Here is a 60,948-nt window from a genome sequence, read left to right on the forward strand (position 1 = left end):
TCACTGAGTGTGGAGCCTGACGCGGGGCTCAGTTTCACCACCCTGAGTTCATGACCTGAGTCGAAATCAGCAGTTGGACACTTAACCAACTGTATCACCCAGGTGCCCTGGTAAAATTATCTTTGTTCAAAGATGACGTGATCTTATATGTAGAAAGCCCTAAAGATTCCACAAAAAAACCCATTAGAGCTAATAAAGGAATTTAACAAAGTTGTAGGAATCAAAATTGACACATGAAAATCAGTTGTTTCCATATGCTAACAATGAGCAATATGAAAATGAAATTAAGAAAATAATTCCATTTACAATAGCATCAAAAATAATGAAATCCTTAGGAATAAGCGTAACCAAGGAGACAAAGGGCTTGTACACTGAAAACTACAAAACGTTGCTGAAAGGAAGGTCTTAAGGAAGACCCAAATAAATTGAAATCCATGTTTATGAGTTGGAAGACTATATTGTTCAGATGTTGGTACCACCCAAATCCATCTAAAGCCCAGCAGTGATTTTTGCAGAAATAGGACAGTCCATCCTAAAATTCATATGGAATCTCAATGGACCCTGAATAGCCAAAATTATTTTGAAAAAGAACAAAATTGGAGAGCTCATACTTTCTGGTTTCAAAATGTATTACAAAGCTATAGATTAAAACTGTGGCAACTGGCATAGGATAGACATACAGACCATGGAATAGAATAGAGAAATAAACTCTCAAACATATGGGCAAATGATTTTCAACAAGGATACCAACATCATTTAATGGGGGAAGGCTAGTCTTTTCAACAAATGATGTTGGGAAAACTGGATATGCACATGAGAAAGAACGGAGTTAAACCTTTACCTTACACCATATACAAAAGTTCATTCAAAATGCATGGAAGAACTAAACATAAGACCTGAAATTATACTCTTAGAAGAAAACATAGGGGAAAAAGCTTCATGACGTTGGATTTGGCAATGATTTCTTAACTATGATACCAAAACCACAGGAAAAAATAGATAAACTGGACTACATAAAATTAAAAATTTCTGTGCATCAAAGGCCACAATCAACAGAGTGAAGAGACAACTAGTGGAATAGGAGGAAGTATTTGCCAGTCCAGTATCTGCTAAAGAGTTAATATCTGGAATACATAAAGAACTTCTACACTCAACAACAGCAACAACCAAAAATTAACCTGATTAAAAAGTGGGCAGAGCACTTAAATAGGGGCGCCTGGGTTGGTTAAGGGGCTGCCTTCAGCTCAGGTCATGATCTCAGGGTCCTGGGATCCAACCCCATGTAGGGCTTCCTGCTTAGTGGAGAGTCTGCTTCTCCTTCTGCCCCTCCCCTGCTTGTGAGCATGCACGCGCTCTCTTTCTCTCTCAAATAAATAAGAAAAATATTTTTTAAAAAGCACTTAAATAGGTATTTCTCCAAAGAAGATATACACATGAAAAATGCTCAACATTACTAATCATCAGGGGAATGCAAGTCAAAACCACAATTAGTTACCACTCCGTTTCTATTAGGATGGCTACTATAAAACGGGGGTGGATAGTAAGTATCGGCAAAGAAATGGCGAAATTAGAACCCTTGTACACTGCTGATAGGAATATTAATTTGTGGAGCCATATGAAAAATAGTATGGCGGCTCTTCAAAAAGTTAAAAATAGATTTACCATATGAACCAGCAATTCCACTTCTGGACATATACCCAAAAGAATTGAAAGCAGAGTCTCAAAGAGATATTTGCACACCCATGTTTATAGCAGCATAGTCACAAGAGCCAAAAAGTAGAAGCAACCCACCAACCTTGAGGACCTGATGCTAAGTGAAATATGCCAGTCACAAAAAGACAAACACTGTACAATTCCACTGTTACGAGGTTCTAGAGTAGTCAAATTCATAGAGACAGAAAATAGAATGGTGGTTGCCAGGGACTGGGGGGAGAGGGGAATGAGGAGTCATTATTTAATGACAGAGTTTCAGTTTTGCAAGATGAAAAAAGTTCTGGAGATAGATGGTTGTGATGGTTGCACAATGTGAATGCACTTAACACCACTGAACGATACCTTAAAAGTGCACTCTACACTCAAAATGGCTAAGATGTTAAGCCATAAGATAAGATTTATCATATGTGTATTTTGCCACAATTAATAATTTAAAAAAGAAAGAAAAAATCAAAAAATTCCAAGCAGCCTATGTTATCACAATCTTGGATTTATCCTTATAAGCTTGTCCCAGATATTGAATCAGTTCAGATGGTAAATTAATTACCTTCACCCATCCTGCAAGCTGATGAAAGACAAAAACAAAAACAAATATTTATACTGTTATTGGTTTATACTTTCAGATTAATTCGTCACTTCAAGGTGCATCAGTAATAGAAATTCTAACTTAGAAAATCAGTGTGGCATTATTACGTAAAATTGAACACGCACATGTGCTATTGTGCAGGTTCTGGGCCTGTTTGCCCTCAGATCCACTCCTTATAGTCCCTGATGTGCTTGGTTTTTTTCGTTGGGTGATGGCTACACCTCTCAGGCAGCCGTGTCAGCTGGCTTCCAGTTCAAGCAATGAAAAGCAATGGAGGGAGAATGGAAAGCAGAAGAAGGAAGGGAGAAGCCAGGGTATTTCTCTCCCAGCACCCTCGTCCACCCTCACTCCCAGCCCCATGTCAGGCAGCTTCCCCTGTGATAGCTGTAGCTTTCACATGGGTCCAGCTGCCACGGGAGAGGCTGGCCGTGATTCCAGCTTCTGGATCTGGTGACCCTGGTCCTGGGATCTGGTAACACTAACACTTTGTTCCTCCATCCTAACTTTCTGCTACTGTTAATTTTTGGCTTGCCTTACCATCTCTTGTTAGGCTTCCCAGCCACTGGTTATCACACGCCTCAGCAATAAAAGGAATAAACTATTGAAACATTCAACAATTTAGACCTCAGGGGACTTTTACTGAATGAAAAAAGCCAATCACAATATGTTCCATACTGTATGATTCCCTTTATATAACATTCTGAAATGACAAAATCATCGAGATGGAGAACAGATTAGTGGTTGCCAAAGGATAGGATAGGGGTCGGGAGGGAGAGGGGATGCATGTGACTATAAAGGGATAATATGAGGGATCTTTGTGGTGAAGCAACAGTTCTCTATCTTGGTGGTGGTGGTGACATAAATCCACATGTGATAAAACTCAATATGTGCACAAACACAAATGAAGGCACATAAAACTAGTGAAATCAGAGTTATTTGTGGATTGTACCAGTAGCACTTTCCTGATTATGACCCCGTACTGTAGTGATGTAAGATGTTACCATGGGGATTGTTATCATTTCTTTGGATAAATGCCCAGCAGTGGAATTACTGGAATTACTTGTGATTCTATTATTATTTCCAAATAAAAAGTGATTAAATTTTTAAAAAGAAACCGAGATTTCCTGACATCTCCCTCTAAAATGGACAGCATATTAAGAACTTTTAGATGTTTTGTTGTTATCTAAGAGGTAAGCATAGTCAAAGTGGAGCTTAGCAAGAATGCTTCTTGATATTGCTGACATAACAGAGATAAATTGACAACATTGAACCAGCATGGGTGGGGGTGACTGTCAGGGTAATGCAGAGGATGTTTCCAACACATACCCTAACCTCCAATGACGTACTCCCCACAGTACTACAAGGGTAGGACATGAGCAGGAACCAAAGCCTCCAGGCCCTGTGAACAACTCCAAATGAACTATGAAAATGTCCTGGTTATTTTTATTTATTCTCAGGATGGATTGAGGCTTTCTCTTGCTGGAGAGCTATGTACATACTGGTGGAGGAAAAAAATGACTTGATTTAAAAATTCCCAAGGAGGGTGTTTCAATTTATCTCTCTGGTAACAGAAAAACACACATTTCCCCTTATTTTCTTAATTTACTTGGAAAAATAAACTTTATATCATCCACCACCTTTAGCAAAAATAAGAGAACTAAAGAAATTTGAAAACTCATAATTATCAAAACTCTCAGAAACCCCAAGTTTTGCCACTGCCCGTAGTACAACATGATCGATTCCCTCCAGGATCCACAGGTTATTTCCTTCTGAGTTAATTGCCCCATGCATCTGGGAATTACTTCAATCCTAGATTGCTCCCACTGTAAACTTACATGACTAATTTCTGCAGGGACTCATATAATACCTCTAGACTTAGCACCAATAAGAACGCGATGTATTACCAAAACACCCACCTAAGCAGCTCTGCAGGTTCTGATACCTGGGGATTTAGTCTTCTGGAAAAGAAAAAAACTGCCCATGAGCCTCTACAAAAAGGACTTTTAAGACATAACTGACACAACAATAAACTCCAAGTTGTTGATCCCTGGGTTTATATTCCCCAAATAAGAAGACATATATTATTTTCTCCTGAGTACTAGGCATCTAGTCCATTAGGGGACCTCACACTGAGGATTCTTAGCAATTCTCTTAGAAGTTGCTGACTGTGGGCAGCGTCTGTCCCAGATGATGGAACAAGATGCTAATTGAACAGCTTCTGCAAAAGACAACAGAACAAGATTGATTTTTTTTAGTTCTTCAGTATCCTTTTCCATACCCTTTGTTCTCTTGGAAATCTTACCTATTATTGTCTTTAACACCCCCTCTTTAACTGACTGAAGTTTTCTTTCTTTCTTTCTTTCTTTCTTTCTTTCTTTCTTTCTTTCTTTTTTTTTTTTTAAGATTTTATTTATTTGACAGAGAGGGAGAGAGAGCACAAGCAGGGGGAGCTGCAGGCAGAGGGAGAAACAGGCTCCCCGCTGAGCAAGGAACCCGATGTGGGGCTCAATCCCAGGACACTGGGATCATGACCTGAGCCGAAGGCAGACGTTTAACTGATTGAGTCACCCAGGCGCCCTGACTGAAGTTTTCTTGATATGATCTTCTGTATCGGGGTACCTGGGGGGCTTAGTCAGTTAAGCGTCTGCCTTCAGCTCAGGTCCTGATCCCAGGGTCCTGGGATTGAGCCCCGCATCGGGCTCCCTGCTCAACAGGGAGTCTGCTTCTCCCTCTCCTTCTGCTGCTCCCCCTGCTTGTGCTCTCTCGCTTGCTCTGTCAAATAAATAAATAAAATCTTTAAAAAACATGATGCTGCTGCATATTTCTCAGACCTTAGCTATTGCTCTGAGTTTTTTTTAACGACAGGTAGGCAGTGTTTAATTATTTTACACAATGTGCATATTATAAAAGTGTTAAAATCACATATTAAGTATTATCTATCACTAATCTAAGTAAAGTACAGTATACCATTTTATTTTATTTTTATTTTTTAAAGATTTATTTATTCTAGAGAGAGAGAGTTGGGCGAAGGGCAGAAGGAGAAGGATAGAGAATCCTCAAGAAGATTCTCTGCTGAGCATGGAGCCCAATGAGGGGTTCAATCCCAGGACCCTGAGATCACGACCTGAGCCAAAATCAAGAACCCTCACCTAACGGACTGAGCCACCCAGTTGCCCCTACAATATACCTTTTTAAATTTATTTTTATTTTTCTATTTTTAAAGTATAGCTGACATATAATATTAATATGTTAGTTGCAAGTGTACAATGTAGTGATTGGACAATTCTATACATTACTCAATGTTCACCACAGTAATATGGTGTAGTCACCATCCAACAATATTATAGTATTATTGACTGCATTATTATTGACTATATTCCCTATGTTGTACTTTTCACCTGCATGACTTATTTATTTAATAACCGGAAGTTTGTACCTCTTTATTTCCTTCACCTATTTTGCCCATCCCTCCCACCCTTCTCCCATCTGGCAACCACCAGTTTGTTCTCTGTATTTATGTTTCTGTTTTGTTTGTTTGTTCATTTGCTTTTTTTAGATTCTACGTATGAGTGAAATCATATGCTATTTGTCTTTCTCTGTCTGTTTCACTTAGCATAATGCCCTCTAGGTTCATCTGTGTTGTTGCAAATGACAGGATCTTATCCTTTTATATGGCTGAGTAATATTCCATTGTTTATATATATCACATCTTTTTTATCCATTCATCTATTGGTGGACATTCAGATTACTTCCATATCCTGGCTATTGTAATGCTGCAATAAACATAGGGGTACATATATATTTTCGAATTAGTGTTTTCATTTTCTTTAGGTAAGGGCCCAGCAGTGGAATTACTGGATTGTATGGTATTTCTATTTTTAATTTTTTGAGGTACCTCCATACTGTTTTCCACAGTGCTTGTACCAATTCACATTCCCACCGACAGTGCATGAGGGTTCCATTTTTTCCACATCCTCACCAACACTTGTTATTTGTATTGCTCTGAATTTAACTCATTGCTGGATCTGTTGCCTCCCCACCTAATCCTGCTGACAAAAAAATGTAATAGCTTCAAATATTTCAGAAGGTAAATTGCCTTCCACAAGTCCTTTCTGGTCTTAAGTTTTCCTCACATAATGAATTCCAAAGTTTGGTCCTATAAAAATTGGACCTGAACAAGATGCTTTTGCTGAGGACATTATATCTATACCAGTTAAGCCTAGGTTATCAGGAATGGGAACTAATGTCGGCTCTATTCTTGCTACAGACACTCTAACCTACTTATAGTAATTGTGTAACTCCGCTCAAGGAATCTGTCCACCTCAAGAGTCCAAAAATTGTATATGCTTATTGTGATAAAGGATATTTATCCCTCAATTCAACCTATGCCTCACTGGGGTCCTATTTCTTACTTATATATCAAGCTTTTACCTGCTGCTGCACATTAACTTATCCTGTATATTCAGGGTGACTGTTAGAGCCTCTCAGATATTTTCAACTACCACCTCTCCAGTGGATCATGTTTTTCTGACAGTGATACCTAGAAATCTCTGAAATAAGACAAGAACAAGCTACTCAGGAAAACTCCCAGGAGGGATAACCTACTCCCTTATCATGCATACAAATATGAGCTTCACTTCCCAGAGAGGGATAATACTACTGGAAAAGATGATCCAAAATCTGTCTCTAACCTCAGCAGACCTCATAAATGACACAACATCTACTTGGGAGCCAACAACCAATTTAAATTTAAATGTATTAACCAAAGGAAAAGTTATGCTTTAGCAAACACCTCTTGCTGCACCTGCATAAATACAGGTCAAGTAGAAAAGTCTGTGACAATGCTAAAAAAAGTCACTCGAATTTCTAAAAAAGACAAGCTGGACTTTCGGGCATGTTTTCATGCCTGGATTTGATAACCTGGGCCCCTGTCTTCAGGGCCTATTACAAGAAGTAATAACCAGTTTGTTTCTGGTAATTTTCTGGAATGTAGTTGGCTGATGTACCACCTTCAGAGTCTTAAATGCTACTGTGCAACCATCATCATGTCAGAGGACTCAACAACTCACGTTGTAACAAAAGGAAAAGGTGAGACCGACATACGTCTAACTATGGATGTTCTCTCCACAATCTCCTAATGAACAAAGTCTTGGCAATGGTGAAGAGCTAGGTAGTAGACTAAAGTCCCGAAGCTGACTCCATCTGCCCTGGGCTAAGAGGGAGACCGAGAAAGAGTAAGCATCGTCTGACAGCTTGGAGCTGGCCTGGCACTGTCATCTGGGCTTTGGTGTTGTTAGGAGCAGGTATGACATGACAACTAGACTGTGGTTTTCTCTTGATGAACATAAACAGTTTCACAAAACACCAACACAGCAAGACAAGGCCACCACTGTGATGGATCAAGACAAAAACGAGACCATTATCCAAACAGAAATGACCAAATATCTCCATTCTGGCTAATATGATAATTATGCTCCTTTATGAATTATAGCTTTAGTTTTGCTCCTTTCTCTCCACCTTTTAGATAAAAAATTTTAAAGATATCCAGGGGCACTTGGGTGGCTCAGTTGGTTAAGCATCTGCCTTCATCTCAGGTCATGATCCCAGGGTCCTGGGATTGAGTCCTGCATCAGGCTCCCTGCTCAGCAGAGAGCCTGCTTATCCCTCTCCCTCTGCCTGCTGCTCCCCCTGCTTGTGCTCGCTCTCTCTCTTAAATAAATAAATAAATAAATAAATAAATAAATAAATAAATAAATAAAGTAAAAATTTTAAAGATATCCAATCACAGAACTATCCCTACTTCCTCACAGCATTCAAACCACAGCAAAGTCCCTTTCCTTGAGTCTTCCCCAGAAACCTAACACAATCTCAAGTCCTATAAGAAGTCATGTCTAACATATGCTTACTGAGATGGCCTACAGTTTCCCATATTGTGTGGTCTCCCTCATTGAATGAGTTAATAAACCCAACTTTGTTCAATTATAGGTGTATTCTTGGTTGCCTTTGACAGGAGGGCATTGTCACTGGAAACTGGCAATTGGCTTTTTTTTTTTTTTTTTTTTTTTACTGAAAGATACTGATTTTTAAGAAGTTAACTCAAAACAAGTTTAAGCAGTCTGAAATACAGTACAGGTGTATGGGTTGAATTTGGCCCAAGGGCTGCCAGTTGGCAACCTTTCAGTTGGCTAATCCCCTTCTGGATGTAAAGATTAATATTATGAATAGTTAACAACCACTAAGTACCTAAGCTGAACCAGAGATTGAACACATACTTTCACATGTACTGTTTTATTTAATGTTCTTTTCTACTTAAGTCATTCAGAACTCTCTGAATTCTATTCATGCTGTGCCATTTGCAAGGTTGCCTGCTGCATGTTTGACTATAAATGAGGTCAAATCCCTATTTTACAGGAAGATGCTGATGTATACCGGTTCCTTCCCACTGTGAGCCTGTAGCCATAGGAACTGTGATCAAGTACACAATAACACCTCCATGATCAAATCCCCGGGGAACAAAGTTCATTTTAATGAAGCTGGTCTGACTACCGAGCAATCTGGGAGACCTTCTGGGCTTCACAGCAGTGTGCCGCCTCCTGACTTTGAGCTGGCTCTGGAGGAGGAGAAAGCCGAGCTGTCTCAGGTATGGCCTTCTTACTGGGAGCTGGGACTGGGGCCAGGCAGAAAAAGGCTGTGGGGAAAATTCTTCCAGGCATGCTATTCCTGAGCAGAAAGCAGGAGAAGGGCCTTGTATACCAGGTCCCGTGGTCTCTGAAGGCTTTACAAGTTCTGTGAGTGTATGAATCGTGCCTAGAATATAGGATTCTACCATCACCCAGGGCATTGGCTAGAACCTTTCAGGACCCTTCCAGCACTAGAATCATAGAACAAGGGACCCAATTCTATGACAACTTCGGCTTGTGAAAATGGGAGGGAATAGAAAAAGCTTTAGGCTAAGGGCTGGAGTTTACACCCCACTAACTCGCTTCCCTTTCTGTATCCTTGCCATTTCCCACACAATATGTCCTTCACTCTATTCTCCAAAAAGCCCAGGGACCTATGGCTGCCTGAGGTGAGCACCGGGAATCTTAAGCCCACTCAGCCCCTGCCTTTCCCCTTTGCTCTGTGGACCTAAGTTTCTTCCTCAGTTTCCCTGAATGTCAAAACAGTTTCCTTAAGGCTAAAGTTAGCCCTAACCCCTTGCATCCCAGATTCCCCTGGCCAGTGCTGGCCCTTGCAGTCCAGATTGTCTTCCTGTGCTCATAATGTCACGCTGAGCCTTGCTGCAAGAAACTGATTACTCAGATTTTGAATATAGCCACTACAGAGAGTCTCTGACTGCCCCTCATGTACTATGTGGATCTTAACAGCCTGAGTCAAGATGCTTTGGGCACAGTCCACTGCACCATGGCCACATCGCTCAAGGAGTGGCTCCTTGCCAGATCAGGTTCCCAGCCCAGATCTCCAGGCCCAGTCTTGGCCTCTTTACCACCAGACCATTCTGCTGACAAGACGTCTCTCTGGCAAAGCTGCTCATTTTGAAAGAGATGACCAAAGAAGGTAATAAGATAAAGACAGAGACAGAGACCGACAGAGAGAAGGAGAGAAAGAGAGAGTTTGGGACAGAGGCTTCTAAAAAAGATCTGTCATTTTTCAGTCAATCAATCAATCAATCACCTGAAGCATAATGGAGGGCTGCCTCTCTTCTCCATCCTTGCCCAAAATGCACCTTTGAGGCTTTTTTTTTCATTATTTAGAAAAGTTTTAAGTATTATGAAAAGCCGATACACACGATAAAAAATCCAAACAATAACAGAGTATGCAGTATAAAACAGGTTTCCCTTCCCCCACCCTGACCTCTGATTCTCCTGTCTAGAGGCAGCCCCTGTTTAGAGTTTCTCCTTTATCTTTCCAAAACACTATGCATATATAAGCATGTGTGTATCTAGTCTCCTCCTTTTTGTGAAACACATATTAACATACTATATGTTTTCCTACATTAAACCGTTTCCACAGGGGAACCTATTTCAGGTCTGTACATGTAGCTATGTCTCATTGTATTCAGCAGATGCGCCATATTCTATTACAGCCCTGATGGGACCATTCCATTGATTTTCTTTGTTTTGATATTATAAACAATGCTGCAATGAGTATCTTTGTAATACATCTTGAAATACATGAATAAGTTTATCAGATAAATTCCTAAAGGTAGAATTTCTGGGTCAAAGGTTATGTTCCCCTTGATTGATAATTTCACTCTGTCCTTCAGGGAGCTTAAATCAATTTAGACTCCCACCAACACTGAGGGTGGGCCTGTTTTCCCATACCCTCACCAACAGGGTATTTCCAGACATTCAATCTTGGTGTGGCTTTATTAGTTTATTCATCAAAATAATACATGTATATTATTGTCAGGTCCTGAGCTGAGCACAAGAATGTGGAAATTAATAGGACAGGTCCTAAACCTTGCCCTCATAATCTAGACATGCCAACTACAATATTATCTGGAAAATGCAACAACGATACAAGGTACAAAGGTAGCGCAATGAAGGGAAGTGTTCATTTCATCTGTTTGAGGGAGAGTGAGGTTTGTTCACAGCTAGGGAAAACTTGGTGAAGAACCCAATATCAGAGATAAGTAATGAAGAATTCGTTTATTTAACAAACGTGTTAAGTGCTTGCTATGTGCCAGACACTCTTCTGGGTTCTTAGGATATATTAGTTACAAAACAAAGATTCTCGTCCTCATGAAGCTTATGTCCTAGTGAGTCAATAACAAATAGACATAATAAATAAGTAAATTATATAGTACATTGCAAGGTGAAAGGTACTCTGGAAAAACAAAAAGCAAAATATCATAACAGGGATAAGAAGTGTCTCCGGTAGAGGGGGATGTGAATAGTAATTTTAAGTAAGGTGGTCAGGAAGACCTTGTCAAGGAGGTGATTTTTGAACAGACTTGGCAAAATCGAGTTAGTTAGGAAATATCTAAGAAAAAGCTTTCCAGGTAGTGACAACAGCCAGCACAAAGACTCTCAGGTAAGTGTGGGCCTGACATATTTGAAGAGCAGCAAGGAGGCAGGGGAAGGATAGTAGGAGAGGGGGTCAGAGATGATACGGGTCTTTTAGGCCACTGAGACTGCTTTGGTTTCTCCCCTAGGTAAAATGAGAAGTCATTGCATGGTTTTAAGCAGAGAAGTAACATGATCTTCCTTTAAAAAAACTTTCTTTTTTAAAGATTATTCTGGATTGGGGCCACCTGGGTGGCTGAGTTGGTTAAGCATCCAAATCTTGATCTCAGCTCAGGTCTTGATCTCAGGATCATGAGTTCAAGCTCTGCATTGGGCTCCATGCTGGCCATGGAGCCTACTTAAAAAAAAAAAAAAGATTCTGGATGTTGCATTTAGTCTGTGGGGTGGGGACAAGTGTAGAAGCAGAGAGTCTGGTAAGTCAGATGTGAGGTGATGGAAGCTTGGACCAACATGGTAGTAGTGGACATGGTAAGAAGTGGTTGGATTCTGGATATGTGTTTAAGGTGGAGCCATAGAACTGGAAGTGGCAAGAGAGAGGAAGAAAGGAGTTAAAAATGACCCTAATGGTTTTGGCCTGGGCTACTGAAAAAAAAAAAAATGGAGTTACCTTCAACTGAGATCAGAAGGCTGAAGGTAAGGCAAGTTTCAGGGGGAAAGACCGAGTATTCAGTTCGGGATATGTTAAGTTCCTGAGACCTATTAGACATGAAAGTGGAGATGTCAAGTAGGCAATGAAATATATGAATGTGGAGTTTGAGAGAAAGAGGTCTAGACCAGAAATATAAATCAACATGTAAATGATGCGTACAGGTTTTTCAGGCAGATGAGGGTGAGGAGTGATCCACATGAAAGAAACAGCTTGAACACAGGCATAAATATTCGAATTAGCAACTTATGTCTGGGGAACCGTAAATGTTCAGTTCTCATTGGGGTTTACAGTCCAAGGGGGTTAGAGCAGTAGAGGACGGCACCGCAGAGGTCAGCAGGACTATGACTGCCAAGGGCCTTATGGGACAAACCAAGAAGCTTGAACTTTACTATGAAAGCAGTGGGAGATGATCAGACTGGTATTTCAGAATGATCATTCTGCATCTGAGAGAAGGAATTCCGGGGAACAAGTCTGGAAATGGTTTCAATAGTCCAGGCAAAAGAGGTGTTGAGGGCCTGCACAAAGGCAGTGGCAATGGAAAGGCAGAGGGAGAAGTGGACTTGAGAACTATCTGTAGGGCAGTGAAGTTTCAGACTGATTAGATACAAGGGTTCAGGAGTCAGGAAGAGGCAAGGATGATTCTGAGGTTTTGGGCTTGGTGAGAGTACAGGTTGTGGTGGCAACCAAGACAGGGGACAGTGGAGGTGGAGGAGAGCAGTTGCAGATAGAACATGGGCTCATTATGAGTCCTTTTAGATATGCTGAGTTGGAGGTGACAGGCTGATGTTAGATATGCTAGCCAAAAGGTTTGCTCTTGGGATTTTGGATCCATTAGAATTAGTCATCAGAGGATGGTTAAAACCATGCATATGAGTGTGTTTTGAATGAGGTAGGGCACCAGTAGAGAAGAGTCCTTGATTTCTCTCTTTCCCTCCATCACCAAGTCCTATTGCCTCTGGTGTCTTCAGTTCAACCACTTTTCTTCAATCCCATGCGATGACCTTGGTACTAGCCCATCATATCTTCCTTGCACTTTGGGAATTGTTCCTAATTTCCTCTTTCCCACTATTGCCTCCTTTCGGCCTGTTTTCCTTCTAGTAGCCAGAGCGATCACTTAAAAATGCATATATTATCATATCATTATCCTCCTTAAAAATCTCTATTGGCTTCCCATTCCTCTTTATAATAAACTCCAGTTTATTTACAATGGTTTACAAGGCCCCAGCCCTGGAGTAGCTCTCCAACCTCTTTTCACACCATCCTCCCCTCATTCATATTGTGGTCACCCCAGCTCCCTACAAGCCAGTCCTTTCTTCTCTGGATCTTTGCACTGCTATTCCTTCTACCCGGAATGCTCATCTCCCAGTCTTTCACACAGAAAACTTCAGGCATCAGCTCAAATGTCACCTACACACACACACACACACACACACACACACACACACACACACCCCAAAACAAAATACCTCTCTGACCTCCTTATTTAAAATGACCTCTTATTCCCTGTGTCTTCATATTCATTTCCTTCACATCCATTTCAAAATTACTTGTTAATTGTCTATCTTGCTCACTTCAGTGGAAGCTTTATGAGGTCTGGAGCATTATCTAATTTGTTCCCCACTATAATCCTAGCATCCAGGCACAGAGTTGCTCTGTAAATTTTTGTTGAATGAATACAGGTGGAAAAGCAGAGAAGGATGATTAAGGAAGCACTGAGGAATTGAGAGGAGATCTAGAGCACAGTGAGGGGATTGGCCTTGCGGGGGAGGAGGGACACATGCATGTTCCTCTGTGAACAGAGGCAGGGAGGAAAGTTTGGATGAGTATGCAGGGAAGTGTGTATGTGGGACATGGGGGTATGTGGCAAGGACAGAAAGTTCAAGGATTTCATGGCTGATGGCCTCTTTCTGGTGAGGTCATCTGCTGACAGCTCAGATGGAAGTTTCAGAGGTTGGGTAAAGGATTTAAGGAGAGTGGGAGAGATTTGGAACAGTTACTGAGGAGAATGGGAGAGGGAACTCCCCTACATTTTGAGACAACCACGTGGCAGGCATCAGGTGAGTGTTGAGGTTATAGAGATGAGGAGGAAACAGACTTTGCTTTCAGGAATTTGCAATCCAAAGGAGACAGACTTTCTACAAGAAAGCTGAAATGCACAGTGTTGGGAAAGGCATGATGAGGGTGGGGACTCCATTCTGAGAGTGAGGAAAAACATTACAGAGGCTGTGCCCTTAAAGGTTGGTCTTGAAGAAAGCGTGTACAAGGTAGAAGTAAGTGTGTTCCACGAAGAGAGAACGGTACCAGCAAAAGTATGGTGGTTTGGAAGGCCTGGAGTGAGAAATGGAAGGTGATGCTGGAAGGCAGGGTTGAGGCTAAGTAGTGAAAGATCTTACATGCACCAGGAATTAGAACTTACTCCTGGAGTCAGCAGAGGTCTTTAGCAGAGCAGCGGAATCTTGAGATTGCTCTTTTAGGAAGCTAACCAGTAGGCAACGTGGGTGATGGATTGAAGGGAGGAGAAACTTGGAGGCAGGGAGAAGGGTGAGGAGGCAGCTGCTGTGGTCCCAATGAGAGATAATGAGATCCTGAAGTCATCAAAGGCAGTAGGCATGGAGAGGAAGGGAGGGATTCCAGCTTTGATGATGGATGGAATGTGGGGAGTGAGGGGGAGGGTGCAGTCAAGGCTGACTCAGAGCTTTCTTGCTTGGGAGACTGGGTAGATGATGATACTGTTACCTGAGATGAAGACACAGCAAGAGAGGGTACACTAAGCAAATGTAATAAGCTCAGTGTTTTTAAAAATTGTGGCAAGGGCCACCTGGGTAGCTCAGTTGGTTAAGCATCTGCCTTCGGCTCAGGTCATGATCTCAGGGTCCTGGGTCCTGTGATTGAGAGTCCCTCTCCCTCTGCCCCCCCCCCATGCGCACATGCGTGCACGTGCTCTCTCTCTCTAATAAATAAATAAAACCTTTAAAAAAATAAAAATAGGGATGCCTGGGTGGATCAATTGGTTAAGCATCTGCCTTCGGCTCAGGTCATGATCCCAGAGGCCTGCTCCTTGCCCAGTGGGGAACCTGCTTCTCCCTCTGCCTACTGCTCCCCCTGCTTGCGCGCTCTCTCTCTCTCCCCCTCTCTCTCACTCTGGCAAATAAGTAAATAAAGTCTTTTAATAATATAAAAATTAAAATTAAAATTAAAAATAAAATAAAAATTGTGGCAAAATACATATAACATACAATTTACCATTTTAACCACTTTAAAGAGTGGCATTAAGTACATTTACAATGTTGTGAATCATTACCTCTATCTAGTTCCAACATATTTTCATCACCCCAAAGGAAACCCCAGATCCATTAAACTGTTATTCCCTAGACCCTTCTGCCCAGCCCCTGGCAACCACTTGCCTGCTTTCAGTCTCTATGAATTTGCCTATTCTGGATATTTCATATAAATGGAATCCTACAATATGTGACCTTTTGTGTCTGGCCTCTTTCACTGAGCATAATGTTTTCTGGGTTCATCCATGTTGTAGCGGGTATCAGTACTTTATTCTTTTTTTTCTCCATCTTTTATTGTGGTAAAATATATATAACATAAGGTTTACCACTTTAACCATCTTTAAATGTACAGTTCAGCTGGATGTTAATTGAATTAAATTTTTAAAAAAGTATACAGTTCAGTGGCTGAACTGTATGTACATTCACATTATACAACCAACACCACCGTCCACCTCCAGAACTTTTTTCGTTTTCCCAAACTGAAACTCCATACCCATTAAATAGTGATTCTCCAATCCCCATTCCCCCCAGTGCCTGGCAATCACCATTCTACTTTCTGTCTCTGTGAATTTGACTACTCTAGGGACCTAATATAAGTGGAATCATACAGTATGTATCTTTTCGTGACTGGCTCATTTCACTTAGCATAATATCTTCAGGGTGTATCCATGTTGTAGCAAGGGTCAGAATTTCCTTCCTTTTAAAGGCTGAATAATATTCCATTTTATATATATATACACACACACACACACACACATTTTGTTTATCCATTTATCTTTCTATCCATTATATATATATGACCAATAATATTCCATTATATGTAATATATGTATTATATATAATAATATTCCATTATATTATATTCCATATATTATATTTCATTATATTATATTCCAAAAATTTACATAAAATAATATTCCATTGTATATATACATGTGTATATATATATATACACATCCATTTTATATATATATACACACACACGTGTGTGTACATCTGTTATATATATATAAATTATTTATAAAAATATAAATATATATTATATATGTGTAATATATACACACACACGTACACACATTTTGTTTATCCATTTGTCTGTCGATAGACAGCTGGGTAATTTTACCTTTTGGCTGTTATGAATAGAGACACTGTGAACATTAATGTATAGGTTTTTGATTGAACACCTGTTTTCAACTTTGGGGATATATGCTTAGGAGTGGAATTGCTGGGTCATATGGTAGTTCTATGTTTAATTTATTGATTGCCTGCTCAGTAGCTTTACCATTTTACATTCCCACTAGCCACGTACAAGGGTTTCAATTTCTCCACATTCTCACCAACATGTGTTATTTTCCTTTCTTTATTACTATTATTCTGGCCTTCCTAGTGGATGTGAAGTATTATGCCATTGTGATTTTGATTTGCATTTCCCTAATGACTAATGATGCTCAGCATCTTTTCATGTGCTTATTGGCCATTTGTGTATCTCCTTTGGAGAAATGTCTATTCAAGTCCTTTGCCCATTTTAAAAGTTGGGTTGTTTTTTGCTGTTGTTGACTGGTTAGGAGTTCTTTATATATTCTATATTAACTCTTTTTCAGATGCATGATTTGCAAATATTTCTCCTGTGGGTTTTCTTTTCACTCTCTTGGTAGTATTATTGAATACACAAAACTCAAATTTTTATGACGTCCAATTTATCTTTTTTTAATTTTTGTTGCTTGTGCTGTTGGTGTCACATCCAAGAAATCATTGACAAATACAGTATCTCAAAGATTTGCCCCTATGCTTTTTTTAAAGTTTTTATTTATTTGACAGAGAGAGCAAGAGAGCACAAACAGAGGGAACAGTACAGAGGGAACAGTAGAGGGCAAGGGAGAAGCTCCCAGCTGAGCAGGGAGCCTGAAGTGGGACTCAATCCCAGAACCCCGAGATCATGACCTGAGCCAAAGGCAAACACTTAACCCTCTGAGACGCCCAGGTACCCTGCCCCTATGTTTTTTCTGAGATTTTTGTGGTTTTAGCCCTTAAGTTTAGATCTTTGATCCATTTGAGTTAATTTTTTAAAAGATTTTGTTTGTTTGTTTGTTTGTTTGTTTAGAGCACAAGCAGGGGGAGGGGCAGAGGGAGAAAGAGAATCTCAAGCAGACTCTACGATGAGCATGGAGCCCAATGCAGGGCTTGATTGTACCACCCTGAGATCATGATCTGAGCTGAAATCAAGAATTGGACACTCAATGGACTGAGCCACCCAAGTGCTCCATTTGAGTTAATTTTTGTGCATGGTATAAAATAAGGATTCAACCTCATTCTTTTGCCTGTGAAGATCTAGTTTTCCTCTGCCCATTTATCAAAGATGGTCCTTCCTCCATTGAATGGTCTTGGCTCCCTTGCTGCAAATCAATTCAACATGTATGTAAGGGTTTATTTCTGGATTCTTTATTCGATTTCATTGATTTATGCATTTATCCTTACATCTGTACCACACTGTTTTGATGACTGTAGCTTTGTGGTATGTTTTGAAACCAGGACAGTAAATCCTTCAACTTTGTTCTTTTTCAACACAGTTTTAGCTATTTGGGGTCCATTGAGATTCCATATGAATTTTAAGATAGGTTTTTCTATTTCTTTAAAGAATGCCGTTGGGATTTGGTAGGGATTGCAATGAATCTGGAGATCACTTTGGGTAATGTTGCCATCTTCACAATATTAAGTCTTCCAATCCATGAACAGGGATGTTCTTAGGTCTCCTTCAAGTTCTTTCACCAATATTTTGTAGTTTTCAGTATACAGTCTTTGACCTCCTTAGTTAAATTTATTATTTTATTTTATTTGTCAGAGGGAGAGAGCACGTGCACAAGTGGGGTGGGGGTGGCAGGCAGATGGAGAAGCAGGCTCCCCGCTGAGCAGGGAGCACAATGTGGAACTTGATCCCAGGACCCCAAGATCATGACCTGAGACAAAGGCAGATGCTTAACCAACTGAGCCACCCAGGCACCCACATGTGTTTATTTAATGTGGTGTATTACATTGATTAGTTTTTGTATGTTGAACCACCTTTGCATTCTGGGATAAATCCAAATTGGTAATGGTATAATATTCTTTTAATATGATTTGCTAGGGGTGCCTGGGTGGCTCAGTCGGTTAAGCATCTGGCTTCGACTCAGGCCCTGATCCCAGGGTCCTGGGATCGAGCCCCACATCAGGCTCCCCAATCAGCAGGGAGTCTGCTTCTCCCTCTTCTGCTCCCCCTGCTTGTGTGCTCTCTCTTTCTGTGTCGAATAAATAAATTCTTTAAAAAATATATATGATTTGCTGGTGTTTTGTAGGGTATTTTCATCAATAATCATAAAGGATATTAGTCTGTAGTTTTCTTGTGGTATCTTTGGCTTTGGTATCTGGGTAAAGCTGGTCTCACAGAATGAGTTAGGAAGTGTTCTCTCCTCTTCTCTTTCTAAGTGTTCATTCTTCTTTAAATGTTTAGTAGCATTCACCAGTGAAGCCATCTGGTCCTGGGCTTTTCTTTGTGGGGAGGTTTTATTTTATTTTTTTAATTACCAGTTCAGTCTCTTTATTTGTTACAGTTCTGTTCAGATTTTCTATTTCTTTTTGGTCAGTTTTGACAATTTGCGTTTCCAGTAATTTATCCATTTCATCTAGGTTTTCTATATGTTACTGTACAACCGTTTGTAGTATTCTCTCATAATTTGTTTTCTTTCTTTTTATTTATTTTTTTAAAGATTTTAAAAATTTTATTTAATTGAGAGAGCGAGAGCGAGCACAAGTAGAGGGGGTGGGAGAAGGAGAAGCAGGCTCCCCGCTGAGCAGGGAGCCTGACACAGGACTCGATCCCAGGACCCTGGGATCATGACCTGAGCTGAAGGCAGACACTTAACCGACTGAGCCACCCAGGTGCCCCATTTTCTTTCTTTGTAAAAAAAGTTTATTTATTTATGTTAGTAATCTCTGCACCCAATGTGTGGCTCAAACTCATGACCCCAAGATCAATAGTCATAGGCTCTTCTGACTGAGCCAGCCAGGCACCCCTTTTTTCTTTCTGTAAGGTTGGCACTTCCATTTTTTATTTTAGTAATTTTAGTTGTCCCTTTTTTTTCTTAGTTAATTTAGCTAAAGTTTTGTCAATTTTGTTAACTTTTTTTTTAAGATTTTATTTATTTGAGAGTGAGCATGAGTGGGGTGAAGGGCAGAGGGAGAAGGAGACTCCCCACTCAGCAGAGAGCCCGATTACTAATGCTTTGTAATTTTTTCTGAAAACTAAACATTTTGAAATTACGGTGTGGAGAGAGAACAGAGAGAAGGGGGAGGAAGGGGAGGGGAAGAAGAGAGGAAAGGAAAATCAAAGAAAAAAATACTTTTGGGTCTTTTCAGATCGTCTCTGTGTTGGGGCACTCCTTGAGCACGTAGCCAGGCCACTCACCACTCTGCCTTCACTTAGTGCTTGTGCTGAACCTAAAGTCCAGCCAGAAATGAAACCTATGGTCTTCTCATGTCTTTTCTGAGCATGTATCCTTCCCTGGGAGCTTTTCAAAGCCCTATTTTCCCAAGATTCTCATTTCCCTTTTTTTTTTTCCTCACTGGCTTTTGGTATATCTGTTGTTTGCTTCATCTATTATCTTTTGCCCCAAGTGGCACTGGCTTGTTCATTTAGCTTTTATGTTTTCTGGGAAGGTCCTCCATGTAACTGCTTCTCTGCCCTGAGGGTGTTCTGAATTAGACAAAATAAGTGCATCAGTCCTTCAGGGAACCCATAGCAGGTCAAAACAGACAAATATAATTCCTTGGGAACAAGGTACCCACACCAGGAACAGTCATCAAGACTGTCACTGTGCCAGGAAGGGGATGAAGGAAGGTTAACGTTAAAACTCCACAAAGCTCTCCTACCCAGTTTCTGTGACCTTTCTGTTGGTTAAGAATTCACATCATTGCAATAAACCTTTGACTATCTTCCAGAGTTCTGATATGTTCATTCTAACAGTTTTTTTCTGGGTTTTTTGGTAGTTCTGGGGAGGATGGGCTCCTAGAAGTCTCTATCCTGCCCTTTTCATTGATGTCATTCTGTGAGCTCAGTTCAAATATACTAAGTGAGGTGCCTGTAGGACATGTGGAATAGACAAAGGTATGAACTCTTGAAGCCAGAGATGTGTTCACACTATTAGATCCCCAGAACTTATTAGAACAGTTCATGGCACACAGGGGGCATTCAAATGAATGGAGCTTTTTTTTAATTTTAAAAAATGATTTATTTAGAGAAAGAGAGTGTGTGCATAAGTGGGGGGAGGGGCAGAAGGGGACAGAGAGGGAGAACCTCAAGCAAACTCCTGCTGGGCATGAAGCCCAACATGGGCTTGATCCCAAAACCCATGAGATCATGATCTGAGTGGAAATCACCAGTTGGATGCTTAACCAACTGCACCACCCAGGTGCCCCAAATGAAAGGAGCCTTTAAAAAGACATTTGAGGGGCACCTGGGTGGCTCAGTCGGTTAAGTGTCTGCCTTTGGCTGAGGTCATGATCCTGGAGTCCCAGGATCAAGCCCCGCATTGGGCTCCCTGCTCAGCGGGAATCTGCTTCTTCCTCTGAACCTCCTATCTCTCATTCTCTCACTCACTCTCTCTCTCTCTAATAAATAAAATCTTAAAAAAAAAAAAGACATTTGTGGGGCGCCTGGGTGGTACAGTTGGTTGGGCGTTGGGCTCTTGGTTTTGGCTCAGGTCATGATCTGGGGGTTGTGGGATCGAGCCCCACGTCAGGCTTTGTGCTCAGCTGAGAGTCTGCTTGGGACTCTCCCTCCCTCTCCCTCTGCCCCTCCCCTCCACGCACACGTGCTCTTTATCTCTCTTAAAATAAAATAAGTAAATCTTAAAAAAATAAAAATAAATAAGACATTTGAAAATATGGACCTTAAACTTGACTTCAATTTATGGCCTAGAGATAGGGATTTTTGAATAATCAGTGTATAGGTGATAATTTGAAGCCATTGATGAGAAAGAGATTATTTTCAAATTACATTAGGAATAACTAAATTCCTTTTTAGGACAAAGCAAAATTACTACTCTTACCTGCACCCCTAAAGTTAATGACTGGTCCTATATGCCCTTCCAGGCCCTTTATTATCTATTTTTACTACACGTGTACATAGTAAAAAGTGAGTGGTAATAATAAATAGTATGTTTTTTGTGTAGTTTTTGAGATTCAAATGGAATAATCCATATAAAGACCTATAAAGTTCCTATAAATCCCTATAAAGGCCATAGCACCATGTTTGGTACATGGCAAACTTTCAATAAAAGTTCACTATTTGGAATGAACAATCAGAAAAACAAGTCAAGAAAACAGTGCCATTTACAATAGCATCAAAAAGAATGAAATACTTAGGAATAAGTTCAATCAATGAGGTGTAAGACTTGTACACTTAAAACTACAAAACATTGGTGAAAGAAATTAAGGAGGACCTAAATAAATAGAAAGGCATCTTGTGTCTTGGATTGGAAGACCTAAAATAGTTAAGATGCTAATACTAATCAAAGAGATCTTTAGATTCAGTGAAATCTCTATCAAATCCCAATGGTGGTTTTTTTTTTTCAGAAGTGGAAAGGCCAACCCTCAAATTTATATGGCATTGCAAGGAAACCCAAGTAGCCAAAACAAGTTTGAAAAGGAAAAACAAAGTTGGAAGACTCACACTTCCTGATTTTGCAACTTCCTATAAAAGTACAGTAACGGAGACAGTGTGGTATTGGCATAAGGATGGACATATAGACCAATAGAATAAAATTGAGAACTCAGAAATAAACCCTCACATCTCAAGTCAATTGATTTTTTTCACACTTTTCTATTCTCTATTTTTTGCATGTTTTCTATAATAAATAATGCATTAGTAGAATATTGTGAAAAAAACTTTACAAGTAAACATATATATAAAAAGTATAGGCTCAAAAGTTCTTCCTGATAGGGGTACCTGGGTGGCTCAGTCATTAAGCATCTGCCTTCAGCTCAGGGCGTGATCCCAGTGTTCTGGGATCCAGCCCCACATCAGGCTCCTCCGCTATGAGCCTGCTTCTTCCTCTCCCACTCCCCCTGCTTGTGTTCCCTCTCTCGCTGGCTGTCTCTCTGTCAAATAAATAAATAAAATATTAAAAAAAAAAGTTCTTCCTGATAGAAGTGCACAATCAAAAAGATTTGGACAATGGTGTTGTTGACAAGGTTGTTTTTACAGGAGGATTTTAAGGTCACTTTGTTTTTATATTGTTAATGAATAGAGGTAAATATTTCTATGTAAATTAAATGAAGCCAGTGAGAAACAAGGTAGATAACAAAGACTTTCTTGGAGTGAAAAAAAAAGTTTGTGAAAAATGATTAGATCCCAGAGAGGGAGACAAACCATAAGAGATTCTTAATCATAGGAAACAAACTGAGGGTTGCTGGGGGGAGGGGGGGAGGGATGGGGTAACTGGGTGATGGACGTTAAGGAGGGCACGGGTTCTAATGAGCACTGGGTATTATATAACACTGATGAATCACCGAACTCTACCTCTGAAACTAATAATCCATTATATGTTTAATTAATTTAACTTAAATTTAAAAAATGATTAGATCCATATTTTGCAAGTCTTGAAACACTGGCCAGTAGCCATGTTTCTGTATGGTTAACTGATTTTTGACAAGTGTGCCAAGATCATGGGGGAAAGAACAGTCTCTTCAAGAAATAGTGCCAGAAAAACTGGATATCCACATGCAAAAGAATGAAGTTAGACCCTTATACCATATACACAAATTAATTGAAAATGGATAATAGACCTAAATGTAAAAAACTAAAACTATAAAACTCTTAGAAGAAAATATAGGGACAAATCTTCATGACCTTGGCAATGATTTCTTAAATATTACATCAAAGCACAGGCAACAAAAGAAAAAAAAATAGAAATATTGGATTTCATCAGAAAGAAAAACTTGTGTATCAAAGGGCACCATCAAGAGAATGAAAAGACAACACACAGAATGAGAGAAAATATTTGCAAATCACATATCTGATAAAAGATTAATTTCCAGAATAAAGAACCCCTACAACTCAAATGACAAAACCACAAACAACCTAATTAAAAAATGGACAAAGCACTTGATTTTTTTTCAAAGAACACATACAAACGACAAATATGCACATGAAAAATGCCCGATGTAATTAGTCATTAGGAAAATGCAAATAAAAACCATAATGAGACACCACTTCCAATCCAGGAAGATAATAATAAGTGTTGGTGAGAATGCAGAGATATTGGAGCCCTTGCATGTTGCTAGTGGGGATGGAATGTGGTGTGGCCGCTGTGGAAAACAGTCTGGCAGTTTCTCAGAGTTAAACATAGGATCACCATAGGACCAAGCAATTCCATTTCTAGGCATATAAGATTTGAAAACAAGGACTCAAACAGTTACTTGTACACCAATGTTCATAGCAGCATTATTCACAATAGACAAAATATGGAAACAATCTAAGTGTCCATCTACAAATGAATGAATAAACAAAGTGTGGTGTGTATACACAATGGAATATTATTCAGCCTTAAAAAGAAAAGAAATTCTGACAGATACTATAAAATGGATGAACCTTGAAGACATTATGCTAAGAGAAATAAGCCAGACACAAAAGGACAAATATTATATTATTCCATTTATATGAAATACCTAGATTAGACAAATTCATAGAAATAGGGAATAGAAAAGAGGTTACTGGGGTCTGGTCAAGGGGGTAATGGGTAGGGGCGCCTGGGTGGCGCAGTCGTTGAGCGTCTGCCTTCAGCTCAGGGCGTGATCCCGGGGTCCTGGGATCGAGCCCCACATCAGGCTTCTCCACTGGGAGCCTGCTTCTTCCTCTCCCACTCCCCTGCTGTGTTCCCTCTCTCGCTGGCTGTCTCTGTCTAATAAATAAATAAATAAATCTTAAAAAAAAAAAAGGGGGGTAATGGGTAATTGCTTAAGGGTTACAAAATTTCTGTTTGGGATGATGAAAGGTTTTGGAAAAAAATAGTGGTAATTGTTGTACAACATTATGAATGTAATACCACCAAAATGTATACTTTAAAATGATTAAAATGGCAAACTTTATGTTATATGTATTTTATCACAGTAAAAAAAAAAAACGGCAAAAAAATAGGCAGGTCTACCTTTAAAGAAACTTAAAACCTAGTTGAGAGATCTTGGCATTTAAAGAAATAACATTAAGTATTTGACGATAGCATGAGAACAGTGGTTTCCTTTGGACAGAGGAGATGGGGAGTGACTGGAAAGGGGAATGAGGGCAGTTCCTGGAGTGATGGAAATGTTTTATGTTTTGATTGGGGCGTTTACATGGGCATATATTTGTCGAAACTTATGAAATTTCATACTTAAGATCTGTGCATTTTACCTTATGTAAACTTCACCTGGTAGGGGGGCATTATTAGCTACCACTAATCCCTTGACTATTAGTACATATTGCAGTTATTTTCTCCTACTTCTAATTTGTATGAAATCCTTCATCAAATAGAGACTTTTTTTTTTTTGGTACCTCTTAATCCCCTTTATTTTATTTAGCCCATCTCCCCACCCACTTCTCCTCTGGCAACTCCCAATTTGTTCTCTGTATTTAAGACTTTGTTTGGGTTTTGTTTGTATTTTTTTTTAATCACACACTTAAGTGACATCATATGGTATTTCTCTTTCTCTGACTTATTTCACTTGGCAAATGCCCTCTACGTCCATCCATGTTGTTGCAAATGGCAAGATCTCATTCTTTTTTGAGGCTGAGTAATATTCCATTGTGTGTGTGTATGTGTGTGTGTGCGTGTGTACCATATCTTTATCCATTCATTTATGGATGGACACTTGCTTCCATATCTTGGCTATATAAATAGTGCTTCAGTAAACAGAGTTGCATGTATCTTTTCAAATTAGCATTTTCATTTCCTTTGGGTAAATACCCAGTAGTAGAATTACTGGATTGTACAGTATATCTATTTTTAATTTTTTGAGGAAACGTCATACTGTTTTCCACAGTGGCTGCACCATTTTACATTCCCACCAACAGTGCATGAGGGTTCCCTCTTCACATCCTTGTCAACACTTGTTATTTATTGTCTTTTTGATACAAGCCATTCTGACAGGTGTGAGGTGATATCTCCTTGTGGTCTTGACTTGCATTTCCCTGATAAGGAGTCATGTTGAGCATCTTCCCATGGGTCTGTTGTACATCTGTATGTCTTCTTTGGAAAAATATCTATCCAGGTCCTCTGTTCATTTTTAAATTGGATTGATTTTTGGGGGGTGGGCGAGTTGTAGAAGTTCTTTATATATTTTGGATATTAAACCCTTATCAGATATGTTGTTTGCAAATATTTTCTCCCATTCACTAGGTTCCCTTTTTGTTTTGTTAATGGTTTCCTTCATGTGCAAAAGCTTTTCATTTTGGTGTAATCTCAGTAGTTTACTTTTGCTTTTGTTTCCTTTGCCTGAGGAGACATATCCATAAATATGTCGCTAAGGCCTATGTCCAAGAGATTACTGCAGAGGCTTTTAATTTTAAATAGTTAAGTTGATCCATATTTTCATTTACAGTTTCTGGTATTTATGGCTTGCCATAGAAATTATCTTATTTCGGGTTTGCAAACATATCCTATTTTTTTCTCAATATTTGTATCGTGTGTATGTGTGTGCGCTTGTATGTGTGTATTACATGTAGCTGTTGACTAGTTGAAAACCATGGGCAAGTTTCCTAACATTGCTAAGCCTTGGTTTTCTCACTGTAAAGTAGGGATAATGCTGATTTGGTTTTGTTATTGATAAGCTGACATTTGAAGGTCATTAAATGTTTGACCCATTTAGAAGTTATTCAGGAGAGAGTAGTTATTGTTATTTTATATTATGGTATCACCTATCTATTATGGTATTTGACTTTTATCATAATTTTTTATGCATCTGTCTCAGGCTTTTCATTGGTAGAAAATATGGCTTCCCTCAGTGCCTAACCAAGTGCCTGGCATTAAACAAGTGTTCAAATGTTTGTTGAATGAATGAATGAGTTGATTGAATAGATGAATAACACAGGATGAAAACAAGAAGTAAAAGGAGAAAGATTCATTTTATCAAGCAGTCCTGATATGAAACTAAAAACAAAATTGAAGTCCCGATTGAAGGAATCTTATGAAACAAGTAGAGGCTCTTGTCTAACAATGGGCTCCAAGAGGAACTGAGGTTCTGCTGATTGAAACTCTCTGTAAACATTCAGGCAAAAGGGCCTTTTTCCAGGGAGAACGTCCATAGGCAGATTTTACTTTCCAGGAGGCCAGGGATCCTGAATACTTTGTCCACCATTGTATTCGCAGCTCACAGAATACTGCCTGGTAGCTCAGAGATGTTTATTGAATGGATATCTGACTGAATAAAAAGCTTTCATCAGATTTTCACAGTGGTCTGTGACTCCAGAGAGTTTTTAGGGCTTGATAATATAGATGGAAAAAAATGAAACAGATGCCTGAGAGCTTTTCTTTCTTTCTTTTTTTTTTTAAGATTTTATTTATTTATTTATTTGAGAGAGAGAGTGAGCACAAGAGTGGGGAGGGTCAGGGGCGCCTGGGTGGCACAGCGGTTAAGTGTCTGCCTTCGGCTCAGGGCGTGATTCCCGCATTATGGGATCGAGCCCCACATCAGGCTCCTCTGCTATGAGCCTGCTTCTTCCTCTCCCACTCCCCCTGCTTCTGTTCCCTCTCTCGCTGGCTGTCTCTATCTCTGTCAAATAAATAAATAAAATCTTAAAAAAAAAAAAAAAAGAGTAGGGAGGATCAGAGGGAGAAGCAGACTCCCCACTGAGCAGGGAGCGCAATACAGGACTTGATCCCGGGACTCCAGGCAGTGGCTTAATCGACTGAGCCAACCAGGTGCCCCTCCCTGAGAGCTTTTATCTGGGCCAGAGCGCAGGGAAGAATCTATCATTATGGAATGATGGAGGAAACCCTCCCCCCATTCCTTCCAAAGCCTGGGTGATTCCCTTCTCAGTTGGCTTTCTGATTATTAAATTTGCAGATTCTCACATTCGTTTGTAGTCAGGCTTGAATCATAAGCCAACTTCTGCCTCCTACTACTGTGTGACTTTGTTTAAATTATTTAAGCTGTCTAGGACCAGTTTTCTCCAGTAACATCCACCTTCAGGATCTGACGAGTGGATCATCAAGTCAGAACATTGGTATAATGCTGGTGGATTACACAACCAATTTTGTGTCCTCTTGTGCTCCTCCCCACCCCAACTTTTTTGTTTGCTATATAAGACATTTGTTTACATCCGTTTACCCTGATTCCCAGGCCTTCAGGCAGTTCCCTGCTCTATCCAGTTTGTCTCTATTGGTCCGCAGAATTTGTTCATTGGGCTACATAAGTAAATATCAATTGTGGTCATTTACAAGAACTGCTGTCCAAATATGCCTAACTACTCTGCTGTACAAGAATAATGAAGGGAAACTCACATTTGTTGACTTCCCATTGTGTACCAGCACTACACTGGGCACTTTCATGCCTTATCTTACCCTACAAATTAGACTTGTCATTAAGTAGAAACATTGACAAAGTTTTTGCTATACGGATATTAATTTCATGCCTGGACCATAGTAGGCACTAAAAAATAACTGTTGACCAATAAACTTTCTTTTACCTTTTAACCTAAATTTCACAAACATTCAGCGTGGGCAGATGTGCTCCCAATCTTAAAATGACACTGAAAATTGGTTAAGTTCAGGGGGAAACTGGCCTGTCAGAAGCTGTTTTCAATACATTAACCAATAAATATTTACTGAGTAAATACTGTGCTCAAACTATGAAAAGACCTGGGGCTTGTGGAGCATACTATTTCAGGAACTGAGGTACTGGTTGGGGAGACAAGACTAAGACTAGGGAAAGGTGACCTCACTGGCTCAGACTGGGCCAGGTATGACTGAGAGTTGGATGGGCAGAAACTTCTGTAGGTTTTCAGGAGAGATCTCTTGGCAGGACTGAGCAAAGAGGATCTGGTGGGAAAGGACTAGATTCAGTGTTGGGACACTTGGGCTCTAGTTCTGGCTGAGGCTTAATGGGTTGGGAGACTTGGGGCAAGTCCCTTAACCTTTCCAGACATCAGTTTAGCATCTGGAAAGTAAAGTGGGGGTGGGGGTGGTTATTGTTGAACTTGCTCAGCCACTGAGTGTCTTCCAATTCTTAGGTTAAAATTTTCTGTCAGCCACACTTATTTTTCCTTTGAGAAGAAAATACTTCCTGTGCTTGAAAATAATTTCAAGTAAGTCAATCAATGGCATTCATCAGCCACTATACTCTAGGAGACTATGCCATAAATTCCACCCCCCACACACACACACCAAGGTTTTTTTTTTTAATGATTGTTATTTTTAATTGTGACAAAATATATATAACATAAAGATTTACCATCTTAACCATTTTTATGTGTACATTTTTAAGTATAGAAATTCAGTAGTGTTAGTTACATTCACCTTGTGCAACCATTACCATCATTCATCTCCAGAATTCTTTTCATCTTGCAAAACTGAAACTCTGTACCCATTAAACAACAGTAACTCCCCATTCCTGTTCCCCCCACCCTCAGCCCCTGGCAGCAACCATTCTACCTTCTGTCTCTATGAATTTGACTACACTAGTACCACAGATCAGTGGAATGTTATAGTATTTCTCTTTTTGCGACTGGCTTATTTCACTTAGCAAAATATCCTCAAGGTTTATCCATGTTATAGCATGTATCGGAATTTCCTTCCTTTTAAAAGCTGATTAATATTTCATTGTATGTATATACCATATTTTTTCTATCCATTCATCTGTTGATGGACCCTTGGGTTGCTTCCACCTTTTAGCTCTTGTGAATAATGCTGCTATGAACATGGGTATACAAATATTTTTTAAGAGATTTTCCTTTTAGTTCTTTGGGATATATACCCCAAAGTGGAATTGCTGGATAGCATGGTAATTCTGTATTTTTTAAGATTTTTTTTTTTAAGTAATCTCAATGTGGGACTCAAACTCACAACTCCGAGATCAAGAGTCGCACACTCCACTGACTGAGCCAGCCAGGTGCCCCTCATAATTCTATTTTTAATTTTTTGAAGAGCCACCATTCTGTTTTCCCTAGTGGTTGTACAATTTTAAATTCCCCCCCACAGTGCAAAAGGGTTCTGATTTCTCCACAGCCTTATTAACACTTATTTGCCTTTTTTTTTTTAATAGTAGCCATCCAATAGCTGTGAGATGTATGTAATTGTGGTTTTCATTTGCATTACCCTTGTGATTAGTAATGTTGAGTTTCTCTTCATGTGCCTATTGGCCATTTGTATATCTTTGGAGAAATATCTTCAAGTCCTTTGCCAATTTTTTAACCAGGATTTTGTTGTTGTGTTGCATTGTAAGAGTTCTTTACATAGTCTATATATTATTTACTCTTTAGCAGATACATGCTTTGCAAATAGTTCCTCCCACTCCATGGGTTGCGTTTTCACTCTGTTGTGTCCTTTGATGCACAGAAATTTTAAATTTTGATGTAGTCCAACTTACCTTTTTTTCCCCCTTTTGCTGTCTGTGCTTTCGGTGTCATACCGAGGAAATCATTGCCAAATCCGATGTCATGAAGCTTCCCTGTTTTCTTCTAAGAATTTTATCCTTTCAGCTCTTACATGGGAGTTCTTTGGTACATTATGAATTAAGTTCTGTATATGGTGTAAGGCAAAGGTTTAACTTCATTCTTTCACATGTTAATATCCAGTTTCCCCAATACCGCTTGTTGAAAAGACTAGATTTACCTCATGGCATGATCCTGGCAACCCTTGTTGAATATTTTCTTTACCATATGGGAAAGGATTTGGGGCTATAAATTTTGGGGGGCGGGTGGTACAGAAATGACCTGGTCTCTGTCTTAACGGAGCCTCAGTAGAGTTGACTAAGATTTTGTTTCAAAGAACTTTTGTCCAGCACGGTTTTGTGCTCAGTGCACACTGGGCCCATGTTTTCCCACACTTTGCCTCTTAAGCTTCCCATCCAACCTGTGAGGTGGTGGGTTGAACCCCTTTAACAAACTCAGCTCCCCAAAAGAGCACGGTTATGGCTTGTGCAGAGGCAGGCACAAAGTTAGGATTTGAACCCTGGATTCTTGGCTTCCTGCTATTTAAGGTAAGGTGGACTTCGGTGTTCTCATCTCTAAAATATGCGCAGAAATGAAATGAGATAGTCTCTACTGAACAGTCTGGCAACTGTAGGATCCTATGTATTAAGGATGCACCAAAACCAGGGGCCAAGCGTGAGCTGCAGACGTTGCGCCTGCAGAGAAGAGCGGAGGCCAAACAATCCGGAACGTCAGACTCTCAGGGCTGGAGGTCCGCCCCCGGGCGGACCCCAAATTTCATACCCGGAACCTGGGCGCGGCTGGGCTGTGCGATTGGCGCGGGAGGGCAACGAGCAACAGAAAAATGCTTGCGACGCGATTCTCGTTGAAATGCACCACAGTGTCTCCAGGGTGAGGCTTTACAAGTCTAACAATGTCCCCACAACCAGCTCCTTTGCTGTCTCTCCCTTTTACTCACCTACCGCGGAGTAGTTTCTTCTCCGTTGCCCCTTCACTGTGTTCCTTCTTGGTACGCCCCCACCCAGCCTGGGAGGGGCCGAGCTGCTGCCCGCGTGGACACCGCGCATGCGAATCCCCGTCGCGTGGGTGGGGGCGGGTGGGGGAGCACGGACCCCGCCCCTTCGCTGCTCCACGCGTGACGTCGCGGGGGGCGCCGGCCTCCGCCCGGCTCCGAGCGGTGAGAGGGAGGGGCAGGCGGACCCGACGCCGCAGGACCGGGAAGGGATGTTGCGGGTGTTGAGTGCCTGCAGGAGGGGCTTTGCGGGGGGAGGGGAGGCCCAGGGGCACCACCAGCAGCTGAACTCAGGCTCTGCCCTCCCCCTTGGTGCTTTTTCCCCCTTTCCAGATGTGCCGGGACGGGAGGCAGGGCAGGGACTGGGCATTTGTGACACCTGCATTTCCCTGGAGCCCTCCTTCTCCCCCCACCCCATATGTTTATCCCGTCTTCCAGATGTTCCTTTTCATCAGGCTGTCGCTTCTCGCTTGGGAAAGGGCACTCTACCTGGAAGCAGAGGACGGGTTTCAGACCTTGGCCCTGCCACTCCTCTGTGAAAGTCCCCGAACCTCAGTTTCCACCACAGTATTTTTTGCCTGGCTTCACCTGGTTTTAAAGATCAGTATGACACAGTGAAATAGAAAGGAAATGGACATTTGTTGAGTTCCTGCAAGGCCAAGTACAATGCAAAACTGCTTTATCTGTCCCATTTAGTCCTCATTATTTGGCCTTCTTTCACAGATCCGTAAGCTCACAAAGGTTAACTGATTTTTCTCACATAGCCAGTGAGTGTAAGTGGAGGATACAGATTGAAACGTTTTTGTTCCAGAGTGAGTTCTTTTCATCAGATACTTCCTTTGTCTAGGCTATTGGATGGAACTGTTCAGCCAAACCCTAGCCCCAGAGCAGCTGTTTCCTGAATTTCTCCCCTTGAGAATTCTCCTTTTGGGTTCCTCTTTCCAGCACAGTGTGCTCTGCTTTGCTTCTGCCTTGATTACTTCAGAAATGAAATACAGCAAACATTTTTTGAGTGTTGCAGGGGGATGAACACTTGGAGTTAAGAGCTTTGGATTCTCGTGCTGGCTCTGCCATTAACTGGCTGTATGGCCTTGGGCAAGTCCCTTGTCTTTTCAGTGTTAGCTTGCCTTTGAATAAAATGGGTAAGTGCCTTCTGACTGGCAGGCTCTTGTCCATTTCTTCCTTCCTGTCCTCCAGCAGGCTCTCCGTGGAGGCCCGGACCCCTCTCCTCCCCATGGGCAGCTGCCAGGCAGGGCACAACCTGCATCTCTGTCTGGCCCACCACCCACCACTGGTCTGTGCCACTTTGATCCTACTGCTTCTTGGCCTTTCAGGCCTGGGCCTAGGCAGCTTCCTCCTCACCCATAGGACTGGCTTGCGCAGCCCTGACATTCCTCAGGTGAGTACGTTCTTCATCCTTTTCACACAGGCCTGCTTGTGCTGCTAATCTCTCACCTCTCTCCCACTTTTCTTTTGCACACAGGACTGGGTCTCTTTCTTGAGATCTTTTGGCCAGCTGACCCTGTGCCCCATGAATGGGACAGTCACAGGAAAGTGGCATGGGCCTCAGGTCGTGGGCTTACTGACCACCTTGAACTTCGGAGATGGTCCAGACAGGAACAAGACACAGACATTCCAAGCCACGGTCCGGGGTAGTCAGATGGGATTGAAAGGTGAGATTAAGGAGGACTGTGGGTTGGGCTTCAGAACACTTACGGTTGGGTTCTGTCTCTGACCTCCCCAGCTTGGTGACCTTGGGCATATCCCAAGGCCTTAGTCACTTCTGCTGTAGTAAGGACTAGATACGTTCAGTGAACATGGTGACACTTTGTGGGTTCCGTGTAAGTGTTTTCTCTCTTCCCTTCCAGGTCTGAGGTCTTTTGAGTCTATCCTTGGAGGTGCAACAAGATGGGGTAGATTTGACCTAATGTTCTTTCTCATCCCTCTTGCTTTCTCCTCTTAGTGGCACCTTCTTTTTCCTCAGGGATATTCAAGAAGCATGTCTTGTTCAATTTAGCAAGTGTCCTGAGTGCCTGCTCTGTTCTTACCACAGCTCTATGTGCTATGGAAGATACAGAAAAAATTAGACATCATCCATTCCCAGAGAGCTTAGAGTCTTCTGGGAAAATGATGTGGGGAGGGGAGGGAGTCAGTGGGTGCCACTGATGCCTGTGTGAGATTTGGCCTCAGGTTCCTTATCTGAAATTGGGGAGATCAAAAGGGAGAAGAGAAAGGTGGAACTCTCTGGTTTCTGAGGTCCTCTCCAACACTCTCATTCTAAGATTCTTTTGTGAATTGCGTGTGTGTGGGTGTGTGTATGTGTGTGTGGCAGGGGGGAGGTCTCTAATGTCCAGATGTACTCGTGTGTGATCAAAGAATGAGAGTAGAGGAAAGTGTCTTATACAGTCTGTCATATACAGACTTGAGGTAATTTTTCCTGTTTTTATTTTGTAAATATATGTGCATCAGCTTTATTGAGATATGATCATATACCATAAAATTCACACATTTAAAATGTACAGTTCAGTGGCTTTTCATACCGTCGCACAAGTGTGCAACTATCACCACAATCAATTTTAGAGCATTTCATTCCCTCAAAAGAAATCCTGTACCCATTAGCAGTCGCTCCCCTCTTCCTCCTAACCTCCCAGACCCAGGCAACCACTTACCTTTCTTTTTCTGTAGATTTGCTCATTCTGAACATTTCATGTGCTCTTTTGTGACTGGCTTCTTTCAATCATTATGTTTTCAGGGTTCATCTGTGTCATAGCACGTATCAGTACTTTGTGTTTCTATTGCTGAATAACATTCGTTGTGTAGATATTCCACATCTTATTTATCCAGTCGTCCGTTGATTGACGTTTGGATTATTTCTACTTTTTGACTATTACAAACAATGCTGCTGTCAACGTTTGCATACAAGATTTTGTGTGATCATACATTTTCATTTCTCCCGGGGGAAATGAAATACCTAAAAGTAACTCTATGTTTAATCTTTTGAGGAACTGCCAGACTGTTTTCCAAATTGGCTGCACCATTTTGTGTTCCCCCAGCAGTGTGTGAGTTCCAATTTCTCCACATCCTTGCCAACACTTGTTATTAGCTGTCTTTTTATTCTAGCCATCCTAGTCATTGGGAAATAGTATCTCACTGTGGTTCTGATTGGCATGGCTAATGATACTGAGCATTTTTTTTTCATGTACTTATTGGTCATTTGTCTATCTTCTCTGAAGAAAATTATAATCAGAGTTTTGCCTTTTAAAAAAACTGGATAATTTGTCTTTCAATTATTGAGTTATAAGAGTTCTTTATATTTTCTAGATACAAGTCTCTTTGTTGTTGTTATTTTTTTTAAAGGTTTTATTTATTTATTTGACAGAGAGAGAGAGCACAAGCAGGGGGAGAGGCAGAGGGAGAAGCAGACTCCCCGCTGAGCAGGGAGCGCAATGCGGGGCTGGACCCCAGGACCCTGGGATCATGACCTGAGCTGAAGGCAGACAGTTAACCAACTGAGCCACCCAGGTGCCCCTCTAGATACAAATCTCTTACCTGATGTATGATTTGTAAATATTTTCTCCCATTCTCTGGATTGTCTTTTCACTTTGTTGATGGTGTTCTTTGAAGCAGAAAGGTTTTCATTTTGATGAAATCCAGTTTATTTTTCTTTCTTTCTTTCTTTCTTTCTTTCTTTCTTTTTTTTTTTTTTTTAAGATTTTATTTATTTAGGGGCGCCTGGGTGGCTCAGTCGTTAAAGCGTCTGCCTTCGGCTCAAGGCGTGATCCCGGCGTTCCGGGATCGAGTCCCACATCGGGCTCCTCTGCTGGGAGCCTGCTTCTTCCTCTCCCACTCCCCCTGCTGTGTTCCCTCTCTTGCTGGCTGTCTCTCTGTCACATAAATAAATAAAATCTTTAAAAAAAAAAAAAAGATTTTATTTATTTATTTTTCTGAGAGAGAGAGCTCACACACATAAGCCAGGGAGCAGCAGGCAGAGAGAGAAGGGAGAAGCAGAGTCCATGCTGAGCAGGGAGCCCGATGCGGGACTTGATTCCAGGACCCTGGGATCATGACCTGAGCCAAAGGCAGACACTTAACTGACTGAGCCACTCAGGCGCCCCCAGTTTATTTTTTCTTTAGTTGCTTGTGCTTTTAGTGTCTTGGTTAGGCAGCCTTTGCCCAACTCAAGCTCATGAAGATTTACCCCTTTATTTTCTAGTAAAATTTTATAGTTTTAATTCTTACATTTAGCTTTATGATCCATTTTGAGTTAATTTTTGTGAATGGTGTGAGGACGGGGTCCAACTTCATTCTTTTGCAAGTGGCTATCCAGTTGTCCTAGCATGTTTTGTTGAAAAGAGTGTTCCTTCCCTTAGAATAGTCTTGGCACCCTTATTGAAAATCAGTTGACCGTGGATGTATATATAGGTTTATTTCTGGACTCTCAGTTCTATTCCATTGATCTCTGTGTCTATCCTCATGGTAGTACCACACTCTTTTAATTACTGCAGCTTGGTATTAAGTTTGAAATCAGAAAATGTGAGTCCTCCAACTTTGTTCTTCTCTTTAAAAATTGTTTTGGGGTCGCCTGGGTGGCTCAGTCAGTTAAGCCTCTGCCTTCGGCTCAGGTCATGATCCCAGGGTCCTGGGATAGAGTCCCACATCGGGCTCCTTGCTCAGTGGGGAGTCTGCTTCTCCCCCTGCCTGCTGCTCCCCCTGCTTGTGCTCTCTCTCTGACAAATAAATAAATAAACTCTTAAAAAAAATAAAATAAAATAAAAATTGTTTTGGTTTTTCCAGAGCCCTTTAATTACCATATGAATTTTAGGATCAGCTTCTCAAATTCTGCTTCTGCAAACAAGTCCTGTTCTTTTATAATGGTTACAAACAGAATAATATCATCAAAGATTATTCTGGACAAGACAGAAAATAATCCACCTATGATTGCATCATCGAAGCAATAATTATTGAGCATCTACTATGTCCCAGGCCTAGGGAATATAGAGACGTGTAGGACATGGGCCCTTGCCTCAGGCTGCTTTCAGTCTAGCAAGGATACAGATGTGAATAGAAGTAAATACCTTTCAGTATGTGAAGTACCACACAAGATAAAGTGGGCATCCTCAGGAGTCTGTCAAGCAGGGTTAGCGAAGATAGGCTTTTCCAAGGGTTCAGTGCCTGAGCTGAGGCTTGAAGGGAGGGTTAGGAGTGTGCTCTTCCAGCCAGAGGGACAAGCATATGCAAAGGCTTGCAGACGGGGATCGTAATGGCATGTTTGAAAACTTCAAGGGGTTCAGTTTGACTGGTGCAGGGGAAGGAGTGTCGAATGAGTGGCAAAAGATGTGTTTGAGGAAGCGGACAGAATCCTCTGGAGGGTCTTTTGTGCCAAACCCAGGTAGTTGAATTTTATCTCGTACATTGGGCAAACTCAAAATTTTTGTCAGGAAAATAGTAAGGTTTTGTTGTTGTTGTTCTTTTAAAAAGATCATACTCTCTTGGCTGACTGCCTGGTAGAAGTGTGTCCAATGGCAGGAAGACCAGGTGGAAGGTAACGGTTGCAACGGAAAGATGATGAGGACCCGAGCTAAGACAATTGCCGTGAAAGACTGATCTGAGCGAGACATTGGCAGTAGATTGACAGGACTTGGTGACTGATGTGATCTGGGGAATATAGAGAAACAAGGGGTGGTTCTCTTAGAAGGTTTTGCATGTACATTTCTTAGTTGTCATTCTGATTTATATATATACTGGTTGTATTTCTCTTTTTTCACTTATGACTTCATTTTTTTTATTACTGCCTGGCCTGAACATTATTATTTTAATGGATGTAAGGTGATCCATTAAGTGGTTGGGCCATCATTTGTAATGCTTTTCCTAGTCTTAAACATCTCTGTTGCTTTCTATTTTTTTTGGTATTTTTTGTGAAGTCACAATAAACATCTTGGTATACTTGGCATCTTTCTTTTGAATCCTTTCCTTAGGATGAGTTTCTATAAGTGGTATTACTGAGTCAAAGGGAATCGACCTTTTTTTAATAGATAAATTCTTTTTGTTGTGGATTCAGACCACAAAGAAGTATACAAAGCACATGTAAAAATCCATCTCACCTCCCCTCCAGTGTCCACAGTTTGAGGGGCACCTTCTCAGTCACATTCTGGACCCGTTTAAAATTGTAACAGATACAGCCACATCGTCTTCTAAAAGGTGTCACTCATTGAGAGTGCCCATTTCGCCACATCTTCAGCAACTCTCATTATTACCAGTCTTTTTTATTTTTACCAATTTAATGAGCAAAGAAATTTCCTGATTGTTTTCATTTAGTTTCTTCTGATTGTTAGCGAGGTTGAACATCTTCTTGTAGGTTTATTGGCCATTGTCATGCCTCCATGAATTTCCTGTTTGTATCCTTTGCTCGTTTGTCTTTTAAGTTACTTATCTTTATCTTCTTGATTTTTAGAAGATCCTTATATATTCTGGATTGTAAACCTTTTTGCCAATTAAATATAGCCATTTGGGGGCACCTGGGTGGCTCAGTCTGTTAAGCATCCAACTCTTGGTTTCGGCTCAGGTCAGGATCTCATGGGTTATGAGATCAAGTCCCATGGGCTCCTCTCTCAGAGGGGAGTCTGCTTGAAGTCTCTCCTGCTGCCTCTCCCCCCAATAAATAAGTCTTCACAAAAAGTAGATAGGTATTTTCATCCATTCTGTTACTTTTTTTTTTTTAAGTTTTCTTTCATCATTGAGAAGCCTTCACATTACAAGATTAAGTTTATTGCTCTCACCGTTTACTCAAGCTTGTAGGTCTTGTGTCCTTTTTAGGAAGGCTTTAACTTTAAACTTAGAAAATATTCTTCTGTATTTTCTTTGGGTTTTGTTTTGTTTAATTTGTTTGTATAGATCTCTAACACATCTGGACTTTATTTTATAGTGTGAGATGAGTCTAACTTTTTTTTTTCCCCAACTGGAAATTGTCCCAAGGCCACTGACTAAATAGACCATCCTTTCCCCGCTAATTTGAAATGGGGTGTGAACCCTTTCATGGATTTTGATACTTAGTAGGAAACTACTTTCTTAAAAAGGACAGACTCGTTTAGACAGACTGACGTTGGCCATGTGTATCTGCCCCAGTTTCACTGCAACTTTGTGAGTATTGGCATGATTGTTTTATTGTTTGTAAAGAAACTTAATTTTTTGTTTATGTTGGTACACAGTTATTGCCATTTCTCAATGACACAGTGATAGTATATAGAGTACTCTATTGAATAGACTCAATGCCAAAACAGTTGGTACTTAAGGAAGCCTTAGAAATGAATGGAAGTCTGAAGATGGATGGCTTCCACCCCACCCTCCTTCTTCCACCGCCTCTCCTGTGCCTCTCATAGGATCTTCTGCAGGAGAGCTGGTCCTCATTACTGCCAGGGTGACCACAGAAAGGACCCCAGGAACCTGCCTGTATTTTAGTGCTGCTCCAGGAATCCTGCCCTCCAGCCAGCCACCCCTCTCCTGCTCAGAGGAGGGAGCAGGAAATGCCACCTTGAGTCCTAGAATGGCTGAGGAGTGTGTCAGGGTTTGGAGCCACGAAGGCCTTGTGCTCACCAAGTTGCTCACCTCGGTAAGAGCCTCAGATTGTTGGGGTTTCACAGACTGCCGTGCTGAATGCTCTGCCTTGAAGGCTGCTGGGGTAGTTACGTAGTAGAAAAGGCACAGGCTCTATAATTCTGCCTCAGAGGCTGTGTGACCTTGAGCAAGCATCTGAGCTTCTCTGAGCCTCAGCTTCCTCATCTGTAAAATGGAAAACATGATAATATCTCCTGATGCCAACAAATAAAGATGAATGAGAATGAATGTCAGGTGCCCAGTACAACACCTGCTACATAATAGAGATTGGATGAGTGACAGCTATTACTATTAACAATTGTCTTTAAACAGAATAAAATATGATCTCCACCTTAAAGGAATGCAGAAGCTGTAATAAGAGGTGGAATGGGCTAATCGCTATCATGGAGATGTGAGCAAAGTGTTATTCAAACACAGGGTAAGGAGCAATTAACCCTAACTTGAACATTTATGAAGAGTGCTTCACAGAGAAGGTGGCATTTAAGAAAGAGAATTGTGTACATTAGTTTATAATGTACAAAGTGCTTTCAGGTTCATTATCTCATTTGATCTTAAAATAGCCTTTTGAGGTAGCTGTTATTATCCCGTTTTACAGATGAGGAAACAGGCTTAGAGAGAGGGAGTAAATTGCCCAAGGCCACACAACTGGTTAAGTGGCAGACCCAGGATTGCACCCTATGCCTTCTGACTGCAGTCCTAGACTTTATCTGCCCTTTCAGGATGACCCTTGAAGAGGAGGAAGATGGGGGCGGAGAATGTGATGGAGGGGGCTCAGGAGAGGGGAAATACATTCCAGGCAAAAGGACCAGCAGGTGCACAGGCCTAAAGATTGAAAAGTGTTCAGCCTTTGAGGGGAGTCGATGAGGAGGGCTTAGGAATGACTGAGGGGAAGAGACAGGAGAGAGGCAGGGGCCTGATTGTGAGGCACCGTAACTCCAGGCTAAAACGCTATGACTTGATACTGCAGGCCATGGGGGCCAGTGGTGCTGGGTGAGAGAGACTGACTGAGTGGAGGAGACAGACCAGTTAGGAGGCTGCTGTGTGCTTTTCCCTCACATTTGCAAAGACCCTGGCGAGGAGCATCACCTGGGAGCTTAGAATCAGAGCAAATTCTGGTTTCCAGACCTGGCCTCCTTGTGCATATTTAAAATGTGGGCAGTAGTGGACACATTATGGGGGTTCACTTCAATGGTTGGGCAAGAAAGCAGTTCATAGGCCATTGAGACAATTAGCTTGTATAGAAATTACATTTTCCCTTTAGTTGGTCCCTGGATCCCCCCCGGTGGGGGGGAGCTTCTCTCTGTAGCTCTTGGCCCCGGGAATAAGATGTCTTCCCAGGGGAAGATTCCCGACCCTCCCTCCTTCTCATTCATTCCTCCTTCCCTCCCTTTGCCCACCCTTAGGAGGAACTGGCTCTATGTGGCTCCAGACTGCTTGTTTTGGGCTCCTTCCTGCTTCTCTTCTGTGGCCTTCTCTGCTGTCTCACTGCTGTGTGCTTCCACCCGCGCCGGGAGTCCCACTGGTCTAGAACCCGGCTCTGAGGGCACTGGCCTAGTTCCCATCTTGTTCTCAGGTAAGGTTCTTTACCCCAGTCCTGTGGGAGCAGGGGATGGGGTGGAGGTGGCGATTATAACTGAGATAGAGTCATTCCTAAACAATATGGTTTGGTTTTACTTGTTCTTGAACTTGATGTAGGTGGAATCATACATATTCTTTTGTGACTGACTTCTTGAGGTTAATGTTATGATTTTAAGATTCATCCATAGCTGTAGTTCACATCCAAGCTTTTTGGCAACAGTGGTGAGTTAACAGGGTTCAGATTTGCTGATGCATCCTGGATATGAATTATGTTTGCCTTGCTTTTGTCCTGAAATTCTGATACCCAGTTTTATGATGCAAATTTTGTAAAACTCACCTTGAACAGCGCAAAAGGATTGATGATGCCCATTTACTAGGCACATAGTATGTGCCCAAGCATTTTACATACACTTTCTTTTTTCCATCAGCCTTCACTGCATTTAGGAAAAGTTGATTTTGCTAACAGGATCTTTGGAGAAACATGCCTCACAAAGGTGGCAGTGGGTGGGAAACATATTGGCTAACTAGTCCATGTGTCCACTCATTAAGGAAAAAAATATTTCTGTAAAAAAGTCTCACTTTGTCAGGTGGAGGTCATATAATTTGAGAGTTATCTGTTGTGCATCAGGCTCTTAAACTGTTCTCAGCTTCAACAACTAGCTGCTGTACTCTAGGAGAGAGCCATGGGAGAAGTAAGAATAGCCCAAGCCTAGGGAAGGGCTCTGGCTGGAGGAACTGGATGCTCGAGATCAGCTTTGCTTATTTTGCTCAGGGCTAAGCTCCACCGACTTGGGATAGGAGATTGTGGAACCCTCCTAGCTTTTCTTAGATCTGAGTGGACTGGGACATGAAGGCTTTCTGGCTCCTAGCTGATCCTGGGGTCCTGAGGCTGCCCACTCAGTCGGGATGAGTGCCTGTGACCATGTGTAGTCGCCACTTCCTCTGCTCCTTCCTCACTCTGCAGCCATCCCAGAGCTTCCCCCAGGAGCCCTCTGATCTGCCTGTTTTTGGGTTTTTTTGTTTGTTTTTAAGATTTTATTTATTTATTAGTGAGAATGAGCAGGAGAGCACAAGCAGGGGGAGGAGCAGAGGCAGAGGGAGAAGCAGACTCCTGCTGAGCAGGGAGCCCTACGCTGTGGGGCTCCGTGGGCCTTGATTCCAGGACTCAAGGAGCGTGACCTGAGCTGAAGGCAGGCATTTAACTGAGCCACCCAGGCACCCCTGTGCCCTTGTTTTTAATCTTCTTTTTCTCCAGGTGTGAATCAACTTCTCCAGACTTTGTTCTAAGTTGGAAGAGATGTTACAGAAAATGGAAAGCTGGAATGTGGGGGAAAATAAAAGGCTTTTTTGCCCAATGTTGCCTAGGGTGTTTATTGGGGTTTGGGTTGAGGTGGGAATTTTAGGGTAGACAGGTTTGGGGGACTTTTCCTTGTTGACTCTTCAGTTTGGGATACAGGCTGGCATAGGGCATGGATTACTGCAGCTCTGTCCTCTATTGTGACTTGCCTTTGGAAAACACTTGGTTTTGATCGCCACCTCTGCCACCTTATGCCTTGTGTTCTTCTATGAAAGAAAACCCATAGTTCCAAGTAGTTGAGAGAATCAGGTGGGTATGGTCATGGGAATGCTTTGATGTAAATGCTGTGTGACCTTGGGTAGGTCATGCAATTGTGAAAGGCCTGCTTCCTGAAGGGATTTGACAGATTTGAGTTTTCCCAGCAAAGATTCCTCGAACTTGGGAGCCCACGTCCTGGCTGTATGGTTACTAACCAGAGCAGTCCATTTTCCCGCCTTTTCCGAGCCCAGCAAGCCTCCTTCCCTTGCCCCTCCCAACCGCTACCCTATACGCAGGCGCAGATCCCGGCTTCTTCTTTCCTTCCACTCGCGCCCCCTCAAAGCTTCCCCTAGCAACAAGCTCGGGCTCAGCGCTGAGGCGGGGCGAGCGCATGCGCCGCAGCCTTCTCCAAGGCCAGTTGTCGGACTGCGTGCTGAGCTCCTCCCCCTCCAAGCCTAGCCCTTCTCCCCGCCTCCTCCCATCCAGGGTCCGCGTGGCGGAGCGCGCGCGCACTCTGACTCGGTGGCTGCCCATCTCCCTGGCCCCGGCAGTGAGGATAGAGGGGCGGGGCTATTTCATTTGGGGTTCCGCCCCCTTTGGCCCGGCGTCCGTACCGCGCCTGCGCGCTCCCGCCCGGTCTCCATCTTGGAATTGGGAGGAAGAGGGAGAGGGAGACCGGGACGAGACCGGGGCTGTGGTGCGGAGAGAGGCTGAGACTGAAGAGGAGAGGGAGAGAAGGCGCGGGGACCGTCCTTAGCTACAATCTTTCAGCTACCCTCAGGAGAGAGAAGGGAAAAGGGAGGAGGCCGGGGCGGGAGTGAAGGCTGTCACCCTCGGACCCCGGCGTGAGAGGGGCCGTGCGGCCGGACGTCCTCGGGGTGGGCCCCCTGTCGGTGGCCGAAGACCTGGGGCTCAGGCCCTTCGGTCGCGAATTTCCGGGCTTAACCTCTCGCTTCTCAAATATCCGGGTATCTGCCCCTCAGACCCCACGTAGCCAGGACTCGGGTCTCAATCTCTCTAAACCTGGGGCTCTGTTTCATAGGATTTCAAAAATCTGGGGTTCAAGCCCCTGCGTGCACCAGTATCCGGGGTTCATTCCCCGCGCGTTCAGATATCAGATTCAGCCTCCCTTCGTTCAAATATCTGGGGTTCAGACCCCACAACCAGAAATCCGGAATTCAGCAACTGTCGCCCTCGAGGAGGAGGAGGACTGGACCGCGAGGTCAGATCAGGCTGTCACCCCCTCCCCTCCAGGGGAGGCTTCCCGGGCCCGCCCCTCAGGAAGGGGGAAAGCCGAGGAAGAGGTGGCAAGGGGAAAGGTCTCCTTGCCCCTCTCCCTGCTTGGCAGAGCCGCTGGAGGACCCCAGGAGGAGGCGGAAGCGCTGGGGCACCATAGTGACCCCTACCAGGTGAGACACGGGGTGCAGGGGCGCGGGTCCCTGTGTCTAGCATTGAGAAGAAAGGGTGCTCTTTTTTGAGGAACTGGGCCTGGGTAGGCCCTCTCCTCAGGATGAAGTCCAGTGGGCCAGTGGTCAGCCTCTGGCTAGCCGTGCCTTCTGCTGCCACCTTGTTCCTCTTCCTTCATTATGTCTGCCTGATGAGGGACCTCAGGTGCCAGGGTCTTTGATGTCATGGGGGTCACGCCCTAGGGTGCTTGAACTGATCATATGGGTTTGCATTCTTGTCTTCTCCCATGTTCACTTTGCCCCTCACAGCTACCTGTTCTCCGTGATTATACCCCTTTCTCTGGATTGCTTTGGGGTGTTGATTCCCTTGCCTTTGATCTCCATGGTGGGTCCACTTACCTGTTTTTTAGGCATGGTCTGGTTGGATTTCTTGTCCTTTCAAGGAAGTGTGTGTGTGTGCATTTGTGTTCAGGAATGCCTAGCAGTATTTTCTCCTAGCTATATCGTTACCTTCCAACCTCTTGCTGATGGTGTAATCTCATACGTTTGTCAAGCGATCTGTCATTTACAAAGTGCTTTACATCTGTTCTCTCATGTGACACCTCCCCCTCCACCCTGTGGGGGCCTCTTTTGTTGCTGTGTTCCCATTTTACAGTTGAGAATATTGAGGCCCAGAGAGGTTGCCCAAGGTCACACAGTGGCAGAATCAGGATTTAAACCCAGGTTCTTGATCAAGTTTTGCCCCTGCTCCTTACCTCTCTCTTGGCATCTCTTCTTGGCCAGGGATCCAGAGGAGAATGAGTTAGGGTGAGATTTAAGAATGAGGGGGAGAAGAGCTTCCTTTTTGGGAGGGCTTTTCTCAGAAGCTTTTCGTGTTGGGAGGCTCTGGCTCCTGTCTTCTGTCTCATGGATTTTTCTCTCTACTGTGACCTTCATCTTTACCCTGATTCCATTCTTTGGCCTGGGTTCCTGAGAGGGCTCTCTCTTTTGACAAATGATAGCCATAGTGGGTCTCTTCTCAGTTAAAGCCAAGCTGCTGGGGTAGGATGATCCCCAAAGTATTAAATCCTTGTGGTGACCCTGGAGGCAGGGAAGGAAAAATCCATATGCTAAGTGTCTGCATAGTGTTCCTAGGTTTGAGATATCATTAAAAATCTCACAACAGCCCTATGCTGTAATCCATTTTACCAAAGAGAAGACCAAGCATAAAGAACTTAACTCAAAACCCTGTTTTATGTTGCTGATGAGATGTACTGGTAGTGTAGCTTAGGGACAGACAGACTTGGGTTTCCTCATCTGCAGAATGGTGATAACATTGTCCATTTTAGAAGGTGGCTGTGATTTAGCACAGACCTTGGTAATCGCTCAGATGTTCATTATTTGAGGAAGAGGCCCTGTGTGATGTTTTGTTGGCATCCCTTATATGTGGCTTGGGGTCCTGGGTTGGCATTCTGGGCTGGGTGCTGGTAAAGAGGTCAAGAAGATTGCTTTGGCAAGTTGTGAGCACCTGCCTTTGTGTGTGGGTGTGTGGTGGGGGTGAGGGGTGCTTGGCAGGGGTGCTGGCAGGAGAATGGAGAAAGGGGCCTGTTTTGAACAGCTTGGGAGCTGCTGAGGGCTTGGCTGAGGGCAGTCAATCAATCTCCTAGGCTATTCTGAGCCCTCTGCACCCTGGGGGCCCACCGGAGAGTCAGGCTTCTTGCCCTCCAACTTCCAGTTGGGCTAAGGAGACAAAATTAACAACACAACAGGAAACAATGCACGACAGAATATAATTACATGCTAAATTGTTAGGTGCTTTAAAGGAGCTAGAACTCTGCCCTTGGGAGTCCAACTCTGCTGAAGGCTCTTTTGTGCCTAAATTCCAACAAGTGCTTAGCCTGGAGCCTGGCCTGGAATTCCCTGGGGGAAAGGGGTGGGGTCCTTGGCTTTCTTGTACTGCAGGAGCTTTTTCTGGGTTTTGGGCTGGGTGCTCTAGGCGCTCTCCCCAAAGGCCAGAGTGGTCAAGGGAGGCTTCCTGTAGGAGGGCGATGAGCTTGAGGTGAGTTGCTAAGACAGTAAAAAAGCACACTGGCCTGACTGAAGAGAAGCTCCTGTTCTCTGACCTTGGAGAAATCCTGGTTCCTTTCTATGCCTCAGTCACCTCATCTGTGAAATGGTGATTAGTGTTCTGCCCTGCTTATTTCACAGGGCTGTTCTAAAAGCATAGCAGTAGGGGACCAGCTTTGGGCAAGGCTTAACCTTTTCTGAGTTTGTTTCCTCATCTGCAAGATAGGGGTAATAGTAAATCCTCATAAAGTTGTGGTAAGGATTGAATGAGAGAGATGCATGTAAGGTGCTTACTGAACTTGCTCAGTAAATGTTATTTGTACGCCACAAATGTCCTGTACCTGTGCATGGTGCATATGCAATGGGACTGGACAAGTAAGATGGCCCAGGTCACAGAGAGGCCCCAAAAAGCCAGATGCCGTTTCTATCCCTGTCCTTCCCGTCTTACATCTCCTCCCTACCGGTGTCCCTAGCCCTTTTTGAGAGCAAGTCCTCTGGCCCTTCTGGGCCAGTACCCACTTCTAACAATGGCCGGATTTCCACTGCCTCCAGCCTGGCTGTTTCCTGCTCTCTTCCAGGGTGTGAGAGGTTGAGGGAGGAGGGGGCCTCGACGCCAAGGGGAACAGGAAGGTGCCTGGAAATATTTGGGGTATGGGACTTGTGGGACAGGACACTTGGGAATCTGGGGTTCTGGCTGGGAGGCGGGATCTTTTATTCTTGAGGGGAGAAGTAAGGGTTGTAGCGAAATGGATCTTATTGAGGGCTGGGGGTGGTGAGGATGCTTAGCTCTCACTCTTCCTAGCAGTTTTAGGGACTCCAGGGACCCGGCCCCCGTGCTCTGGTTGCCAGGGCAACTTCATTTTTTTGGAGCTTTGATGTTGTTCCTAATCTCCCCCTTGCCCTTCCTCTGCAGTGCCTCCCCCTCATCAGGGAGCTAGGGGAAGAGAAGGCAGAAACTTGAGAGGCCCCTTCCTCTCTCTGAGTGTCCCATCTTTGCTCTGAGGGTCTGCTCTTCATTCTCCAGGTCAGGCCCCACTCTCAGGGCCCCCAGGGGCCATCATGCCAGCTGGGGGCCGGGCCGGGAGCCTGAAGGACCCCGATGTGGCTGAGCTCTTCTTCAAGGATGACCCTGAAAAGCTCTTCTCTGATCTCCGGGAAATCGGCCATGGCAGCTTTGGAGCTGTGTATTTCGTGAGTTGGGGCTTAAGAGAAAGGGATAGGGACGGGTACTGTATTTTTCCTGCTGTGGGTCCACAGCCGTCTACTCTGCTGTACCACACCAGCCTTTCCTGCCCTCTCCTGTTGGGCCAACAAGTCTTTGCGCTGCCCAGCTCTTACTAGGGGCCTTCACCACCTTCTGGTCTGATCTTCTAGGCCCGAGATGTCCGGAATAGTGAAGTGGTGGCCATCAAGAAGATGTCCTACAGTGGGAAGCAGTCAAATGAGGTAGGTCAGGTCTGACAAGACTGGTGGGGGCCAGGTCAGGGGACCCCAGTCACAATGTGCAGGCTGAGTAAGCCTCTCCTCCCCTGACCTCCTCTTAGAAGTGGCAGGATATCATCAAGGAGGTGCGGTTCCTGCAGAAGCTCCGGCACCCCAATACCATTCAGTACCGGGGCTGTTACCTGAGGGAGCACACGGCTTGGGTGAGCTAGCCCCCTGACTCTGGCCTGATCTTTGCCCCCATCTTTGTCCTAGTCTCTTGGGTGGGCCCTGTTCCAGGTGCCATTATAGGGACCTTGGAAAGGAGGAGGTCTCCCCCAACTTCTTTAGTCCTCAGACGAACCCGTGAATAGCAGTGCCTGTCCAGAAGGAGAGGCTGGTTTGAAGATTGGCATAAACTGTTAGTAGTTGGAAAGGGGCACATGGGCTGGAGGAAATGGAGATAGAATGGGGTTTCGAAGGGATTCAGATGGGAGTGGTGGTATCTTGGGCTGTTTCTAGAGGAGTCCCTGGCTCTAGGGACTCTCTCATGACCACGTTGTTTTCTCAGTTGTCCTCCTTCTCTGTCTTTACCCCCCGGGGGCAATGCATGAGTGGAGGATAGGCAGAGAAACCCTCTGGATCTCTGCCCAAGGGAGATGGGGCAGGGGTGGCCAGATACGCTTATCTCTGACCCTTTAATCCTTTCTTAGCTGGTAATGGAGTATTGCCTGGGCTCAGCTTCTGACCTTCTAGAAGGTAAGTGGCTCTGACCAACAAGTGGGAGAAGGGAGAAGAGCAAAGAAGCTCTAGGAGAAGGGAGCAGGGGAGCTTGTTCCAGCGCCACCCTTGGGCTCCCTTCAGTTTGTTGTTTTTCCCTCACTCCCCAGTGCACAAGAAGCCCCTTCAGGAGGTGGAGATTGCAGCTGTGACCCACGGGGCCCTTCAGGGCCTGGCTTATCTGCACTCCCACAACATGATCCATAGGTACAAGCTGCACTGACAATGGCTGGGAGGGGGTGCACTCTGCACCAGTCCTCATTCAGTGGGCTATGGCCTTCTTGGAAACTTGTGCTAAAGCCCCTGCCCAGCCTTCCTGAGGTGCATGCCTTACCCTGTGCTTTGTCTCTGGCAGGGATGTGAAGGCTGGAAACATCTTGCTGTCAGAGCCAGGCTTGGTGAAGCTGGGGGACTTCGGCTCTGCATCTATCATGGCACCCGCCAACTCCTTTGTGGGCACCCCATACTGGTGAGTGGGGGTAGTGGTGAGTGGAGAGAGTCCCCAGGATGTTGGGAGCAGGAGTTGGCAGAGTCTGGGTGGGTGATCAGCCTCTTTCTCCTGACCTTTCTCCCAGGATGGCTCCAGAGGTGATCCTGGCAATGGATGAGGGGCAGTACGATGGCAAGGTGGATGTCTGGTCCTTGGGGATAACCTGCATCGAGCTGGGTAAGGACAACATCCTCTGTTCCTTTGTTCTTTTTTCTCCCACTCCTTTCTCTTTTTCTTACCATCCCCATACTATCTCACCCTCAGGCTTTCAAGCTCCTGTCCATTTTGACTCTACCCTTGATCCCCAATTCAGGCCAGCTGTCAAATCCTGCCAGCTCTTAGACCTGAAGATTTCGGAGCATTCCCTTCCTGTCCACTACTCTAGTTTGTTTTTTGTTTTTTGTTTTAAGAATTTATCTGACAGAGTACAAGCAGGGGGGAGAGCGACAGGCAAAAGGAGAGGGAGAAGCAGGCTCCCCGCTGAGCAGGGAGCCCGATGTGGTATTTGATGCCAGGATCCTGGTATCATAACCTGAGCCAAAAGCAGACGCTTAACCAACTGAGCCACCCAGGTGCCCCTATATCTTTTTTGAATGCCCACTGTGTGCCATGCTATGCTAGCAGGTTCTGGGGATATAGCAGGGAATGAGGTTCTTGCCTTCATGGAACTTATATTCTAGTTGGGGAAACAAGCATGTTTTCTCTCAGTGTGATAGAAGTTGAAAAGAGAAGTTAAAGGAACAGTACAACCGTAAAACAAAGGACTTGACGTAGTTCAGGGGCTGAGGAAGGTCTCCTTGTAACAGAGCTGTGTAAGCAGAACCGTAAGACAAATAGTAGCTGTGTGAAGACTATAGGGAAGAGCATTCCAGATAGGTAAGAGCAGGCATGGGGAGCTGAGACTAGCTTCGGTTGTTTGGAATATTACAGGTAATGCCGTGTAAAAAGCAGTGAGTGATAAGGCCAGAGAGGTTCAAGTGAGTTCATGAGGCCTTGCAGCCCTATCAAGGTTCTCATCTCTGCCAGCTTACACTACTGAAACAACTATTTGTGAGGTAATGTTCGTAAAGCCTTCAACACAGTTCTAGGCACAAGTAGTTGCCCAAGAAAGAGATGCCCTTAGCTCTTCTTATCAATGACTTCTTGCAGTGATCTTTCCTACCAATAGTCTCTTCTTCTCTCCAGTCTCTCTTATGTCAGAGAGATCTGCCCTAGCTGGGTGTTGTTGCTTCGCTCCCCTCTGCAAAGCCGTTAATGCTCCCCATTGCCTTCAAGACTGACGCCATCCCCACCCTTCCTTCCACCAAGCTAGAGGTTCCGCTTCCTGAACGTTCGCTCTCCCCTTCATGAGCACACCCTGAGTATGCCATGAACTTTTCCACTTTCTTGCCTTGGTTTGTATTGTGTCTTCTGCCCGAAGTCCGAGATTTGGACATATCCTTGTCCTCCATCTCCACATGTCTGCATTTGTCATTTGAGGCCACAGCCAGACAGGTGATGCAAATATGTGAAACAGGCCAGGTAGAAGAAAAATTGAGAGCTGTCCTTTTTATTCCTAGTTTTTGGTAGAGATGTGAATGCAGAGAAATATTTCTCTACTATTGAAGAAACAATTAGTCCTGATTATAAATGCCAGCTGATAGTCTGTATCAGAGAAGCAATGTGGAGAAGGCTCTGGCAAACTGGAGATTGCTGTTGCTTAGCCCATCATTATGTAGGAATGTTAGCTCCTTTTCACCAGATCTAATTTTTTAGGAGAAACTAGAAATTTAGATGATGATGGTGGTGGTGGTGGTGGTTATTAAATTGTTAGGTTGGAATTTAATTTGAAAATCACTGTTTAGGCCAAAAAACATAAACAACACAAAACATTTATCTGGGCCACAAGGAGCACCTGGCTTGTAATTTCTAATCTGAGGCCTAGCTCCAATATCCCTTTTTCTAAAGACCTACCCTTAATCCCCTGCCTATGTACCAGTTTGAGGGCCCACCATGCACACCCAGCTTCCCAGCCATTTTCCTGTCTCCTTCCCGGTTAGACTGGAAGTTCCCTGAGGACAGGGCCTGTCTCTTGTTTTTCCTTAACTTCCCCATAACACTTAGCAAGTTTTTTGTTTTTATTTGGAACCTAATAAATGTTAGTTGGGCTGATAACTGTGTTTCCTTCTTCTTCCTTTGGTGCTTATGCACACGTTGTTTTCTTTGATCCCTGCTCCACCGTGTGCAGGGGAGAGGATGCGTGTTACATTTTACAGAGGGAATTAATTGAGATTGTGAGAATTGGTCAGGGTCATGCAGCAAGGAAGTCAGAGAGCTGGGGTGTAGACCCAAATCTTTTGATTTCCATTCCAGCCTCCTCTGCCCACCTACCACCTCTCACCTTCTCCCTGTTGACCTTTCTCTGTAGCGGAACGGAAACCACCGCTGTTTAACATGAATGCGATGAGTGCCTTATACCACATTGCACAGAACGAGTCCCCCGTGCTCCAGTCAGGACACTGGTGAGAACTGGGATTCCTGGGCCCAGGGGTTAGGCCATACATAGAGTAAGGCTGCCTGGCTCATGGCCTTCCCACCCCTCCCTTATCCTCCCATGACTTCTAGGTCTGAGTACTTCCGGAATTTTGTTGACTCCTGTCTTCAGAAAATCCCTCAAGACAGACCAACCTCAGAGGTTCTTCTGAAGGTGAGGGCTCACTAGCCTAGCATTCTCCTAGAACTGTTGCCTGTTAGAATCACCTGAGAACCCCCTCAGTGACATTAGTGATTCCCAGTTCTTTCTCCACCAAGAACTTCATTATGAATTCCCACCCCCATTCCCAGTGCCCAATGGACTCTGTGTTTTGCAAGATTTTGTCTACCAGACTGCCTTTATTTATTTATTAAGTAATAATTTGTTTTCCCATCTTTTATTAATCAAAGATGTACATAATTGCCAGCCAGAGCTTCTGGTCTGCGTGCGATAACCAGGGTTACCATACTGATCTGATGTAATTCAAGCCAAAAGCCTGTGTAGCCTTGTCATGGGTAAATGTATGATTTCCCTTAGGTGTGTTTTGAGTTATCAACAGTAGAGGGGCCCCCATTCCCTTCACAGATCCATGGGGGCCTAAGGAGACCTAGCTGGAAACTGATGTAGACAGTCTAGTTTGACCTACTTGTTCTGTAATCGTGGGATACCTTGTGAGGTTCAGAGAGGCCTCATGATGTGTCCAGCGGCACACAGCACTTTGATAGAGGACCTGAGCTACATTCCAGATCTCCTGACTGTCTTGTCTGTCAGCCGTGCCTGGAGGAACAGGAGCCTGTCCTGGAAGTAGTGATTGGGTGGTGAAAACTCATGTGGGCGCAGGGTTAAGACAAGGCTAGCATCAGCTTATGGTGGGCATGGGCCCCAGGGAAGTGTCTCAGGGCAGAGGGAACGCCAAAGCCCATGGATATTGGGGGGGGAGGGGGGCAGGGTGCTCGGCAGCTGGCCTCAGCATTCTCTCCTCTCAGCACCGCTTTGTGCTCCGGGAGCGGCCACCCACAGTCATCATGGACCTAATCCAGAGGACTAAGGATGCTGTGCGGGAGCTAGACAACCTGCAGTACCGAAAGATGAAGAAGATACTGTTCCAGGAGGCACCCAATGGCCCTGGTGCTGAGGCCCCAGAGGAAGAGGAGGTGACCCAGCTTAGCATGCTACCCTTTTATACCACTGTGTTATGCTGGCCTCCTAGCAGCTGCTTGGCTCACTTTCCCTCTCCCTCTTCCTACCCTCTGTCTCCCTGTGCTGCCTCCATATACACACCCCTTGTCCTTCCCCTTCCCTGCCCAACAGCCTGCGCCCTGTCCACAGGAGGCCGAGCCCTATATGCACCGGGCTGGGACGCTGACCAGTTTAGAGAGTAGCCACTCAGTGCCCAGCATGTCCATCAGCGCCTCCAGTCAGAGCAGTTCAGTCAACAGCCTAGCGGATGCCTCAGACAACGAGGAGGAGGAGGAGGAAGAAGAAGAGGAGGAGGAGGAAGAGGAAGGGCCCGAAGCCCGAGAGATGGCTATGATGCAGGAAGGGGAGCACACGGTCACCTCCCATAGTTCCATCATCCACCGACTGCCGGTATGCAGCTCACCCTCAGTAAGCCTGATGGTGAGCAGGCTGAGCCCCAGTTCTCCCTCCCAAGCATGATTGCTCCTTCTCTAAGTCTCACTGGGTCTCCAGGGAACTCCCTTAGGGCCCTGAACCTTGGGCATTCCTTTTACCTTCCCTTCCTCTAGGGTTCTGACAACCTGTATGATGACCCCTACCAGCCAGAGATGACCCCCAGCCCTCTCCAGCCACCGGCAGCCCCGGCTCCCACCTCTACCACCTCTTCTGCCCGCCGCCGGGCCTACTGCCGCAACCGGGACCACTTTGCCACCATCCGTACTGCCTCCCTGGTAAGTGTGGCCATCCTCCCTCAGCCTGGATGCCTTAAACTCTAAGTCCAGAGATGATTTTTTCCACCTGTGGCACTGGATTAAGTCCAGATTGCACCCTCACTTTCTGTTGCTGTCTCTTGCCTTCTCTCCTCGACCCTCCCCACTGTCTTCTCGCAACAGACTGTTTTGGTCACATTGCCCAATGTGGGTATTCCTAGCTTGGGAAACTCTTACTCCTTTTTCCTGGCTAGACTTGAGTAGCATGTCCTGGGGTGTCTCCCCAGGCTCCTGGCCAGCCAGGTGCTTCACATCCCTGTGCTGTGTTGCTCCTAAATGGCATTATGATGGGTGTGCTGGATTTTGTGCCCCTGGAGGGCAAGGAATGGTGGCCAGTGTCTGCCTCATACCATTGTTTGGCTCTCAGGCTCACACCCATACCTGTATCTCATCCTTCCAGCTCCTCTGTAGGGAAAGGGTACAAGCCCATTTGAGAGATAAGGCAGTCGTGACTCAGGCGTGCTGTTGTCCAAGGCGCTTCCCCAAACACCTTTGGTGGTTCTCAAATTTTTAAATTAAGCAGGACCTTGGTCCTCCCAAAATCAAGTCATGGTTATGTTTTTCTCAGTTCACAGGAAAAGATGGATAGAGTTTTCATAAAACATAGTTTTTCATCCGTACATTCAATAAACCTTTAGGTTACATTCTTGCTTGACTGCAAGCACCAACATCAGTTCCCTTGGAGGCTGGTGGTTAGTCTAGTATATTCTATGGCTAATGCTTATGGTTGACTGTTGTGCTAGGACAGCTCTTCAGATCCTGTGATGCTTAGTGCTTGGTGGTACTGTGCAGAGAGGTCTGTGACTTCCAGGGACTTAGCCACCTGGACTAGTTGGAGTCATGCCCACTTTACAATGGGATCTGAGCTCCAAACCTCAGATGGGGACATCCAGGCCAGTGTTCTTGATACTCCAACATCTCATGGTCCAGCTCCTAGCTCCATACCTGGACTGTGTAAGGAGTCCTTAGTGTTTGCTGAAATGGAAGGAAGCCAACACTTGTTAGGTCAGAGCATTTTATTAGACACTATGACATCTGTATCAGACTTAATTTCCACAGCTTCCTACGGAAGGGTATCATTGCTCCATTTAGCCAATGAGGGAGCGGAGGCATAATGTCATTACTTTGCTTGAGGTCACATGGTTAGTAAGTGGCCGAGCTGGGAGTGTAGCCCAGGCGTGTCTGATTTTGAATTAATTTGAATTGTTGCCACTTTTGTCCTGGGTCCTGTGTGGGTCTCAGCGGTTTGTGACATAGACTGTGTGTCCATCATCCTATGGAGGCAGCAGGCTCAGAGGGGCCGAGTGTGAGGAAAGCACCAAATGAGAATTAAACCCATGAATCTGAAACGCGTGTTCTCCAGTAGAGCACGACGATCGTGTTAATGAGATGGGGCAGGGCCGAGCCCCACTCCTCATCCTCTCTCCTGCCCCAGGTCAGCCGCCAGATCCAGGAGCACGAGCAGGACTCCGCGCTGCGGGAGCAGCTGAGCGGCTATAAGCGGATGCGACGACAGCACCAGAAACAGCTGCTGGCTCTGGAGTCACGGCTGAGGGGTGAACGTGAGGAGCACAGCGCGCGGCTGCAGCGGGAGCTTGAGGCCCAGCGGGCTGGCTTTGGGGCTGAGGCAGAAAAGCTGTCCCGGCGGCACCAGGCCATTGGAGAGAAGGAGGCTCGAGCTGCCCAGGCCGAGGAGCGTAAGTTCCAGCAGCACATCCTTGGGCAGCAGAAGAAGGAGCTGGCCGCCCTGCTGGAGGCACAGAAGCGAACCTACAAACTTCGGAAGGAGCAGCTGAAAGAGGTGGGATGGGGCCATCGCCTCGGGTGGGGCCTGTGGTGGGTGAGGCGCCCTGACCCCCTGCCCTCCCCACTGCCTTGCCCAGGAGCTCCAGGAGAACCCCAGCACCCCCAAGCGGGAGAAGGCCGAGTGGCTTCTGCGGCAGAAGGAGCAGCTCCAGCAGTGCCAGGCGGAGGAGGAGGCAGGTCTGCTGCGGCGGCAGCGCCAGTACTTTGAGCTTCAGTGTCGCCAGTATAAGCGCAAGATGCTGCTGGCTCGCCACAGCCTGGACCAGGACCTGCTGCGAGAGGTAGGCCACCCCATCCCCCATTCCCTCCCGCAGCACAGGCGCCTACCCCTTCCGTTTGCTTCGCTTAGGGTCATCTTTCCCCTCTGCCCTCTTTCATGTCACGGCTTGGCTTCTCTTCCACACCCCTTGTTTCCTCATGCCTGTCAGACCTGCTGGAGCTCCCTAGGCTCCTGTTCCCAGGCTAGCCAGGAGCTTGGCTCCCCTGCACCCCTCAGTTCCCTGTGCTTGGCTCCCTCTTCCAGAGAGTCCTGGAGCTCTCTTGATACCAACAAGGCTTCCTGACCAGGCTCGGGCCCTGCCTCCCTTCTACCTCAGGATTTGAACAAGAAGCAAACCCAGAAGGACTTGGAGTGTGCACTGCTGCTGCGGCAACATGAGGCCACGCGGGAGCTGGAGCTACGGCAGCTCCAGGCCGTCCAGCGCACACGGGCGGAGCTCACCCGCCTGCAGCACCAGACGGAGCTGGGCAACCAGCTGGAGTACAACAAGCGGCGTGAGCAAGAGTTGCGGCAGAAGCATGCGGCCCAGGTTCGCCAGCAGCCCAAGAGCCTCAAAGTACGTGCAGGCCAGCGTCCCCCGGGCCTCCCGCTCCCCATTCCTGGGGCTCTGGGACCACCCAGCACAGGCACCCCTAGAAAGGAGCAGCCCTGCTCATCTGGCCAGGAGGCAGTCCTGAACCAAAGAATTCTGGGAGAGGAGGAGGAAGCAGTTCCAGAGAGAAGGATTCTGGGAAAGGAAGGGGCCACCTTGGAGCCAGAGGAACAGAGGATATTGGGGGAAGAATCAGGGACCCCTAGTCCTGGTCCACAAAAACATAGGAGTTTGGTTGATGAGGAAGTTTGGGGTCTGCCTGAGGAGGAGATAGAGGAACTTAGAGTCCCATCCCTGGCACCCCAGGAGAGGAGCATTGTAGGCCAGGAGGCGGCTGGGGAATGGAGGTTATGGGGGAAGGAGGATGGGAGTCTCCTGGATGAGGAATTTGAGCTTGGCTGGATCCCAGGCCCAGCACTGACCCCAGTCCCTGAGGAGGAGGAAGAGGAAGAGGGAGCTCCAATTAGGACCCCGAGGGACCCTGGAGATGGCTGTCCCTCACCAGACATCCCGCCTGAACCCCCTCCAACACATCTGAGGCATGGCCCTGCTAGCCAGCTCCCTGGACTTCTGTCCCATGGTCTCCTGGCCGGCCTCTCCTTTGCAGTGGGGTCCTCCTCTGGCCTCCTGCCCCTACTACTTCTGCTGCTACTCCCACTGCTGGCAGCGCAGGGCGGGGGTGGCCTGCAGGCATCGCTGCTGGCCCTTGAGGTGGGGCTGGTGGGCCTGGGGGCCTCCTACCTACTTCTTTGTACGGCTCTGCACCTGCCCCCCAGTCTGTTCCTACTCCTGGCTCAGGGCACCGCACTGGGGGCCGTCCTGGGTCTGAGTTGGCGCCGTGGCCTTATGGGTGTCCCTCTGGGCCTTGGGGCCGCCTGGCTCCTAGCCTGGCCAGGCCTGGCTATACCTCTGGCAGCTCTCGCAGCTGGGGGCAAATGGGTGCGGCAGCAGGGCCCCCGGATGCACCGGGGTATCTCTCGACTCTGGTTGTGGGCTTTGCTGCACCTATCGCCCATGGCCTTTCGTGCCCTACAGGGCTGTGGGTCTGTGGGGGACCGGGGCCTGTTTGCACTCTACCCCAAAACCAACAAGGGTGGCTTTCGCAGCCGTTTGCCTGTCCCTGGGCCCCGGCGGGGTAATCCCCGTGCTGCCCGACACCCACTGGCCCTATTGGCGAGGTTTTGGACCCTGTGCAAGGGCTGGAACTGGCGCCTGGCACGGGCCAGCCAGGGTTTAGCCTCACATTTGCCCCCCTGGGCCATCCATACACTGGCCAGCTGGGGCCTGCTCCGGGGTGAAAGGCCCAGCCGTATTCCCCGGCTGCTGCCACGCAGCCAGCGCCGGCTAGGTCCTCCTGCCTCTCGCCAACCAGCGCCTGGGACTCTAACTGGGCGGCGATCCCGAACCCGCCAGTCCCGGGCCCTGCCTCCCTGGAGGTAACCAACTCTAGCTCCTCCTCAGCCCGAATCTAGAGCATCGAGCACTTTATCTCCCACTACTCAGTGAGGTTTCTCCAGTCCCAATCCTCTCCTCCCTTTCACCCCTCCTTCCTTAGTTTGCTTCCCCACCTCACCCCAGTCCTTTGGACCTCTAGACAGGCAGCCTCCTCCACCGTGGAGTCCGGAAGTTACACTTCGTGTTCTCCTGACACTCCTCCCCTACCCTAAATTATTGCTGTTCTCCCGCTGTGTGTGTGCTCATCCTCACCCTCATCAACTCAGGCCTGGGGCCGGGGGGTGGCGGTGGGTGGGAAGTCATGTTTTTTTTTTCTCTCTCTTTGATTTTGTTTTTCTGTCTCCCTTCCAACCTGTCCCCTTTCCCCCACCAAAAAAAAGAAAAAGACAAACACAAATAAAATATCTGAGCGGAACTGTACCTTTGGCCCAGGCTGCCTCTGTCTGCTTTGTCCTGCCGCCTAGCCTCCCGGGTATGCCCCCAATCTGGACCCTTGGCCCCCAGTTCCATGACCTCTTCACCCCCATCTACGTTATCTTAACCCCTTTCACTCCTCAGCCTCATCCTCTCTGCCTTCATAGCTTCGTTGCATCATGACCACCACCAGCTCGGAGGTCTGAGCCCCTGTTGAGCTTCCACAAGACTTCTTGGTCCCATAGTTCCCCTGTTGGTGGATTCTTTCCAGCGAGCCCTTAGGTTCCCGGTCCTTTGGTCCTCATCCCCTGCCTTTTCTCCCAACCCATTCCCTATGTGGTTCCCTCCTGTCTGGGAGCTGAATTTCTCTCCTGGCATTAGGCTTTACCCTAGAGGGCGTGGGGATGGGACTACAAACCCACTACAGTAGGGGGTGGTGAGTTTGGGGGACCAGGCAGAGTTGGGGCGCATGGAAATGGGATTGGTTTTGGGCTTGGGAGTGGGAGCTGAGTACATAAGGGGCCGGGCTGGAATGTGGAGATCTGGTCAGGGTAGCACCTGCTGGCCCATTGAACTTGTCAGGCCTTTTCTGGCCATCTCCTTTGCCCCTTTCCCTGGTGTGGCCCAAGATGGGGCTACTCCTTATCCATTTCTCAGCTCGGAGCTTATCCTCCTTCCCTCCCTCCCACCCTGAGGTGCTGAACCTGGGACTTCCTCTGTCTTTCCTTAGCCGTGTTGCTCTCTTCCATGGGTGTGTTGTGTGACCTGGTTCTCTCACTCTTATGCACATTCTGTATCTGCTCTCTTGGCTTCTGTCTCTGGGTTGTATTTTCTCCTTCTTTGCATGGTCAGAGTTTCTTGTGTGCACTCAGTACCCTAAAGATTTTCAGTTCCCTGTCCATGAACTCTCCTGCTGTTTCTTGTGAGTTTTCTACCCAACTCTGAACATGTTCTTGGCACCTGTCTTGTTTACTTTGTATCTCTTGCCCATTGAGAATCTTCCTGATCTCTCTCAACACAATCCCATCTCTCCATGTCTGTCTGTATACAACTCCCCCCGCCCCCTCTGTCTAACATGTTTTCTGTTTCTCTCCCTCTCCCTGTCTCTGCTTCTGTCTCCTCTTCTCTCTCTCTCTTCTCCCCCTCTCCCTGGTTGTTCCTCCTCCTCTTCTTCCTCCTCCTCCTCCTCCTCCTCTCCCTTGCCCCCATCTCCCCTTGGTCCGTCCACTGCATAGTCTAAGGAGCTGCAGATCAAGAAGCAGTTCCAGGAGACGTGTAAGATCCAGACTCGGCAATACAAGGCCCTGCGGGCACACTTGCTGGAGACCACGCCCAAAGCTCAGCACAAGAGCCTCCTTAAGCGGCTCAAGGAAGAACAGACCCGCAAGCTGGCAATCCTAGCCGAGCAGTACGACCAGTCCATCTCAGAGATGCTCAGCTCACAGGCGGTGAGGCCTGGGGTCCAGGGAGGGAGCATGGTGGAGGCTGGCCTCTGTACGCCCAGCTTAGTTATGGGGAGTGGGAATGGGAGAGTGTGGACAAAGACGGGGCTTTTGTTCTTGGGGGAAACTTGGATACTCTCCCACTGTTAGAGTTCTCCGCAATGGTTTTATTGTCTCTCTCAAGTATTTTCTTAAGGTCTTGACAAAGCCAGCCTGACTACCAAGAACACCAAGGAAAGAGTGGCTATAATTTTTTCCTGGGCCTGAGTTAGTTTAATGTGTTAACAGGGAGCAAATCAAAATGATTGTGGCCCTTGGGCCGATTTACTCAGACTTCTGGAGGATTTTGAAGATTGTTGTTCTAAGAGTGATCACACAACAACACTGGGATGGGCCAATTAAAAACTACACATAGTGTAAAACATCAAAGTGCCCCCTATTCATTGCCATTCTCTCACCCAATCCCACCTCTCAGAGGTAACTGTGAGTAATTGTATTTTAGATTTTTTTCCCTATGCGTATTTGGAAAATGACATACAATTTTAAACAGAAATGGGGTCGTATTGTACATACTGTTCTCTTCTTTTTCCACCTGATATTTCTTGGACATCTTTCCATGTCAGTACACCTGTCTCATTTTTGAAACAGCGTAGAATTTTCCATGGTATAGATGTACCATAATTTCTTTAACCCATCCCTTATTGGTGGACATTTAGGTTGTTTCCAGTATTTTGCTATTACAACGCTTCAGTGAACACCTCCGAGCACATGTGCAAGTATACCTGGGGGATAAATTCCTGGAAGTGTAATTGCTGTGTCACAGGGTATGACGATCTTTCATTCTGATAGATGTTGAGACTGGCTGCTACTTGAAACCTTAGGGCCCAGGCCTACCTGGGGCAGGGGAGGATTGTGGGGGGGGGGGGAGGAGGCCCCTGAAATGAGCTCTTCCTGTTTGCCAGCTGCGGCTTGATGAGACCCAGGAGGCAGAATTCCAGGCCCTGCGGCAGCAGCTTCAACAGGAGCTGGAGCTGCTCAATGCCTACCAGAGCAAGATCAAGATCCGCACAGAGAGTCAGCATGAGCGGGAGCTGCGGGAGCTGGAGCAGAGGGTGGCTCTGAGGCGGGCACTGCTGGAGCAGCGGGTAAGGGGGCTCTGACGCCAGGACGCTCTGGGAGGGCAGGCTCCCCACTTCCCGCCCCCGGATGTGCTAACCTCTCTTCTGGGTGTCCCAGGTGGAAGAGGAGCTGCTGGCCTTGCAGACAGGGCGCTCCGAGCGAATCCGGAGTTTGCTCGAGCGGCAGGCCCGTGAGATCGAGGCTTTCGATGCCGAGAGCATGAGGCTGGGCTTCTCCAGTATGGCTCTGGGGGGCATCCCAGCCGAGGCTGCTGCCCAGGGCTATCCCGCTCCACCCCCTGCCCCTGCCTGGCCCTCCCGTCCTGTTCCCCGATCGGGGGCACATTGGAGCCATGGTCCTCCTCCACCAGGCATGCCCCCCCCAGCCTGGCGTCAGCCCTCTCTGCTGGCTCCTCCAGGTCCCCCAAACTGGCTGGGGCCCCCCACACAGAGTGGTACACCCCGTGGTGGAGCCCTGCTGCTGCTAAGAAACAGCCCTCAGCCCCTGCGGCGGGCAGCCTCAGGGGGCAGTGGCAGTGACAACGTGGGCCCACCTGCCGCTGCAGTGCCTGGGCCTCTGAGCCGTAGCACCAGTGTCGCTTCCCACATCCTCAATGGTTCCTCCCACTTCTATTCCTGAAGTGCAGGGTGGATGAGCAGAGGAATGGGGCAGGGGCAGGGGCAGGGGTGGGTGGAGCCTGATCCTGGAGGGCTGTAAGCTTGAGGCCCACCCAAGGGTGGGGGACAGGATGTTGGCTCCAGCTCCCCTCAGACCTCCTCATCTCACGAGCTTCTCGGGCTGGCCAGTGGCCCAGGGCCAGCTTGGGCATAGGTGCCTCAAGGCTGACCGGGAGCCCCTGCCTCCCCACCATGGTGCCAGGGTCTCTCTCCATCACAGCCTCGGGAAAGGAGGGAGATGTGTGTGTGTCAAATATTCATCTGGTCCCCTGGGGGAGGGGAAGGGTGGGTCTAGATATATTATATTCAAAGAACTATACTACCCCGTGTAATGGGGCCGTGGACCGGGGATGCCAGGCCCCCCCAGACCTGGGGTGTGGCAAAGCAGGTCTGGGGTGGGGAGAGCAGAAGGAAAAGGCCTTCCTAGGAAAGAAGGATCAGGATGGGGTCTTGGGGTCAGGTTGCCTGGTCTCTCCATTCCCCCCGTTGCTGTCTGACGTCCTGTGCCGTCTTGTCCTTTATCTTTTTTTTTTTTAATTGAGATCAGAGCTGGGGCAGGGGAACAAGGGAAGGACCTTCCGAAGGGGCTGCTCCCAGGCCAGGGGGCAGTCATGGGAGCCCCTCCCAGCTATGGGGTTGGCACAGAGCCCCACAGCAAGCTTTTAATAAACTGTTGGTTATTCTAACAGACCCCGGGACTCACCCTTTCTGTCCAAGTTGTGTATTAAGGACTGTTCGGTGGGAGGTGATAGTGTTCCTTGTATTTAAAAAAGGGAATTTATTGGGCTGTGTAACTAAAAATTTCAGTGATTTTAATGACTTTGGGCATGGCTGGATCCAGAGCTTTAAAGGAATTCATCAGTCTTTCAGCCTCTATTTCCCTTTGCCTTG

General features: G+C 45.3%; 2 protein-coding genes across 10 annotated transcripts; both read left to right on the forward strand.

Annotated features, from left to right (window-relative positions):
- Window positions 1-30,930: 30,930 nt before the first annotated feature.
- Window positions 30,931-41,467, forward strand: TMEM219 (transmembrane protein 219). 4 transcript variants are annotated; one of them, XM_040635107.1, is made up of 6 exons: window positions 30,931-31,088; window positions 32,121-32,322; window positions 32,407-32,596; window positions 38,300-38,529; window positions 39,938-40,107; window positions 41,368-41,467. In XM_040635107.1, exons 2-5 carry the CDS (start codon window positions 32,158-32,160, stop codon window positions 40,073-40,075), a joined length of 723 nt encoding a protein of 240 aa, XP_040491041.1. In that variant the 5' UTR covers window positions 30,931-31,088; window positions 32,121-32,157; the 3' UTR covers window positions 40,076-40,107; window positions 41,368-41,467. The 4 variants fall into 4 exon arrangements, with proteins under 4 accessions (XP_040491041.1, XP_040491040.1, XP_040491042.1 ...); XM_040635106.1 differs by having other exon boundaries at window positions 30,932-31,088; window positions 32,124-32,322; XM_040635108.1 differs by lacking the exon at window positions 30,931-31,088 and adding an exon at window positions 31,879-32,018 and having other exon boundaries at window positions 32,124-32,322.
- Window positions 41,468-42,287: 820 nt separating this feature from the next.
- On the forward strand, window positions 42,288-60,747 carry TAOK2 (TAO kinase 2). Of its 6 annotated transcripts, none has more exons than XM_040635112.1 (19): window positions 42,288-43,076; window positions 46,144-46,310; window positions 46,494-46,565; window positions 46,664-46,765; window positions 47,255-47,300; window positions 47,432-47,528; window positions 47,677-47,790; window positions 47,897-47,988; window positions 50,219-50,312; window positions 50,416-50,497; window positions 51,310-51,477; window positions 51,635-51,913; window positions 52,072-52,233; window positions 53,708-54,073; window positions 54,156-54,359; window positions 54,675-54,914; window positions 58,055-58,267; window positions 58,978-59,085; window positions 59,224-59,366. In XM_040635112.1, the coding sequence occupies exons 2-18, from the start codon at window positions 46,179-46,181 to the stop codon at window positions 59,068-59,070; spliced, it is 2,556 nt and encodes an 851-aa protein (XP_040491046.1). In that variant the 5' UTR covers window positions 42,288-43,076; window positions 46,144-46,178; the 3' UTR covers window positions 59,071-59,085; window positions 59,224-59,366. The 6 variants fall into 6 exon arrangements, with proteins under 6 accessions (XP_040491046.1, XP_008683484.2, XP_040491045.1 ...); XM_008685260.2 differs by lacking the exon at window positions 58,978-59,085 and adding an exon at window positions 59,498-60,747 and having other exon boundaries at window positions 42,289-43,076; window positions 59,224-59,406; XM_008685261.2 differs by lacking the exon at window positions 58,978-59,085 and adding an exon at window positions 59,498-60,747 and having other exon boundaries at window positions 42,289-43,076; window positions 51,653-51,913; window positions 59,224-59,406.
- Window positions 60,748-60,948: the final 201 nt, after the last annotated feature.

This window comes from Ursus maritimus, unplaced genomic scaffold, assembly GCF_017311325.1.
Source record: "Ursus maritimus isolate PB19 unplaced genomic scaffold, ASM1731132v1 scaffold_2, whole genome shotgun sequence".
NCBI classification, from domain to species: domain Eukaryota; kingdom Metazoa; phylum Chordata; class Mammalia; order Carnivora; family Ursidae; genus Ursus; species Ursus maritimus.

Excerpts from the sequence above, each read along its gene's own strand:
- TMEM219 (XM_040635107.1), top strand. The coding sequence starts at position 32,158 with ATGGGCAGCTGCCAGGCAGGGCACAACCTGCATCTCTGTCTGGCCCAC. Across the intron at positions 32,323-32,406 it reads GCAGCCCTGACATTCCTCAG|GACTGGGTCTCTTTCTTGAG; the intron begins GTGAGTACGTTC and ends TTTTGCACACAG. Across the intron at positions 38,530-39,937 it reads TCACCAAGTTGCTCACCTCG|GAGGAACTGGCTCTATGTGG; the intron begins GTAAGAGCCTCA and ends GCCCACCCTTAG.
- TAOK2 (XM_008685259.2), top strand. The coding sequence starts at position 46,179 with ATGCCAGCTGGGGGCCGGGCCGGGAGCCTGAAGGACCCCGATGTGGCT. Across the intron at positions 46,311-46,493 it reads GCTTTGGAGCTGTGTATTTC|GCCCGAGATGTCCGGAATAG; the intron begins GTGAGTTGGGGC and ends CTGATCTTCTAG. Across the intron at positions 47,301-47,431 it reads AGCTTCTGACCTTCTAGAAG|TGCACAAGAAGCCCCTTCAG; the intron begins GTAAGTGGCTCT and ends CTCACTCCCCAG.